The sequence below is a fragment of the Prionailurus bengalensis genome, chromosome E4, assembly GCF_016509475.1.
Source record: "Prionailurus bengalensis isolate Pbe53 chromosome E4, Fcat_Pben_1.1_paternal_pri, whole genome shotgun sequence".
In the NCBI taxonomy this organism is placed as follows: Eukaryota; Metazoa; Chordata; class Mammalia; order Carnivora; family Felidae; genus Prionailurus; species Prionailurus bengalensis.
In genome coordinates this window covers 39,169,027-39,227,070 of record NC_057360.1, presented here as the reverse complement: position 1 = coordinate 39,227,070, position 58,044 = coordinate 39,169,027, and the positions used below count along the sequence as shown (strand labels likewise).

The window sequence follows — 58,044 nt, the reverse complement described above, 5'->3', positions numbered from 1 at the left end:
TATGTCTTCTTTACATATTCTGGATATAATTGTCTTATTGGATATAAGCATTACAAATAATTTCTCTCATCCTGGGGTTGTCTTTTCACTTTCTTAATGACACCGTTTCTAGCACAAAGTGTTAAATTTATCTATTTTTTTCTTTTGTCTCTTGTGCTTTTGGTGTCATACCTAAGGAGGTTTTGCCTAACTCAAGGTCACAAAGATTACTTGTATGTTTTCTTCTAAGAGTTTAATATTTTTAGTTCTTACATTTGTGGGTATCCATTCTGAGTTAATTTTTGTATATGGTATGAGGTAGGGATCCAATTTCATTCTTTTGCATGCAGATATCTAGTTGTCTCTGTTCCCTTTGTGGAAAAGGCTACTCTTTCCCCTATTGAACTGTCTTGGCACCCTTCTTGAAAATCAGGTGACCATAAATGTAAAGATTTATTTCTGGACTCTCAATTCTATTCCACCGATCTATGCATCTACCTTTATGCAACTACTATCAATATTTGCCATGGATCCTTCCTCATCTTTTTTCCTCTCTGTGTATTTATTCATATATTGTTTTTTCAAGACAATCACATCATAACATGTATACAGTTTTTAGCCTGTTTTTTTTTCTTAAGAGATCATTAATATCCTCCCATGTCATTAAATATTCAACATGAGTTTCAATGGTTGCACTAATTTCCATTGTATATGTGTACAATGATAAGTTGAATGAATTCCTTGTGGTTGAATATTTAGGCTGAGGCCAGAATAATATTATTTTCAAATAATGTAATCAATACACCCCAAATACACTTTTATTTGTATCAGTAATTCCTTTATAACAAAAAACCTAGAAAGGGAATTGCTAAGTATGAATATTCTTAAGCATTTGATACATACTGTTATCGTACTAATTGATTGGCAATGTACAAGAGTATCAGTGTTCCACACACTTACTAAAGGTGGATATTATTTTGAAATCTTGACCAATTTTGCATTCACGTATTACTGTGGATTCACAAGAAGAGAAAATCTCAAAACGAATAGTTTTTGCTAGATTGACTAAAAGTCAAATAACGAGCTTTTCTCCATGTCGTAAAAATCTTAAAAGTTAAATGTTATTTTCCTTCCTGTGTGAAGCACCGATTGATTTCCTTCATGGAGTAAACTGCCATTGGAAGAAAATATTTCAAATGAAGTAATCAAGTGATGTAGACTCGTAGAGATGGTGACCAGTTCTAGCAGGGTCTCACTTGATTAGTTTATATTGACGTGGTCATCAAAATTGAGGCTAGTCATACACATCCAGAGAGTAAATTTGGTCAGTATATTTAGGGTTGTTTGGTCTCTGGTGAAACGATTCACAATAACAGACTCACAAAAGCTGGATGTCGAAAATAGAATGCCCACCTATGAACTTCTTGTGAGTCATCTCACTGACACAGACCAGATTGCTCATGACGTTTGCTCAGCGCATGTTTTCCCTTGCATGAGGCCTGGCACATAGAAAGTACTCGATAAACGTCAGCCACTGTTATTATTGATATTTATTATTATTTCATCATTATCGTTATAGTACCATGACTATTGTTTCACTCTTGTCTTTATTGGTAACACATTCTGATCTTTGGTGTGGCTCGATGTTTTGGAGTCATGCTCACTGGAGAATTGAATGAAATGCATGCACAGTTTTAACAGGCAGAGGGGTTGGATGGGAGGAAAAAGAATGTATGTAGATATGGACAATTTTATGGGCCAAAATCTATGCTCTTTTCTCACTATGGTCCCTTTCTCTTTTTGCCTTTCCAAGGAAATGATGCTCAGATTTGGGTGAGAGTAAAATGTATTTGAAGTTCACAATCAGGTTACCATGCCAGATGATTGGGTTGGGACAAACTCTCTTAGCTTTTTCCTTTCATATTGTGTTTGGTCCCTTCTCTTTTTTATAAATACGTTCCCCTCAGGAAGCCAAAGAGTGGAAAGACCAGGCCTTACGTAAGGCATAATTAGTCCTCATCCCACCTGCCTCACTGCTCTCCTTTTCTCTCTCTCTCTCTCTCTCTCTCTCTCTCTTTGTTAGAAATTTCCATTTTCATATGGATGGTCCATTTGACACTTTGGTGTCTCAGTTCTTTAGCCTTTTTTTTTAATTTATTTTTTTTTTTAATTTTTTTTTCAACGTTTATTTATTTTTGGGACAGAGAGAGACAGAGCATGAACGGGGGAGGGGCAGAGAGAGAGGGAGACACAGAATCGGAAACAGGCTCCAGGCTCTGAGCCATCAGCCCAGAGCCTGATGCGGGGCTCGAACTCACGGACCGCGAGATCGTGACCTGGCTGAAGTTGGACGCTTAACCGACTGCGCCACCCAGGCGCCCCTAAATTTATTTTTGACATATAGACAGAGAGACAGAGTGTGAGCAGGGGAGGAGCAGAGAGAGTGGGAGACACAGAATCTGAAGCAGGCTCCAGGCTCCGAGCTGTCAGCACAGAGCCCGATGTGGGGCTCAAACTCACAGACTGTGAGATCATGACCTGAGCTGAAGTTGGATGCTCAACCGACTGAGCCACCCAGGCGCCCCTACCTTTTCATTTTCTTAATGGTGTCTTCTTTCAGGGAATTTTAAATTTTGATGGAGGCCAATTAATTTTTTCTTTTTTCTTCAGACTGTGAGATCATGACCTGAGCTGCAGTCAGCCGTTTAACTGACTAAGCTACCCAGGTGTCCCTCAGTTCCTCAGCCTTCTTGGCCTCTAAAAATGCAATCCTCTACCAGACCTCACTCATCCATGGTCACATTCCTTGCTTTGTCATGACAATCACTGCACTACCTCTGAAATTCTGACTTCAAGAATCCCACTCTCTGACCACCATTACCCATCCTTCGGGCTCCCCTTCTCTAGAACTCCTGCTCCAGCAATTATTCGACCTCATCAAGAACTCCCATCCATAAATTCTATCATTTTCTCAACCCTAATCATCTACCCATATCATCACATCCTCCTCTTCACCCTGCCGAAGTCTATAGTTAACATTTATAATTACTTCCTGAAGATATCCTTAAAATCCTTGCCACTCTTTCCCTGAGTTCTACCTGTTGTATTCATTAGGAAAGTCCCCAACTCTGGTCATACCAAACAATCTGCCTACTTTGGGTCTATACTAGAGCAGCTGAATATAACTCAGCTGGTCTTATTTACCATGTCCGCTAGACTTCTTTAAATTCATGGCCCCAAATCTCAACTGGGTGCTTAGTATTGCTTTGACAATCCTATTATATGTCTTGTAATGTTCTCTTTCCCACTCTTCAAAACAACTATTTCACACCTTCTATCTTTTGAAACCTCCTAAATTATGGTCATAAAAAAGTAAAGAATAAAGGAGAAGCCTAGGCAATTCAGTCGGTTAAGCCTCTGACTTCGTTTGGCTCAGGTCATGATCTTGTGGTTCGTGAGTTCGAGCCCCACATCGGGCTCTGTGCTGACCGCTCAGAGCCTGGAGTCTGCTTTGGATTCTGTGTCTCCCTCTCTCTCTCTGCCCCTCCCCCACTCATTCTCTCTCTCTCTCTCTCTCTCTCTCAAAAATAAATAAACATTAAAATAATTTAAAAATAAAGCAGACCATCCAAACTACAACTACAACCACTCAGACTACAACTTACCTTCATATACACCCATGTGATTTTCCTCCTAATTCTCTGGATCAAGTGTCCTAGTTCATTTCTAAGGTCAGTCCTTCTACTTGTGTTCTGGATTCTATGTAGTTTCTCATCTTCAAGGACTATGCTTCGGCAATCATTTCCTCTCTCATATATATCATACATTTTCCCCTTTCTAATGGCTTATTTCCACAAACAATATATCACCATACCTTCTATAAGAGAAAAAAATTATCTTGACCTCATTTGTCCTTCATTTCTAATTTAGTTTCTCTGATCCTCTTCTTAACAAAATTTCATGAGTTAACTAACCATAATCACTGACTTAACTTGTTTCCTCACATTTTCTCCATAGTCCATCCCCCCGGCAAGAGTCCTCTTGTCCAGGTTATTAACAGCTTTCTTCTTGCCAGACATAATGGTCACTTCTCTATACTTATCTTGAATCTCTGAGCATTAGGGACACACTCTCTTTTTCTTGAAATGTTTTCTTCATTTGACTTCTAGATCAAAACAATCTCTGGGTTTTCTTTTTACTTTAATGAAGTTTATTCTCAAACCCTTTGCAGGTTATTTTCTGCTCAGCTTTGAAATAAGCTCTCTGTCCTAGGGCCCTTCTCTCTATATACACATGCTCCTTAGGGACCATTTCCTGTGGCTTGAAATTCCATTTACAATCTTGCAGGAGGAACAACTAGAAAGAACTAGAAGAACTAGAGGAATATTGTACAATTGGTACACCAATTTTGACCTTTGAACTTTTGTACAATGACTGTTACGTTTTCAAACAAATAAAACTTTAAATAAATACGTGGCAGAGAAATTAATTTCTCTCCTGTTTAACTCGCAATTAATTAGGGTCTTCTTTACATCTTGGCTGACGCAGAGGGATGGGTTGAATTTGTAGGGTAGAATAGGGGTAACTACTAGTGTTAGGGTTCTGGGAAGGCAGGAGGGTTGGGATCCAAACTCCCAGGGGAAGAATCAACCTTTGGTAGAAGGAGGGGCACATCCTCTATTGGCACAGAGTAAAGGAGTTAAGAATCAGTGTAGATATGGGAAGGTTATGTGTTTGATAAGAATCTGAAGCAGTTCTTATGTGTGGCTTCATGGTGTCTATGAAATAGGAGGAAAGTTTCTCTACTCAGAGAGATGGAATGAGATAGTGGAAATTGGGGGAAGGGACCCTTGAGGCTTGGAGGTAGTGATGGTTTAAAATAATGGTTACTGGGGTTCCTGGGTGGCTCATTTGGTGGAATGACTCTTGATCTCAGGGTTGTAGGTTCGAGCCCCACGTTGGGTGTAGAGATTACTTAAAAATAAAAATCTTAAAAAATAATAAATAAAATAATTGTCGCTATGAGTGGAAGTGCAAGTTGACCAGAGAAAAGCAATAGAATTGTTGAAGGCCTGATTGAAGCTGGTGATCGTAAATTTATAGGGTGCCATGCAGCAGATATATATGAGTTGTGACTTTCTTGCATGAAATCTAGGTTCTGCCAGTAAACAGTTGTTTGATCTCAGGCAAGTTAGATCAACTTTGTAACTCAAAGTTTGCTTCTTCATAAAATGGAAATTTATTCACTCATTTGTTCATTCATTCATTCATTCATTCAACAAATATGTATTGTCCACTACATGCCAAGCATAGTTCTTGGGTTAGGGATAGAGTAAAAGGCAAGAAAAATTATCTTCCATCATGGAGCTCATGATAATTGTACCTCCCTTTGGGATTTCTGTAAGGGTTACATGAGATTCTAATTTCATCAATTTTAAGATGTACACTATTCCCTCCCCCCGCCCCCCCGCCCCCAACAACATTTTAAATCTCTGAAACTGAGATGTATCTTAGGACTAATTTGACAGGATGTTTCTCTTTTCTTTGTGTTACATAAAGTCATGGTGCCTCTTATAATCGACAGAGTTCCAGATTCAGTGAAATATGATCAGACTTGTAAATGCTTAATAAAGTGTTTAGTAAACTATGCATTGCAGAGCTACTTTTAATAGCAGAGAATTGGAAGCAACTCAAATAGTTACCAACAGGAAACCAGAGGTATAGTGCAAACATCCAGTGGAGAAAGGGAAAAGAGTAAAGAGTATTTCTATACACTATTATAAAGTGATCTCCAGGATACGTTGCTAAGTGAAAGCAAAGTACAGAAAAGTGTCTGTTGCAATTACTGTTTCTCTAAAAGGCAGATGTACATATTTGTGCACATATATAAAATATTTGCTTATATTTTCAAAACTGGAAGCACAGGCAAAAAATTTTTTAAATTTTAACAATGACCTGGGGGCTCCCTGGTGGCTCAGTCGGTTAAGTGTCCGACTTCAGCTCAGGTCATGATCTTGCAGCTCGTGAGGTCGAGCCCCACATCAGGCTTGCTGCTGTCAGCCCAGAGTCCGTTTCAGATCCTCTGTCTTCCTCTCTCTCTGCCCCTTCCCCGCTCACGTGCACTCTCTCTCTCTCTCTCTCTCTCTCAAAAGTAAATAGACCTTAAAAAAACAAAACAAAACTGTGAGGAAGGCAGGAATAGGGCAGAAGAACCAAAGATAAAATCTAACCTTTTCAGAACATACACTATTTTTGAAGGGTGCCTGGGTGGCTCAGTTGGTTAAATGTCTGGCTCTTGATTTCAGCTCAGGTCATGATCTCACAGTTTGTAGGTTCGAGCCCTGTGTGGGGATCTGCACTGCCAGTGTGGAGCCCACTTGGGGTTCTCTCTCTCTGCCCCTTCTCCCCTCAAAATAAAGAAATAAACTTAAATAAATAAATAAACATTAACAACAGCAACAACAACAAGGAAACTGCTTAAGAATTAAAAAAAAAGAATCTACACTACTTTTTAGATTTAATTTCAAATCATGTAAATGTCTTACATAATTACAAAACAGCACTAAATCAAAATGGAAGAGAAAAACAATTCCTAAAACTCAAAAGCAAAATGAAACAAATGAGCCCACCGGTACATTGATTTCATGTCTTAACCACACAGAAAAGAATTATTTTACATGGATTCAAAACACAATAATTTGACTATACATACCTAGTGGAATAGATGTGAAATTTTTTTTAAAACTTGAAAGACATTTAAAACTGTTTTCAGTAATCATATGATTAGTAACAATTTTGGTTGTCACTCTGAAGTTATTCAAATATTATTTTTTGCAAATAAATATTCTTAGAAACCAAGATTTTTGGTATAAAAATGATAACCAGTGTAAAGTCAAAGGAGTCAAATAAACTTGTAATCTTGTAATTCTAAATTTGAATTGAATGAACTCATGAGGAAGAAGAAGAAGAAGAAGAAGAAGAAGAGGAGAAGAAGAAGAAGAAGAAGAAGAAGAAGAAGAAGAAAGAGGAGGAGGAGGAGGAGGAGGAGGAGAAGATGATCATCTTGGTTCTGTCCACTAAAAAGGTCTAAAAGACAATAATCAAGTTAGTAGCAATTAGCATTCCTAATGCTTAGACTGTGGCTTTTAAATACCATTTTCTATTAAAGGAAACCCAGGGAACCAGGCTCCTGGCAGAAATATCTTCCCAATCTGGGGCAAAAATATGTAAGATGATTCTGGACTAGGCTTTGTCATACCAGAAAACAAGGAAACAAAGACTGTTGGGACTAATTATGTCTGAAGGACCCAGAAGCCAACTTAAAGAGAGTCCCACGTCAAAGATGGCACAATTTCAGCTTCAGAAAGAAAACATTAGTGACATGAGCTGAAATGCATCAAATATGTTAAAATCTTTGAGTTCATAAAGATTAAAGAAAAAAACCCCAACACCTTCATAAGGTCGTATTTGGAGGACGCTAGGGAACCAATTTCTCAGATTCTTGGTCATAAAGCAACACCATTAATCAGCACATTTCATGCCTTGACAGGAGTCTGTGTAATTCTGGTACATTTCTGATCTCAGTGAAACAGCTCAGGCTTATCACAGGCATGTTGGAATTAACCCTCACAGTACAGAATCTAAATTGCCTACGATGGAAAAGGAAGACAGAGATGGCAGAAATGTTGGGAGAAAATAGAAACATTAATAGACTATCAGTCCCTGCGTGGATGAAAAATGATCACGGTGGGAGAAGCTAGACAAGTAAAGTTAGAAGGAAAAGAGGCTGTTGCCAGATTTAAAAAAAAGAAAAAATACATATCTGAATCTGTGCTCTCAATTTGTCCCACTGCTGAGAAATTTAGAGTTCCTTGGAAAAACTTAAGATGCTCTTCTCTTTCTCTTTCAAGGATTTAATGACCCAGCAACATCCCTAACCTTGAAAAGGAGAATCCAGTACAGCATTTTTACCTCTGTAAAATGAATCCATACTGGCAGCAGGTTTCTAAGTGTTCTGATGGTCATAGCTCTCATATGGTGTCTTCAGAGTGTGATGGCCTTACAATGTTGAACTGGTCAAACCTGTATGTATTTCCCTTTGCTAAGGTTTACAAAAGAAGACTTTATAGCTCAGCACCCACCTATTTTTCCTTAACTCCCCAATGACATCTTTGTGAGTTCAAGTTTTAGGAGGAATGTCAAATTATAAAATAGACATACTCTTAACAAGGCATCTCCTAATTTGGCATTCCACAAGCATCACTGTCAAGAATTCTGTACTTCTGTGAACGCATCTGTACTAGGAACTTTGGCAGAAAGAACAATATTAATCACTGAGGTCATAAACTCCATGCTGTATTGGAGATTAGTAGGAAGATATTTCTAAAATTATCAACAATAAAATAGCTATCATGCTATTGTATTTAGTTCATCTATAAATGCTTTTATCTTCATGTTATGCTTTGTGGTTAAAGGTACGTAGTATATAGGGGCACCTGGGTGGCTCAGTCGGTTGAGCGTCCGACTTCAGCTCAGGTCATGATCTCATAGTCTATGAGTTCGAGCCCCACGTTGGGCTCTGTGCTGACAGCTCAGACCCTGGAACCTGTTTCAGATTCTGTGTCTCCCTCTCTCCGCCCCTTCCCTGCTCATGCTCTGTCTCTCTCTGTCTCTAAAAAAATGAATAAACATTAAAAAATAAATAAATAAATAAAAATAAAGCTACATAGTATATATTGAACTTGGGTGTCAACTATGACTTCTGTTTCATGCTCCATATCCAATCCATCAGGAAGAGCTATTATTCTGATTTCTACAAATCTCTTGATTCTATCCACTTCTCTGTCTCCACTGCCACTACCTTAGTTCAGCCTACCATCTTTTCTGGCTTGAATCACTGCCTTAGCCTTCCTACCTCAGTTTTACCCCCCTACAATCTTTCTTCCACATTTGCAGCATGAGAAAAAAACCTTAGTTGTGCCACTGGCACTGAGATGTTGGGGTCTTTGTTACTGCAGCATAACCTGACCTAAGTAGACTGACACACCTGACTCCTTTCAATTCCTTGGATGTGCCTTTCCCTCCTCTTTTCTTTCCTGTTTTAATTGTTCCAATTCCTATTCAGCCTTCAAATCTCACTTAAAAAAAATTTTTTTTAACATTTATTCATCTTTGAGAGACAGAGAGAGACAGAGCACATATGGGGGAGGGGCAGAGAGAGAGGGAGACACAGAATCTGAAGCAGGCTCCTGGCTCTGAGCTGTCAGCACAGAGCCCGACATGGGGTTTGAAACCACGAACCGCGAGATCATGACCTGAGCTGAAGTCAGACACTTGACTGACTGAGCCACCCAGGCGCCCCCAGATCTCACTTTAGATGACATTTCCTCTGGGAAGTTTTCCCTGATCCCCCAAGTCTGGATTATGTGCCTATACTATACATTCCTAGGACATCCTGTGCTTCCTTTCTCATACCTAGCCCTCACTACTCTGTAATTGTCTCCCCTCCTCTACTGTAAGCTTGGGTGAGAACAGAGACTACATCTTTCTTGTTCACCACTGTATTCCCAGGTCTGCCACATGGTAGATGCCACAAATCTATTGAATGACTAAACAATTCAATTTTTAGAACTTGAAGGTGTTGTCATATGACTTATCAGGAAACTGCTGTAGAGTTTGAGCTGTGGTCTGATTCATTGTGATGGTACAAGTGAAAAAAATATCAATGACAGGCCAGTCATTATCAACTTGTGCTTGACTGTCCTTACCTAGATGTAAATTTATACAGGTTTTCCAAGCCTCCCTATTAAAAGAGTAAGGAGTAATTATAAACTAATAGGTGTGAGACAGAAGATTCCTGGGATGAAAGAATGGTAGGCATTATTATTTCCATACATGTCTCAACAGCACCTGAGAATAACATACAGGTCAGCTCACATCTTTGCAGCATTTCCTGTTCTAAGACACAGCTTAAGGCAAACTCTCAGAATGGTTACGGAGGATGTATGCATTCCACAACTCTTGTCTAATTGAGTCACCCTGGATATGTTCCTGTCCCTCCCTGCCATAAAGCATAATGCATAATAGGAATGTATTAGTAATGCCATCTGTGATTTCCATGTGAACTACTATAGGGAAGGTTTTCTGCAGTCCCACAATTAAAAGACCCTCATAAAATCATGTCAGTGAAGACTTTTTGTGAAGAAAACAGAAATAGCAGTTTAGATTAATTAGATAGTGCTCTGGGAGACCTAAGAGGAAATTTGAATCTGAGCCCTTTATTTTTTCTTAAGTTTATTTATTTATCTTCAGAGAGAGAGAGAGAGAGAATGAGCAGAAAGAGAGGGAGAGAGAGGCTTCATAAGCAGTCTCTGCATTACCAGCACAGGAACCCGATGTGGAGTTCAAACCCATGAACCGTGGGATCATGCCCTGAGCCGAAATCAAGAATCAGACGCTTAACTGACTGAGTCACCCAGGTGCTGAGCTCTTTATTAAAGAACATACATCTGAGACCTGCATGGTTCTGAGGTTTGACTTATAAACCCTGGAAGATAAAGGACTTGATGTTAAATATTAGGCTTTGTTCCTCAGGCCTAACTCAGGAGCGGAAATGAGTTGTAACTCACTAAGCTGTGCATTAAGAATGAAGCATCCCACATGGAAAGACTGACTAGTTTTCTGAAAGTAGTAGTAAAAATACATGAAGGTGGGGCACCTGGCTGGCTCTGTCGGTGGGGCGTGTGACTCTTGATCTCGGGGGTCATGAGTTCGCGCCCCATGTTAGGCATAGAGATTACCTGAAAGTCTTAAAAAAAAAAAAAATACATAAAAAATACAAAAAAAAATACAAAAATACAAAAAAAAAAAAAAAAAAAAAGAAGGCATATGACAAAGGGCCAAAGCTTCTAAGAGAAAACTGAGGAAAGCTGGGCAGGGTTATGGAACGCATATTAGCTGCAGTTGCTTCTGAGGCTTCCAAGGATTTGGGAAGTGCTGGGAACATTAACAATAGTGGTTAGAGCGACATGATTTGAGACCTAATTAAAAACTTAGGAGTGTTGGGGAGCCTGGCTGGCTCAGTCTATAGAGCATGTGAGTCTTGATCTCTGGGTTGTGAGTTCAAGCCCTACATTGAGCAGAGAGATGACTTAAAAAACAAATAAACAAAACCTGTAGTCTAGTGGATTTAGGAGACAAACCTGGGCTTAAATTTCTGCTGTTCCACTACTACCTGTGCAACCTGGAGCAAGTTGCTTCATTACTCTATTTCCTCATAGTACAATGGGAACAAACTACCTACTTGATAAGTTTGTGCGAGAATGAAACATGATGTTTGTAAAATGCTTTACATACTGCCTGGTCTTAGAGTCTAATTAAGTGGGGACTATAATCAAGCAAAGATCTCCAAGGAAGAACTGGGCTGCCCTTTTAACGTAGGAAGCTGGCTGCCTCTAAAATTATTCAATAAGTCCAGTGGCTGTGTGGCAGCGTGCTGTGAAATCGTTCCTCCTGTATGGGCATGAAGAGTGTCAGGGGTTGTGACTGCACTCCAGTGAATGCATTCAGATCTAAGATCCTATGACATGCTAGTGCTTAACTAACTTTATAAATATTGATTCTAAAATAAAACGGCCCCAAAATATACACAACTAAAATTGCAGGAACTACAGGGGGAAATAGACAAATCCACCGGTATAATGGAAGACTGACTGAACTCTTTTATTTATTAATGCGTAAGAGGACTACTGATGGACAAATGTGAACATGAACATTTGAACTTGAACTCCTAAGCTTGATTTATTTAATATATGCAACTATATATTTATCAGAAATAAACACTCTTAGGGCACCTGGGTGGCACAGTTGGTTAAGCGTCCAACTCTTGATTTCAGCTCAGGTCATGATCTCATGGTTCATATGTTCGTGGGTTTGAGCCTCGCAATGGGCTCCATGCTGACAGCCTGGAGTCAGCTTGGGATTCTCTCTCCCTCTCTCTCTGTCCCTCCATGCTCACACATATGTATGCTCACTCTCTCTCACGAAATAAATAAACTTTAAAAAAAAGCATTCTTGTCTGACTTAGAATATTTGCAAATCTGATCAGGGACTAGTTCATAAAGCAAATCTCAAGATATTTTGAAGAACTAATGTCCTACTTCTTTTCTGGCCACAATGCAATAAATATATATTTTAAAAATATACATATAAAAATATTTACCTTGAATTCCTGAGAAAGCCTGTCTAGTCCTATTACTATTAAAGACAATAAATCTCAATGTAACAATTTTTCCATACACACAAAAAACCCCTCCATGCCCAGATTATTTAGAGGAAATTTAGAGAGATTATTTCCAAGTTTAAAAAAAAATTTGTTTTTAAGTAATTTCCATATCAGATGTGGGGCTTGAACTCATGACCCGGAGACCAAGAGTCTGATGCTTTACCAACTGAGCCAGCTAGGTGCCCCCTTGATTATTTTAATCTTATATATGTTATTCCAGAGAATGGGGGCAAGGAAATATTCCCCAACTCAGTGTTTGATGCCTGTATAACCATGAAGAGTGTGAAAAAGGAAAATTATAGATCCATCTCACTTATATGCACAGATTAAAAAATGTTAACATAAAATATCAGGTATATGAAAGGTAACATATTATGGCCAAATGAGGTTTATCTCAGGCATACAAAGATGTTAAAATTTGAAAAACATATAATTTTTTATCCCGATAGCTCAAGGAAGGAAAAAAAGCTTTTAGAGTGTATTTGAGAAACATTCAAAACACATCATTCTTAATGAGGAATCATGTGAATTAAAGGCTTTTATTTATTATTTATTTAATTTGTTTAAAATCAGGAACTAGACATGAATGTTTATTAACGTCACATTTATTCAATACCGCACTGGAATTCTGGCCAGTATAGTCAGGTAAGAGAAAGAAAAGGAAAAGAAAAGCAAAACTAACATTACTTAAAATTACTTATTTTTAGAAAACTGAAACTAAAAATCATTAGAATATGAAAAGCATTTAGCGAAGTGATTTATAAAATTTGTAAAAATTAAACTATATAAATTTATAAAAAGTATATAAATTTTATTTTATAAACCAGCAAACAATTGAAAAACATGTTTTTAAAAGGGGACCATTCACAATCATAATATAAAGTATAATGAGTCCAGGAATAAATCTGATGAAAGATAGACAAGCATCTTTGGAGAAAATTAGAAATTTCTATGGAGATCATTAAGAAAAGCCTAAAAACCTACAGATATATAGGAAGGTAATATTGTAAAAATGTCAATTTTCTTCATGAGTTGATGTACAGAAAGTGTATTTCCAATCATAATCACATCAGGACTTCGTGGAAACTGATATGTTGGTTCTAAAATGTGTATGTAATAACAAAGGGCCAAGAATAGTCATAACAAAGGGCCAACACGCTCCTGAAAAAAACTTGCTCAACTGGATAGCAAAACTTACAAAGGTAAAGTAATTAAGACAGAATGGTATTAGCACAGGGATAGAGAACTTGGAAGAGAATATAAGTCTGGAAACAGACTTGCACATTATGAAACCTTGTTATATGACCAGAGATGTCATTGTAGATCACTGGAGAAATTCTAGTCAATAAACGGTATTGGAAACATTGGCTGGCCATTTGGAAAACAAAGAAATGGATTCCTATTTTGTACCAAACAAAACCCGATTCTGTGTGGACTAATGATTTGAACGTGAAAGGCAAAACTTTTAAAGTTTCCTCCCAAATTCTAGGAATTACTTGACTTTAGGGTAGGCAAGAATTGTTTCTTTTTCTTTCTTTAAAAAAATTTTTTTAAATGTTTATTTTTATTTTGGAGAGAGGGAGAGAGAGTGGGGGAGGGGCAGAGAGAGGGAGGGGACAGAGGATCCAAGCAGGCTCTGTGCTGACAGCTGAGAGCCTGAAGTGGGGCTCGAACTCATGAACTCAGAGATCATGACCTGAGCCAAAATCTGATGCTTCGCCAACTGAGCCACCCAACGTGTCCCTCTGAAGGGTTTCCATAAACCTACCTGCCCACTCATGCATAGTCTCTCCCTTTATCAACATGTCCCAACATGTTCCGTGGTATGTCGGTTACTATTGATGAATCTATGCTGATTTATCATTTTCATCTAAAGTCCACAGTCACCTTAGGGTTCACCCCTGGTGTTATACATTCTATGGGTTTGGATAAATGTACAACGACAGTATCCACCATCACAGTATCATACATAGTGCTTTCACTGTCGGAAAAACGTATTCATCCCTCCCATCCGCCAGCCCGGGGCAGGGCAAGGACTTTTTAGATGCCCAAGTTGCAAACTACAGAAGAAAAGATGGACACTTTCAGCTACATTAAACTTAAGAACTTGTACTCATCCAAAGATTCCATAAAGAAAGTGAAAAAATCTTGGACTGGAGGCTGGATTGGGGGGAAAATTGCTCTAAAGAACATTATCGGAACATCTGGGCTGAGTTTCAATATAAACTGTGAATTGGATGTTAGTGTTCTATCAGTGTTAAACTACCTGAATTTGAAAACGGTTCAACGTTAACTATCTAAATTTGGAAATGGGTATGTAAAAGAATATTTTTGTTTCCAAGGATACATGCTACAACTTAGTCCCAAATAGATGAGCAAAAGTGCTGTGTATATTGTCTATTTTATACACAAATATAGCAAACTGTGAATTGATGTGAATGGTATGTACACAGGAGTTCACTGTATTTGTCATGAAGCTTTTCTGTAAGTTTGATATTTTTTCCAAAATAGAGTAAAAAGGTTTTTTAATGTGTGAAAACCCATGCTATAAACAGGGAGAAAACATTTCCAACACATGCAACTGACAAAAAGATTGGTATCAAGAATATATTTTTATTTATTATTTTTTAAATGTTTTATTTATTTTTGAGAGTGTGAGCAGCGGAGGAGCAGAGAGAGAGGGGGACAGAGGAGCTGGAAGTGGGTTTTGTGCTAACAGCAGCGAGCCTGCCCAATACAGGGTTTGAACTCACAAACTGTGAGATCGTGAACTGAGCTACAGTTGGACGCTCAACTGACTGAGCCACCCAGGTGCCCCTCAAGAATATAGTTTTTAAAAAGTAAAACCCTTCAGGGCACCTGGATGGCTCAGTCGGTTACGCATCTGACTTTGGTCAGGTCATGATCTCATGGTTCGTGGGTTTGAGCCCTACGTTGGGCTCTGTGCTGGCAGCTCAGACCCTGGCGCCTGCTTTGGATTCCGTGTCTCTCGGACTTGCTTCGGCAGCACGTATACTAAAATTGGATTCTGTGTCTCCCTCTCTCTGCCCCTCCCCTGTTCGTGATCTGTCTCTCTCTTTCTCAAAAAGAAAAGGAAAGGAAAGGAGAGGAGAGGAAAGGAAAGGAAAGGAAAGGAAAAACTCTTAGAAGAAGAGAAATAGAAATGGACAATCAACATATGAAAAAATGCTCAACATTATGGTACAGATTTATTCTCAGTAGACTAGCAAAAATTAAGAAGTCGGATAATAATAAGGTTTGGAGAGAATGTGGAGTAATAAAGGGCCGATCAGTGCTGCTGGCAGCATAGATTGGTACCACCACTTTGAAAACATTTCAGCATTACCTTTTAAAGTTGAATGCCCCATACCCTCTGACCTAGAAGTGGTGCTCCTGGGTTCAAATGAAACTCAGGCACATCCACAGGAGATGTGAAAGAATGCTCCCACCAGCCTTGTTAGTAATTACGAGGGGAAGATTTGAGTTTTGTGAGGGCATGAAATTACATAATTGCAGAAGAATCACAACAAATTACAAATGTGACAAAACTGGGTAAAGTACCATACTATTTTTTTAAGTGTTTTACACACCTCTATACCTTTCCCTTTTCCTTTTTTTTTAAAACTGCATACTCTTTGATCCTTCTTTGTGACCATGATTTCTGTAATGTTGTTTATGTAGAGAGAGTAAAAAAGACTAAGTCTTTCTTTTACCATGGTTAATTGAGTTTTTTAAAATTATTAATCTTTAAGATGTAAAAAAAAAAAGTCTGGACAGAATCACTGTCTGTGACCTACAAACTCAGGAATTCTGATAAATTTTACTTTGAATGATTCCCATCAATAAAGGAAAAATGTAAAGTGCATTTATAATGATATAATCATGAATACATTCCTGATGGGAGAGAATTTCCATTTGACTTAAGCATTGGTCAGAACACCATTCTCTGCTTACATTTTTACAGATCTAAATTTTTACAGACCAGCTTCTAGCTCCCTCCATTTCAAACTATATATTTTTCCCTTAACATGCATATACTTCTGATGCTGGATGCTATAGGACACATTCATATCCTGATATGACATTTGTCCCTGCCCCTTCCTACTCTGGGATGGGAAGCAAAAGCCTAACATTAACAGACTGCAAACCCATAAATACATTCCACTGAACTCAAGTAAATGTATCTGCAACTCAACCCACCTTGGCTGGATCCCCAAATGCCTGCTGCTTTCTATCACCACCCAACTTGAGAAGTGTTGACGGAGGGGAAGCCGGAGTATAAAGAAAAAGTGGTCCTAATCCATCCTGGTTTAAATACTTCTTTAGAAGATTTTACAAAAACATATGACCGTGTGAACACATGGACAAGGCTCCTCTTTTAGGGCTTTGGAAGGGACCCATGGGAGTGGGGGCCCTGAAGCTCAAATTTCATTAGCTTCATGGTAAATTTGCCTCTAATAAATACAAAACACTGAAGACAATTCAAAAGTACATAGGAAAATACACGTAAACAACTTTACAGATACAAAATATTATAGCAGTAAAAATTAATGCTTTACTGCTTGCTTACGCTTAACAACTTGGAGGAATCAAAGAAACAAATGCTTAATGATAAAAAGTGAATCCCACACGGCTAGATATATATTGTTTTTATAAAGCTCAAAAAGAAGGAAAAGGAAACAATGTATCAATTAGGAATGCATCCAACTCTGATAAAACTACTAAAATGGAAAGGAGAGAGAAAAGAAATCCAGCATAGTGGTCGCTGAGGGAAGCAGCAAGGTGCTCAATCTGAGATGAAGGGATACATGCTTATACTAATAACGTGGCGGAGTCACAGACTTTCGTATTATCAGCACGCTTTAAAACTTAACGTTAATTGCTCAAAATGCTATTTTGTATGCACCAAACATTAGATTGAAAGTATTTCTGAATAGGTAAGAAAAATGTTGAAGTTGGCAAATTTGGCTTTCCTCCTTCCTTCCCCCCTGCTTTCTCCGCATCCCGGTCTTTTAACTAACTACCAGCTGCTGGGGGCATGTGGCTCCAGAGTCTAGCAAAGCAGAGAAATGGCAATCCATGGGGACCAAAACCGTGACTTGTGTTTGGTGATGGGTGGGGTGGTAGTATGGAAATATTATCCAGCGTATCAAATACATCATGTTAAACTTACTCCATTTAGTTTTAGAGTTATTTTGCCAGCTAAAAGCAGAACGGGTTTTCAGGCCTCTGGGGCCTCTGCCCCTCCCTTTTACACTCAGACTTCCCACTTTCTAAGTGTACCAGGCCCCCGCGCCACCCGCTTCAGTCTTTCCGGGCGGTCTAACTGTTTTTCACCAGTCCTGGCCCACTCGATTACGTAAATTCTTCCAAGAGGATCCCCAAACCCGCCCCGCCCTGCAGAACTTGGCCAGCTCCAGCCACGCTCCGAAGTTTACCAGCAGCCGGGAACCGGGAAGGGCAAGGAAAGGCGCGGAACTTCCCAGTCCCCGCCCCTCCCTCGTTCCTCCCGCCCCCGTCAGCTACTAGCCAAGCTCCGCCTCCCGCGGTAGCCCCGCCTTCCCCGTCGCCCTAAGGCGCGCCGCGGCCTCCTTCCAAAACCCGGAGAAGTGGATTCTGCGCTCCGCACGGCCTTTCCTAACCGTGGTGTGGCCGAGCGGGTCCAGGCTGGTCGGCAGGAAACTGGGCCCAGCGCCTGGAGGGGGAAGGCGGCCCCGAGCGGGAGCGGACGCGCCGCAGGCCTGCGCGAGTGAGCGTGCCGCGGGCCGCGGCCGCTCGGGCCTCCTTTCCGTCGTGCTCCCTTGCCTCTGGGACGCGGGGCGCTAGGCCGCGGCGGTAGGATCCCCCCCCACCCCGTACACAGTCCCCCTCCCACCCTTGCAGTCGCGGGGTCCCGGGCCTCCGGCCGGAATCCGGCGCCCCGCCCTCCCCGTCTCCTAGCAGCGCCATGACGTGCGTGCGCCTTTGGGTGCGGGGCTGCGGGGCGGGGGTGAGGGGCAACGCCCGAGGGGAGGGTCTGGGAGCGCGCCCCGGGAGGGATCCGGCGACTGGGAGGCCGCGCCGCTCCCCGCGCCCTGCCGGAGCCGGTTCCGTTTCGCCATTTGAGGACCTTGAGTTCCAAGCTCTTCCCTGCCGACACAGAGCCGTCCCTCTCCCCACCTCCTTGACATTCGCGGAGACTTGGGATAGTAATTCTAGACCTTCAGTTGCATTTTTGTTGGATTTTTTCTGGAAAATTTGAATCTGGTAACTTATCCTAAGAATTTTTTTTTGAGAAAGGTGTTTTAGTATATTTAATAGGCTCAAAATTAGGTTAAAAGCCTTGTTTCACAGCCCACAGTCATTTTGCAAAAACATTTTTGGTGGAGATAGGCATAGCAGTGGTTGAGAGCTTGCACTCTGGAGCCAGAATGCCTGGGTTCTAACACTTGAGAATGGTGTGAGCTTGGACAAGCCACTTAATCTCTAGCGGGCCAAGTTTCCTCATGTGAAAAATTATAATAGAATACATAATACAGCATAATAAATATCTATATATGTCCGGGGGGGTGGTGGTGGTGCTAACCTACTTTCCAAGCTTGTGAAGATCAGGTTAACAGGTCTTGAAGCGCTAAGCACTGTGGAACATAGCAATACATACGGGTTACTTATTACATCAAAATAGCATTTTTTTTCTCTATGCCTTGTGGTTTTGATTTTCGAGATTCCAGCTGTGAAGTGTTTCTCCTGTTTTGTGAAAACGTAATAAAAGGATTTACTCCAGAATTTCTGTAATATTTGGTATTTCAAAGTGCAAGTAGCCAGTAAACAGAAGCAGGCAGTATGCACAAGGCTGTGCTAAGCAGTGTGCAAAGTTTCACCACTCCCATGTGTAAGGAAAAGGGCTGTCTGTTTGTTTTCACCAGAGGAAATTGATGAATGGCAGAAAAGCTTGCTCTAAGTAGTGTCATGATGCCTTCTTCTATTCCTTTCAGGCAAAGCCCAGGGACACTAGGCTGACTGCAAGATAACCATACTTTATATGTGAATTTTATTCTTCATTGAGAGTTAAATAAATCTCATTATATAATTTCCTCAACAGAATATCAGAGGATGTTTGTTCCAAGATCTCTAAAAATCAAGAGGAATGCTAATGATGACAGCAAAAGTTGTGCAGCTAAGAAAATTAAATCAGATGCAGAAGACCTTCAGCTGGATGAAGGCAGAGATGATTCAACTGATGCTTTAGTTACAAAAGAAGCCACGACGTCAGACAGGCCCAGCACAGAACCATGCCCTTTCCCCAGCACAGCTGGCCAGTTGGCTGAGGTTTGTTTGGTTGGACCTGAGCAGGACGCAAAGGATAGCTATCTTTCTGAAGAGCCTGTAAAGTCATTTTCCAAAACACAGCGCTGGGCAGAACCTGGAGAACCTGTCTGTGTTGTTTGTGGTCGTTATGGAGAGTATATCTGCGATAAGACAGACGAAGATGTGTGTAGTTTGGAGTGTAAAGCCAAACATCTTCTGCAAGTAAAGGAAAAGGAAGAGAGATTAAAACTCAGCAGTCCTCAGAAAGCTGATTCTGAGCCCGAGGCTCCACTTAATGCTTTTTATGTCTATAAAGAGCACCCCTTTATTTTGAACCTTCAGGAAGACCAGATTGAAAATCTTAAACGGCAGCTAGGAATTGTAGTTCAAGGGCAAGATGTCACCAGACCTATTATTGACTTCGAGCATTGTGGTTTCCCTGAGGCCTTAAATCTCAACTTGAAGAAATCGGGCTATGAAGTTCCAACCCCCATCCAAATGCAGATGATTCCTGTAGGACTCCTGGGAAGAGACATTCTGGCCAGTGCGGATACTGGCTCAGGAAAAACAGCCGCTTTTCTTCTTCCTGTTATCACTCGAGCTTTATGTGAGGTAAGAGTTCACATGTGTTACTCTCAGAAGCAAGTCAGGTATATACCAAGTTTCAGCCTTAATTACATTAAAGCTGCAAACTGAACTATAATCTTAGTCGTTAGTGCTCTTAGTGATTTTGCTTCTGATGGTAGTTTGTATGAAGAACATAATTTTAGGGAATTTTCCTTTTATTAGATTGGACCAAAGATCTTTTCCTTGAAGGTCTTAAAAATTGCCTTCCTTACAAAATATCTTCAACAGATTTTCTATTCAAGAAGTAAACTTTTGCTCTGGGGAAAGAAATGCTGCTGACTGGGTGACCTGCAGTTTTTGTGTCCATTTAGCCTCCTTGGATTTTGTGTTTTGAAAAAAACTGATTTATACCAAAGTTAGAACGCTATCGTAGAGTTCAAAAGCTACCCTTGAATGTGATTCGTGGTTCATCTTAAAATAATGCTGCCTTACTTCACTTGTGAGTTTCTAGTGTATAAAGCACCCCCCCACACACACACACATAATTACTTTAACCACAATGTTTACCAAGTACTATTGAATTTGTGGGGTCTGGAGTAGGGCAGGAAGGGAAACCAGTGGAAAATGTAGGCAAAGAGAGGAGAGGTAAAGGAGGAAAATTTGGAAAACTAAGAATTGTAGAAGATAATGTGAGGAAAAAATAAAAGAAAGCACCTCATGTTTAAAATATAGGTAAAACTCACTGGATGTCCAAAACAGAGCTATAGTGCAGGAAATAGGACATTTGTAACAGTAAGTGAATCCATAGGAGAGCCAAGGGTGGGATGCCAAGCTTTAACCAGATCTTCATGGTTTTCTCTTCAGAGGAGCATGGCTGGAGATTGCAGAGTCCATTTGACTGGGAGCAAACTTTCGGTTTTCCCACCTTGGTTATTGTGGGTGCTCCTCCCTGGCCCCAGTTTGATTTTTCATTGTATGTCTGTGTTTTATAAGAAATGGGTTCAATTTACACTTGATCTTAGCCAAAAGGCCGAGAAGCGATAGAAATGGGTTCAATTTACAACGGTTTTTGGAGAGAACATCTGCGGTGAACAGAAGGCAGGAGGGTTCATATCGAGTTGGGCTGACGGGAACGTTCCTAGAATCACTTTGAAGATTTAGTCCACATCTGCAGGAATTAATTGCCAGTGCTTTTAGACTTGTTTTTCCCATCTTTGCAGAGCAAAACTCCATCTGCACTCATTCTTACGCCAACAAGAGAATTAGCCATTCAGATAGAGAGCCAAGCTAAAGAATTGATGAGTGGTCTGCCACGCATGAAAACTGTGCTTCTGGTAGGGGGCTTACCCTTACCTCCACAGCTTTATCGTTTGCGACAACATGTTAAGGTGAGCACCAATTTGGTAAAATGCCTTGGAAAAGCATTGTGAGCAATATGGGAGCTAGTTGTTGTTCTGTTTATTTATTTATTTATTTATTTGCCCTTAAGGAATGTGATTTTAGGTTAAACCTTTTTTTAAACTTTATTTATTTTGAGGGGGTGGCTGGCAAGAGAGAGAGGGGGAGAGAGAATCCCAAGCAGGCTCTGTGCTGCCAGTGAAGAGCCCAGTGCAGGGCTGGACCTCATGAACTGTGAGATCATGACTTGAGCTGAAACCAAGAGTCGGACACTTAACTGTCTGAGCCACCCAGGTGCCCTTAGATTAGCCTTTAAATTCTTGCCAAGCAAGCCTTAATTTTTTTAAGTTTTTTTTTTTTAATAAATCTTTTACTGTTTTTAATGTTTATTTATTTATTTTTGAAAGAGAGAGGGAGCAGGGGAGGGGCGGGGGCGGGGGGGGGGAGAGAATCCCAAGCAGGCTCCACACTATGAGTTTAGAGTCAGATGTGGGGCTTGAACGCATGAACCAGGAGATCTTGACCTGAGCTAAAATCAAGACGTTTAACCGACTGAGCTGCCCAGGTGCCCCTTAAGTTTGTTTCTATCAGAAAGGGACACAATTTATTGAGTGTCTGTCATATGCCAAATCCTGTTGGATGTTTTCACCTGCATTATCCTATTCAGTTTTCACATTTGCTCTTGAAGGTGGGTTGGCATATCCCATCTTCTATGGTTGAGAAGTTGAATTTCAGAAAGATGGGATTTATCTAAGGATCCATAGCTACTATAAAGTGTGATTTCCTTTTTCATTTTTTGTGCCCAACATGGGGCTTTCACAACCCTGAGATCAAGAGTAGGATGCTTTACTGATTGAGCCAGCCAGGTGCCCCTAGAGTGTGATTCCTACAGAGAAGGAGGTTATCCCATGTAACCACAATACGGTTATAGAATCAGGAAATTAACATGGATACACTGGAATGCATCAGGAATTAATGTTGCTGCCATCTACTCTTCAGACCCCATTCATGTTTTACTAATTGTCCCATCACCTTTTTTTTTCCTAATAGCACAAGAATCCAGTTCAGAATCATATTTTGCATTTAGTTGTCATGTCTCTTTCATCTCCTTCAGTTTGGAAGAGTTCTTCAGTCTTTGCTTTTTTTAAAGGATTATAAACTGCTTAGTTTGAAGAAGGCCCCTCAATTGATTAGATTCAAGTTACGCATGTTTGAAAGGAATATCATAGAAGAAATGCTTTGTTTTTTTCATTACATCCTTGTAGATGATACATAATGTCAGTTTGTCCTTTTACTGGTGATATTACCTGTAAAGTAACTGTAAAGTTTTATTTTTCCCTTTGTATTTTGAGGAGTATTTTCATACTGTAAATTTCTTGTGCTTTACCACATTTCAAGCTTATTCTTTATATATATGTATACATATAATATATACATATATATACTTACGTAATATATAAGTATATACATATAATATATACATATATATATATATATATATATATATATATATATACTTATATCAGTATAGACTCATGATTTCCTATTTCATTTAAAGGATTATAATCTGGGGGCACCTGGGTGGCTTAGTCGGTTGAGCATCCAACTCTTGATTTTGGCTCAGGTCATGATCTCACAGGTTTTGAGTTTGAGCCCCACATCGGGCTCACTGCTGTCAGCACAGAGCCCACCTCACTTTGGATCCTCTGTCTTCCTCTCTCTCTGCCCCTCCCCCACTGTGCATGTGTGCTTGCTCTCTCTCTCTCTCCTTCTCAAAAATAGATGAACATTAAAAAAAAAAAGCTTCTGTCTCTCCCTCTACCCCTCTCCTCTGCTCTCTTTCTCTCTCTCTAAAATAAAAAAAATGAATTAAAAAATAAAGGATTATAATCTGTTATTACCATTATTTGTTTTGATTCTCCAGTAGTCCCCAATTTGAGCAGTGGAATCACCGTCAAGTTGGCTTCTGTGTCCTTTTATTATATCCCCATCATTCTTTGAGCACTTTATTTCTTTCTGTCTGAAGAAGATGTTCATGCTTCCATTGTTCTTTCCTTGCCTCAGCCCTGGAATCATGCTTTTCTCCAAGTTGCCATGATTCCTTTTGCTACAGGATAGTATTTAGAAACCAAGACCTGGGCTCTAGGTTGGGCTCATTGCTGTTGGCTTTTGCTATTGAGTTATCATTGCTTCTAGGACCTCTTAGTGAATAGAGGGAGGGAATTACTCTATAATTGGGTATTCTGCATCTGTATTTATCGGAGACCATGAGTTCATGTCGATACTTCCAACTCTAATTAAACACAACAAGATTTGTTTTGGGGTTTTCTGTCTCCGTGTTTGTAACCCTGGCAGTGAGAAACTTGCTACCCATTATCTTTTATATATTTGTTTACTTGACCAATCCTCCTCTATGTAACCCCTTGCCCGTCCTCATCTCTGTCCACTGCCACAGAGTGATGCCTTCTTACTAGGCTCCACCCTGTGCCCTCTTCACCCCCTGAGACCACCAACACCCTGTGCAGGGCCACCTTTCTATGAAGGCCCCTTCTCACCCTCCTATCTCTCCCACTCCCTATGCTGGGCCATGTCTTTCACAGATGCCCTCTGAGAAAATGTGTCTGTCAAGGGGCACCTGGGTGGCTCAGTTGGTTAAGCATCTGACTTTGGTTCAGGTCATGATCTCACTGTTCAGGGGTTTCAGCCCTGCATCAGGCTCTCTGCTGTCAGCACAGAGCCTGCTTCTGATCCTTGGTCTCCCTCTCTCTCTGCCCCTCCCCTGCTCGTTCTCTCTCCTTCTCCCTGTTTCTCCTAAAAATAAATAAACATTTCAAGAAAAAAAATCTGTCCAACAGAGTGATCTTTCAAAAGCCAGGGCAAAATAGCCACCTTTTCAGATGAACAAAGCTGAGAGAGTTTATTACCAATAGAGTATCTAAAGGATCATTAAACTAAGATATTCCACGTACAAAGAATCTGATTCTGGAAAGGAAGGTTTAGGATCAAAGAAAGAATGGCGAGCAAAGACAATACTAAGCATATGGATAAGTGTAAACAAATATTGACCAAATAAAAAGTAGTCATGAACAATTTGTGGGTTTAAAAAAAAAAAAAGAAGGAAAATACTGGCCAAATGTAGCATATAAGTGCAGAAAGGTTGTGATTGGTGTAAATCAATTGCCCTTGATTGTTCAAGAAAAAGGTACATATGTCAATTAATTTTAGATTTTATTAAATTACAAATATTTGTTAAAATTCAAGGGAAGCGCTAGAAGAATGGGAAAAAAAAGTTTCTAACTTCCAAACCGGCAGAATGAGGGAAAGTGGAAGAGGAATAGAAGGGATGAACTCAGTTCAAAATAATTGAAATGGATTTAAATGCTTACAGTATTTCTGAAGAAACCAAGCAGAGCTCTATAGCTCTATGGATACAGATCCTTACAACCGTGAAATTTTATCATTCTCTGTGAGCTTGCCGTTGTGTTGCTGTGTCCTTGAAAAGTGGAATACAATTGAATGTATTAGATCATTTGTAACTGGACTTTTCGCCAGGCACCGTCTCATTTAATCTTTATAATAATTATCATTTCCATTTTATGAATGTGAGAACAGAGGCTCACGCCATTTATTAAGTGCTGTAGCTAAGACTCCTACTGAAGTTTGACTAAACAGCGCCTACTTTTAACTACTTCAACTATTATAAAACTGTTAAGAGCCTTAAGTAACTTTAGAAATCATTGTGCCCAACCTTTTAATTTAAAATGAAATAGCAGGCCCAAAGGGGTTTAGGGATTTGCACTTGTTTACGGAGCCAAATAGCGGTCAGCCTGCCTGCAGAGCCCTTCCTGGTCTGGTCTCTGCCTACTTTCAAGCTTCATCCAAGTCTTTCTTCCCCTTTTTTACCTCGCAGAAGCCTCTGTGGCCTTCCAGCCACAGAAGGTTCTTGGATGTTTTCCTTCCACCTGGTCCTCTCCTTGCTAGCTCTCACTACTTCTGTGTTAGGGTTTAGCTTATATGTTAGCGAGGACTGGACAGATGCCTCCGTTTATTGCATACCATACTGACCTCATGAGTATTTATCTGATCCTTCCTTTGTGTTACAAGTTTCATGAGAGCAGAGACTACGTCTGACTTAATCATAATTGATTCTGAGTACCTAACCTCAGTGACTGGCACATATTAGCCACCCAGTAAGTATACATAGAAAGAATGAATAAAGGAAGGAAGGAATATTATCTAATTTATTATCTTTTTCTCATTTATTCAGGTTATCATTGCAACTCCTGGGCGACTTCTGGATATAATAAAACAGAGCTCTGTAGAACTCCGTGGTATAAAAATTGTAGTAGTAGATGAAGTAAGTAGTGTTACTTAGAACATTAGTTACATAATTTTATATAGTTTATGAAAAATACATTATAGTTATATAATCTCACTGTGTGTTCAGGCATTTTCTCCCCAAAGGAAAAAAAAATTAGGGACTTTTTTAAATTGCAGTGGTCATTCTTAAGCTAGTTCTTGTGTAGCATTGCAACTACCCTAAGGTATAGTGCACTGAAATTAAACCACATTAATAAATAAAATTAACTGTCTTTTCCTAATTGACAGAAAACACAAATCCAACAGCTACTGTATTCTCAGTGATAAGTTTTTTAAACACTTGACACTGGCTATCATTTGTCTACAAAAATAAATGGATCAGTGGCAAATAACTATTAACAGGGATTTTGGAAGTAGCTGAGAATGCTTAATTGGATGACCTTTTGTATTTTTTTTCTACGTGGTCATAGGCATTTGTGGTTGTGATTTTCAGTGGTACATAGAGCAGATAAGCATTTTTATATTTTTGGTTTGCTTACAAGATAAAATAAATATGTTAGTATCTGCTGATATTCCACCATGTGAACAAGCATGAGGACACAAAACCATGTGTCAGCCCAGGCTGGACATGTGCCGGTTCTGCTTGCAGGGCATTGCACTTCTGCCTTCACACACGTCCCAACAGCAGTAACAGAGCAGAGGCCCAGCAGGGGTCACGGATGTGGGCTCCAGGTGCTGACCAGTGATGGCAACCTGGCCTGCCTTCTGTGGGGCCCAGTAAGTAGCAGTAGGGTGCCAGGGGGTGTGGAAAGAACACCTGGATGAGACCGCAAGACTGGGGTTTGAGCCTTTACTCTACCTACTATGGGATGCTGGGCAAGTCATTTAATCTTCCAGACATTGTGAAAATGTCTCATAGACTGAAAAGTCCTGTAAAAATGTAAAATAATGTTATTCAGTCCTTTATTATTTTTTTTCTGTTTTTTTCCCATATATATTTACCTTTTTTTTTCCAGTGAGAATATTTAAGTTCTACTCCCTTAGCAAATTTCAGTTATACAGTATAGCGTTAACCAACTATGGTAACCACATTGTGCATGTCAGACCTCACCTGTTTTATAACCAAAAGTTCTTACCCTTTTATCCTAAACCTCTTCCTGTTTCACCCACTCTCTAGCCCCTGGCAATCATTTTTCTACTACTTTCTATGAATTTGACTTTTATTTTCTTATGTTGAACTTATTTATTTATTTATTTATTTATTTATTTATTTATTTTAATGTTTATTTATTTCTGAGACAGAGAGAGACAAAGCATGAACGGGGGAGGGTCAGAGAGAGGGAGACAATCTGAAACAGGCTCCAGGCTCTGAGCTGTCAGCACAGAGCCAGATGGGGGGCTCGAACTCACGGACTGCAAGATCATGACCTGGGCCGAAGTCGGCCGCTTAACCGACTGAGCCACCCAGGCGCCCCATGCTGAACTTTTTTAAATTGCACATATAAGTACTATCATATAGTATTTGTCTTTTTCTGTCTAGCTTACTTTAATGCCCTCCAGGTCCATCCATGTTACTAAAAATGTAAGAAGTTTAAGTCTGAATAATAGTCCATTGTGTATACATACACCAGATTTTCTTTATCCATTCATCTGCCGATGGACACTTAGGTTGTTTCCATACCTTGGCTATTGTGAACTGTTACTCAGTCCTTTAAAAGGTGCTGCTAGGTCAGCATTTTCCTGGTGTGCCTTTTGGTTCAACTGATTTATTGCATTGGATTATCATCAGACTTACTGCCACCCTGCAAGTATGAATGGGCTTCCCATTGTTGATAAGCCCATGTTCTTAAGTTCTTGCCATCTTATGAGCCTGAGAAATGGATCATCACATTGATTTTAAAGTTAATTTCCATTGCTGTTTGCTTCTCTTCACGACATTTCCATCTTTGCCAATTAATAGGGTTTCACAGGACACCTCAGTGCTATGCTCAGAATACAAAAGGAGTATTCATTCAGCAAACCTATACTGAGTGCTTGTTATGTGCAGCCTCTGTCCCAGCTCCTCAGCATTTAAGGAAATGAGCTGGTAAACAACATAATTGGTCATGTACTGAAACTGAAGTCAGCATAGAAGTGCTATTCAGAGTCCTTGGCTCTGAAACCTTCCATCAGTCCCCCAGATAGACTTTAGGTCTTCTTTCCTCTCTGACCTGTATGTAGATTGACCAGCTCTAGATGAGTTTGGATGGAATCACAAAGAAATTTTAAATACTATTCAGGCCTACAAAGTACTGAAACCTTATTGGAGAAAAAGACATATACACTTGAAATTAAGCAAGAGCATTATCATATATACTGAAATACAAAGTACTAAAGTGTGTAATGTAGGCCAGGGAATGGCAAACTCGTGCTGTAAAGGACCAGATAGTAAATATTTAAGGCTTCAGGGGCCACTTGGTCTCTGTTGAAACTGTTCAGTACAACCATAGACAGTAGGTAAATAAATGGGTATGACTGTGTTCGCATAAAACTGTTTACAGAAACACACAGAGGTCTGAGTTTGTCCCAAGAGCCTTAGTTTGCTGACGCCTGATATAAGCTCTTAGTAAAAAACCAGGACTATGTATGATATGCTAATTTTTCAGTGCAATTAAGGTCAAGAGAAAGAAATAAGAGACTGTGTGAATTGGCACTGTAAAAAATGGCCTCTCCGAGGTAATGGGATTTGACCTGGTCGTCCACAGATGGAAAAGGATTTAGAAAACTAGAGAATGTATCCAGTATTCCAGGTGAAGAAGCTAACATAGGCAGAGGCAGAAAGGCCAAGTACATGCACTGAGAGACCAACCAGCTTGAAGCATTCTTCCTGAGAAATAATAGGAAGTAAAGTTGGGTAGTTAGGGTGGGGTCAAATTATAGAGGGCCTTGAAAGGGAGGAGGAAGATCTTGGATTTGATGTGGGAAACAATGAGGCTTTCAAAATTATTGAGTTGGGGTGTCACAAGTGGAAAGTGGTGGTTGAGCAAGGTTATTCTGCTGCTTCGTGCAAGAGAAATTAAAGAAGAAAGAATCTGTGGGACAGAGTGGCTAGCAACCCAGAGAAGAGGTGAGTAGGGTCAGGGACAGGGCGGAGGCAGTGGGAGTCATGAGGACATCTGAGAACCACTGTAAATCATTCATGAATCTTCTGATGACTGAATATGAGAGAGGATGGAGAAGAAGGTGGTTGACGTGACTCTATAAATGCTGGTTGTGCCTCTAATTTTAAGTAAAGGGCAAGTGGGTAAGAGTTGGAGCTTGGCAATAATATTTGAGTTTGGTTTTAGAAGTGTCGAATTTCTTGTGAATGATGGATGAAATGCTGTGTGGATATGAGAAATGTGCATTAGCATCCATGAGACACACTGGTTTCTCTAAGGGAGGAAGGTTGGAGAGGGACAAGGACTGGGGCCAAGTGTCTGCTTGTGGAGTTTGAAGATGAGTCTGTAAACATGGTGTAGTTTGAGAGACCAGGAAGGGAGAACAAGTAATATCCCTGAAAAGAGAGGCCTCTGTTCTAAGAGGATGATGAAGATAAAGGAAAAGGCATGGAAACTAAGATAATTCTTTTGGAATTAGAAAATCTGCTCTGTCTTCCTACCTATTCTTTGGCCTAGAATTCTCTCCCACCCCATCCACCTGCTCTTCCTTTATGTGTCCATGGCTCTGAAACCTTCTGTCAGTCCCCTAGATAGACTTCAGGCCTTCTTTCCTCTCTGCTCTGTTGACCTGTATGTAGACTTTATAATTTCTTTTATGTTCCTTGCTTTATCCCAGTAATCAAGCACAGTGTTTGCCCAAGCTTCCCTAATGGTAAGAATTACCCAGTGTACTCAGCGAATGTAATAAAAGACCAGACCTCTTATTTGGATATGCTGACTCAGTAGGTCTGAGTTGGAGTCCAGGAATATTTAAAAACTCATTCTGGGTGATTCTTTAGGGAGATTTGGGACACACTGACTAGTGAACTGCCTGACAGTGCTTTTTCGGTGCTTAGACTTGATGAATGCTTGTTTGTTTATCAGATGCATTTTTGGGGCTTTTTACATGCTAGACACTGTCCTTGGTTTTGAGGATACGATGGAAAGTGAGATAAGCTCTGACAGATGTATGTGCACAGGTAGTGTGACAGAGACAACAGGGGTTTTCTCAATTTGGTATGGGAGGAGGGCTCTCTGAGTGACTTTGATGCTGAAATCTGAACAAAAAGGAGCCAGCCACACAAAAATCCATCTGGAGGAAAGACTGCTTCCATCAGTCTTCAGCTAGTGTTCAGGAGCTGATGTGGGAGTGATCATGGGGTAGTTGGGGATAGAAAGAAGGCTGGTGTGGCAGGGTCGTGGGACGTGAGATGGGGGAATGGTAGGCGATGAAGTCAGAGAAGTGGATGAGGATGAAAACTGGAAGACTGTGCTTAACAATTGGATTTTATTCTACATGTGATGGGAAATTACTGGAGGGTTTAAGCAGAGGAGTAACAGATCTGATTGATGTTCTAGAAGATTCTGGATGCTTGAGGTAGATGGCTTCTGGTGTGGGGGTGACAGGATGAGGAGGAATCTCACAAATGTGAGCTGGAAAGAAGTAGCTGGATTTGGGGGTGTGTTAGTGTAAACAGATTAGATGCAGGGAAGCTTGGATGAGAAGAGAAACTGAGCGAATTTATTTCTGATGGCCTCTCTATTTTCTGAACCAGGAGAAGCAAGGCCATCTCCTGAGATGAGGGGGGCTTAGTGGGATTATTGAAGAAAAGCAGGGGATATTTGCAAGACATAGCATGGGTGTGTGCGTGCTCTGTGTCTCATAGTAAATTGAAACATTGAGACTTACCATGCTGTGAACGTGGTCCCAAGTGTTTTATATATTTTATACTCATAATATATCCTCATTAATGCTCATAGCAGCCTTATGGGGTAGCTGCTATTATCATTCCCATTTGTAAAAGGAAAAACTGAGGCTTACAGCCATTCGTTACCTTGGTTAATTTAAGGTCATAGGTAGAGTCAGGTTCAAACCCAGACCATCATGATTATTTTAGATTTTTAAATGTCACAGAGTGAATATTAAAATGTGTGTTCATACTTTAATAGTATGTTAGTGGACGCTTAAAAATACAATGCCTTAGTCTAAATACTCTAAAATAGTTAAATAACTTATTTTTCAAAATTATAGATAGCTAGATTGTATTTAAAAATCAAGATAGCCTTAATCTTTATTATTTTGAAGCAGCTTTAACTTAATTTTTTTCCTTCTGTTTGCTTAGTAATACATAAATTGTTTTTAAAGACCAGCAACACAGAAGTATATACCGAAGTGGAAGCCCCCAACAGTAAACGTTTTTACTTATTTAATATTTTATTGTAAATATGCATCCATGGTTAAAAAAAAAAACTTTTCAAGAAGCTATAAAATGAAGAATTAAATTGCACCCCCTTCTACAGCCTGCAAGCCTTCTCCCCAGAGTCAACAATTGAGTTTCTTGAGTGTACACACAACTGGTATCATGTTATACATAGTGTTCTGTACTTTGCTTTTTTCCTGCTAGCAGTGATTCATTATCACTTAATAAAAGGCTTTCCAGTCATAATTAATGATAGGAGAGGGTTGTATTATGTGGATCTACCATAATTTATTTACTAAATCCCCTATTGGTGGATATTTAGGATATATACATTTTTTTTGCCACTGTTAATGCCATAAAAACCTTTGTATATCATTGAAAACCTGTAATTACCCAATATATAATTTTATATAAATAGGTATTTTCCCAATTTATCCTTTATCTTTTGACATTGTGGTATATTCTTCTGTGTAAAAGTTTTTAATTTTTCATGTTCATAATCATTTCAGTTTTTCCCTTGGGTGGCCCAGGGTCTTAATGTCCAGTAGGACTAACTTTAAAATGATTTTATTTTAGGCTGATACCATGTTAAAGATGGGCTTTCAACAGCAAGTGCTTGACATTTTGGAAAACGTTCCTAATGATTGTCAGACCATTTTGGTTTCAGCTACAATTCCAGCTAGCATAGAACAACTAGGAAGCCAGCTTCTACATAATCCTGTGAGAATTATCACTGGGGAAAAGAACCTGCCTTGTTCCAGTGTGCGCCAGATTATTTTGTGGGTAGAAGAACCAGCCAAAAAGAAAAAATTGTTTGAAATCTTAAATGTGAGTAGTTGCGCAACCCTGTTTTGTAGATTGTGTTTGCATTTTTCACAGTCCTTAAGATTGTGATTTTTAGATGCAGCCTTTGGGGAATTTAGTATAGATACTTAATAACTAAATTGCTTTACCTCAATTCTGTGGGATCAGATATTTATTTACATAAGCTTACTGTATGGATGCAGAATTGCCCCTTTTTCCCCCCTATTATAGAAAGATGTTTAAATATCAAGACTATTCTTAAGTAATATTTTTTGTTTGAAAAATTTTTAGTAGTTTTATGTATCGGGTTAAAGACAAGTTCTTTCTTGATCATTCTGTCCTTGGGAAATAGAATCTTTTAGCGGTAACTTGTTTAAGCAGAAATTTGTTAAGTGGGTGATATGTGTAGCACAGTTACCTAAAAATAAGGTATTAAGTTAAATATGTTTGTATTTACTTATGAACAGTATTTAAAATTTTAAATTGAACTCAAAATTTTAAAATTATTTTTGCAATATTAATGAAGTTTTGGAGAAATATGAACAAGCAGTAGACTGTTGTGCTTCTGTTTGTGCATATTTAAAAAACATTCATTTTAACACTCATTTTTCCTCTATAAGCCTGTTGATAACTAGCTTATACTAATGCTTTCAGAAAAACTTCCCATTGTAAATTATGTTGTATGAATAATTTTAAACATATGTTTTTCGTTTTTCAGGATAGGAAACTCTTCAAGCCTCCAGTGTTAGTATTTGTGGACTGCAAGCTGGGAGCAGATCTGCTGAGCGAGGCAGTGCAGAAAATCACTGGTCTAAAAAGTGTGTCTATACATTCGGAGAAGTCACAAACAGAAAGGAAAAACATTTTGAAGGTTTGGCACTCAGCATTCTGTTTTCAAGGGACCCCCTATTACCAGCTGGTTTTTAAAGCGACCTTTTTTTAATGACTGCAAGAACTTCAGGCAAGCAGTGACTGTCAGCTAATTGTTCCTCTTGCTCAGGCTTCTGTGTTTTGGGAGCAATAAGCCTGTTCCCTACAGGGTTATCTGCTAAATAGATTACTAATTCAGAATCTACCATTTCTGAAATCAGGTCAGTTTAGACGGGGGCAGAGCAGTAGTTCACCCTTGGAAAGGGTTTGCTTCAGTACATTAAGAGAAAACATTTGATGGGGTTGGGCGGGGGGTGGTTGGGAAGAATTTAAACCACACAGATTTCTCAGGTATTCTAAGACCTTTACTTACTGAAAAGATACTGCAACAACAATGTTGAAGAAAGTATTAAAAGAATAAAAGGTATCTGAATTAGATAAAATTACATAAGATAAATTCTGAATAATGAAGTTTGTTGCTTTTCGGGGAAGGGATTACTTGAAGGAGACTATGAAGTTGTGGTGAGCACCGGAGTCCTGGGACGAGGCCTGGACTTGATCAGTGTCAGGCTGGTTGTCAATTTTGATATGCCTTCAAGTATGGATGAGTACGTGCATCAGGTAAAGAGATTTTATGTTTCCTCCCTGAGTTCTCTTGGGCAAGGCATTGTCAATAGAGTGGTAACTAAAAAATAAAAAGTTTTGGGGTGCCTGAGTGGCTTGGTTGAGCATCTGACTCTTGATTTTGGCTCAGGTCATGATCCCAGGGTTGTGGGATCAAGCCCTGGGTCAGGACTTAAGATTCTGTCTCTCTCTTTCTCTCTCTCTCTCTCTCTCCCCCCCCTTCTGCCCCATTCCCCTGCTTGCTTGCTCTCTCCCTCTAAAATAAAATAAATGAAAAAAAGTGAGACAGTATTCTAAAAAAGAAAAAATAAGTTTTATCATAGACCTAAAAAGATTTTATAAACTTTATATAGTTTTGCTTTTAAAACATACATGTATATAAGCTAAATTTTGTTTTTAAAAACTCTATGTGTGCCTAAAATGGATTAAAAAAATAATTGGAGGGGCGCCTGGGTGGCTCAGTCAGTTAAGCGTCCGACTTCGGCTCAGGTCATGATCTCATGATTCTTGAGTTTGAGCCCTGCCTTGGGCCCTGTGCTGGCAGGTCTGAGCCTGGAGTCTGCTTCAGGTTCTGTGTCTCCCTCTCTCTCTGGCCCTATGCCGCTCACACTCTGTCTCTCTCTCAAAAATAAACATTAAAAATTTTTTTTTTCTAAACAATTGGAAATAACCTAAAATATCAGTTTAATAAAATTTTAAGTAGTGGTTTTTGTTTTTGTTTTTAATTTCCTTTCTATTTCTTACTTAGTGAGCATATTAAATAGTGTTTATAATCAGGGGGAAGAAAAGGCTTTGTTTTAAATTGGTCTATCTGGCCAAAATAAAATTGATCCGTTAAAGTATTTGTTTTTTTAGGAATCTTGTCTTCATCTCTTCTTCATATCCTTATTTGTTCTAGTCTTTCGCCTATTAAAGTTTTGTTTATTTTGCTGCCAAAGATAACAGCAGGCTCTTCTTTCTAGCAGAAATAGAGCTTTCTCTTAGCGTCGTGTTATCTCACTGACTGCTACCTGTCTTCCTTCTCCGGCATCACTTACAGACTTTTCAAGTAAAGCCTTTCTGTAATGTTCTTAGAATTACCTCTGAATGCCACATTTACTTGGATCACCCACTGAAACGCTTTTAGTGCCTTTAATGCATTGTTGCTTTTATTTTTACTTAGACTTAGTAATATAGCAGTGCCTCTCTCTCTCTTTCTCTCCCTTTGGTCCCACCTCATTTACCTGTGCATCAGGGAATTGAGTATTACACAGGAGTTGATTGTTCAAATAAATGAAATTTATTTTCTTTTGAATTTTTAATAATTTTCTAAAAATACTAAAATACTTAAGAAGCTTCTCTGCTTCTTAAATAGAGCATGCTGATTACAATTATGTAACTTTTTCTTGCTATCCCAAAGTCAACCCTATTGCTCTCAGTTATTCATGAGTTATTGTTCACATTCACAGTGTACCCTGAGCAATGGCCTCAGGGGGTGTTGAGTATGTAGAGTTTCTAACCTCTACTCAGAATGGCCCCATATCCTTCTGCTTTTCTATTTCTTATATCTGGGTATGTTTTGTTTGTTTGCTTCAGTAATTGAACGGTACGTATACACAATAAGAAATAATACAAATAACAAAAGATATAAAGTGAAAAATAAGTCTCTGTAAGGTAACCCTCCTATTTTTGAGTGGTTACAACAGTTAATGGTGCAGAAATTATAAAATGCATGTTTATGCACAAGTACACATGTATATGCGTACCATGTTACGCTTATTACGTAAATGGGACCACATTACTCCAACTGTTCTATGCCTTGCTTTCTTTATTAAATATATCTTAGGCATCTTTCCTTATTAGCACACATAATAGGTACCATTTAAAAAATATTGATATGTATGGAGTGCTTACTATATGACCAGGCACTGTTCTAAACTCTTCAAATGTTTTTACTTGCTTTCAATTGGGCTTGATCTATTTTCATTGCTACATGGTAGTGTATTGTATGGATTACCATAATTCAATAAATCCTTTACAATTTGATGGATAATCAAATATTTCCAATATTCTGTTGTTAAATAATGCTGCAGTGAACATCCATCTATACAGTTGTTTCTCTCATGCAGTGTATTTATAAAATAGACTTGGAGGAGACTTGCTAGGTCAAAGGAATGTGTATTTTATTTTATTTTATTCTATTTTTATTGTTGTTGTTTAAGGATATGTGTATTTTAAATTATAGTAGGTATTCCCAAGTGTTTGCTTTTAACTTAGGGGGCAGGGACTTCTGGGCAAATAATTTGGAATTTGTTGAGTCAGCTTTTAGAGTCTAGAGAGTATTGCAGTTATGTTCTTGAACAGCTTATGTTACAGTATAAAATATCTCAGAATAAATATGTCTCAATTGATAGAACTCCCATGCTATACAACTCACCACTTGAAAGTCAATTTACTGGTTTTTAGAATATTCATATTGTTGTGCAGCCATTACTACAGTCAATTTTAAAATATTTTTATCCTAAAAAGAAACCCCATACCTGTCCCTTCAGCAGTCATTCCCCATTCCTTATCTCTCTCTCTCTCTCTCTCTCTCTCTCACACACACACACACACACACACACACACACACACCTTAAGCAACCACTACTCTATGCCTGTCTTTATAGATGTATCTCTTCTAGACATTTCCTATAAATGGAATCATAGGTATGTACTCTTCTCTGCCTTTTTTCACTTATCACAGTGTTTTCAAGTTTCACTCAAGTTGTAGCATGTATCTGTACATTTTTTATTGCTACATTATATTCCAAAGATATACCGCCTTTCTTTGTTCATTAGTTGCTAGACATTTAGCATGTTTCTACTTTCTGTTTGCTATGAATAATGCTGTGTGTATCCAGGTACAAGTTTTTTTTTTTAATTTTTTAATGTTTATTTATATTTGAGAGAGAGACAGTGCACGGGCACAGGAGGGGCAGAGAGGGAGAGATGGAGACAGAATCTGAAGCAGGCTCCAGGCTCTGAGCTGTCAGCACAGAGCCTGATGTGGGGCTTGAACTCACAAGCCATGAGATCATGACCTGAGCTGAAGTCGGACACTTAACCGACTAAACCACCCAGGCGCCCCATGTACAAGTTTTTATGTGGATGTAGGTTTTCATTTCTTTTATTTTAATACCAGTCTAGTTAACATACAGTGTTATATTAGTTTCAGGTATACAATATAGTAATTCAACAATTTTGTACTTTAGTCAGTGCTCATCATGATAAGTGTACTCTTAATTCCCTTCATTTATTTTACCCTTTCCCTTCCCCGCTCTGGTAACCATCAGTTTGTTCTCTATGGTTAAAAGTTGGTTTTTTGGTTTATCTCATTTTTTCTTTGTTCATTTGTTTTGTTTCTTAAATTACACATATGAGTGAACTCACATGGTATTTGTCTTTCTCTGACTTATTTCATTTAGCATTATACTCTCTAGGTCCCTGTTGTTGCAAATGACAAGATTTCAGTCTTTTTTATAACTGAATAATATTCCATTATGTACACACACACACACACACACACACACACACACACCACATCTTCTTTATCCATTCATGTATGGATGAACATCTGGGCTACTTCCATAATTTGGCTATTGTAAATAATGCTGCAGGGGCGCCTGGGTGGCTCAGTCAGTTAAGTGTCTGACTTCAGCTCAGGTCATGATCTCAAGGTTTGTGGGTTTGAGCCCCGCATTGGGCTCTGTGCTGACAGCTCAGAACCTGGAGCCTGCATCAGATTCTGTGTCTCCCTCTCTCTCTGCCCCTCCCCCACTCATGCTCTGTCTCTGTCTTTCAAAAATAAATAGATGTTAAAAAAAATTTAAATAGTGCTGCAATAAGCATTGGAGTGCATATATCTTTTTGAATTAGTATTTTCCTGCTCTTTGGGTAAATACCCAGTAGTGGAATTACTAGATCATATGGTAATTCTATTTTCAATGTTTTGAGGAAACTCCATGCTGCTTCCCACAGAGGCTACACCAATTTGCATTCCAACCAACAGTGTACTAGTATTACTCTTTCTGTACATCCTTGCCAACACATGTTCATTTTCATTTCTGTTGGGGACACACCTAGGAATGGAATTGCTGGGTCATATAGTAAATTTGTGTGTAACATGTTGAGGAACTGCTAGACTCTTTTCCAATGTGGCCTCATGATTTTACATTCTCACCAGCAATATATGAGGGTTCCAGTTTCTCCACATCTTTATCAACACCTATGTTATTTATGTTTTTAAGTATAACCATGCTAATGGGTATAAAGTGATATCTCCTTGTGCTTTTGATTTGCATTTCCCTAATGACTAATGAATATCATTTCATGTACTTACTGGCCCTTTGTGTATCTTCTTTGGAGAAATATCTTTAAATTCTTTGCCTATTTTTTAATTGGGTTGTCCTTTTATTATTGAGTTGTAAAAGGTATTTATATATTCTAGAAGATCCTTATCAGATACATGATTTGCAAATCTTCTCTTCCAGTACGTGAGTGCAGCTATATTTTATATTAGTTTTTAGTTTTATTGGAAAAATTCAGTAACATAAATAAAGCAACATTTCTTCTCTTGTGCCCAGTCTCATTCCATAGATGGCCATGTTTTGTTTTGTTTTGTTTTTACAACGTTAAAAATGTCCTATATATTGGCAGCAACGATCTAATCATTTAAATACTCTGAATATAGACTTTGTTCTACATTTCAGTTAAGGAGCAGAAATTGACCATGACTGTGTATTTACCCCCTTCTTCTGAAGAGTTTCTCAGTATATTTGGAGACAAGTAAATTTTGTTCCTTATCATGTATTTCCATCACAATTTTGTGTTCATTTAATTTTATCAAAATGAGAACTTTATGCAAAAATGAGTTCACTTAAATCTAACATTTCAAGGCACTGAAGTACTCTAAAGAGTCTCCTTCGCTAAAAGCAGTAGCTTTCAGAAAGTTTTTACCTTACCCCTATCCACAGTAAGAAACATCTTCATGTCATTGGCCACCCCCTTACAAGATACCGGAACTGAAACACAGGGTTCACAAACAATCCTTACTGGTATTATATGTGATCACTTTCGTATTTTCTGTTTGAGCTATTTCATTAAAAAGATGCTGGTGGCAGTCTACCTAAATTGATTTCACAAAATACATTGAGATGTACAATACAAAAAGTGCTATGGGAATGATGAACGTTAATCTTAGTAAAGCCTCTTTAAATACTAATCTTAATTTTCTTGCAAGAGACATTAAGGTTTTATATGAACATTTTGAAAATGTCCTTTGCATTTCATTTCAGGTTGGAAGAGTGGGGAGATTAGGCCAAAATGGAACAGCGATTACTTTCATCAATAACAATTCAAAAAGACTCTTCTGGGATATTGCAAAAAGAGTAAAACCCACAGGATCCATTCTTCCCCCACAGTTACTAAACTCCCCTTACCTTCACGACCAGAAAAGAAAGGAACAACAGAAAGATAAACAGACACAGAATGATCTGGTTACAGGTGCTAATCTTATGGACATTATTAGAAAACATGATAAAAGTAATTCTCAAAAATGACTTGTTATACCACTGAACAATTTTTTATTGTGTATGTTGTCCATGAAATTTCTGTATCTTATTACTGTATGGTTTGAATCAATGGGACATGTACATGAAGCAAAAAAAATTTAACATAATTAAAATTTTTTTAAATTGAATATCAGATTTATACCACAGTATTATATTTATTTCCCTTTAGCTCTCATAAATTAAGAAAAAATCAGAAAATGAATTGCTAAATAAAATAAAATTTTTTCTGTCTAGACAAAGCCTTTTTTTTCCCCCAGTACTCTTGGAGCTGCTGTCAGAGCTGGACACCTGCACAGTGAGCAGTCAGACTCAGAATGGTGATAGTTTTGTTTAGTGTCCCCAGTACGCTGCAGGCACATTGGCACTTGGGTCATTGTTGAATAAATGAATGTTAGGAAGAAAGTAAATGATGGAAACTGGAAGAAATGATTGGTGCTTCTTTAAAAGATCAGTGTGAAATATGTTTTATTCTCAGTTGTTTTCCCTTCAGCTTGGTAAACATTTTTTTTAATATAACTTACTGTCAAATTGGCTTACATCCAGCACCCAGTGCTCATCCCAACAAGTGCCCTCCTCAATGCCCATCACCCACTTTCCCCTTTCCCCTGCACCCCATCCACCCTCAGTTCTCTGTATTTAAGAGTCTCTTATGGTTTGCCTCCCTCCCTCTCTGTTTGTAACTATTTTTCCCCTTCCCTTTCCCCATGGTCTTCAAGATCCACATATGAGTGAAAGCATGATACCTGTCTTTCTCTGACTGACTTATTTCACTTAGCATAATACCCTCCAGTTCCATCCACGTTGCTGCAAATGGCCGGATTTCATTCTTTCTCATTGCCAGGTAGTATTCCATTATATATATAAACCACATCTTTATCCATTCATCAGTTGATGGACATTTAGGCTCTTTTCACAATTTGGCTTAACATATAACATTCCACAATGTTATACTTATTATGGGCTGCTTATCAAAATAATGTCAAGTTATGTTAATGCTGAATTGCAATTACAGTTTTATGTTAATGTCAGTTTGCTAATTCAATTGATAATATTAAATAATGGAACGAAGGATAGGTGTTTTGTTTTGATACATCAGTACTTTCATTTCTTTAAAAACTGTTAGTTTCAGTTTACTTGCAGGATTTAGATAGTATGTTACATAAATATTGACACTTAAGCTTTATATCCTAAACATCCTCCCCAAAGGGGCGTGGCAGAGATTTATGGAACTAACTAGAGTCCCTCAGTAGGTAGTTTCTTAATGTCCCCACCCAAAGGAAAGTACGAGGTCAGAGGTTCCCCAAAGAATGTGACCCTCAAGACTCTGGCTTTCTCTATCCTGATTCTACGTTTGATAACTGTTGAGTGGTAAGTATGTCTGATTTCAAGGATGAGGCAACCATTAAGGTCCCACGGTGCTGTAGCCGGTGCATTGGGAGGCTGAAATCCAAGCATCACCACCATGCTCAACATATAAAAGGGCCTTAAAAGTGTTGATAACAATAGAGAAAGGGCACTTTTTCAGTAGTCTCAAACTTGTGTATAAATAAAAGCAGTATAGAGAGATGAGAGCTTTGCAAATCAGTATTTTTAGAAGACTGTATGTATTTAAATCTTCAACTTTTTAAACCATCACCAGTGGGCACTAACGTCTTTTTTTTAAGTAATCTCTACACTCAACGGGATTGAACTCACAACCCCAAGATCAAGAGTCACATGCTGTACCACTTGAGCCAGCCAAGCACCCCTAGAAGACTATATTCAAACAAAAATAAATAGTGTTGGGCTATAATGTAACCCCACTGGTCAGCCTCATTGGCTCGTTGACTGGCTTCCGTTCCCACTTCTCTTCATGCGTCCTTCGGTTGCCTTCTTATGTTCTGCCTGCTCTCATTTTGAACTGTTTTATCGCATTAGGCAATAGACCACCCTCTTTGAAATTCTCACTTCCTTCAAGGCAGCAGGTGAATGAGACAGTGGTGGGGGAAAGAGTACCTAACTCGCAGGCTCATCAAGAGGATTTAATCAGATTTAAAAAAAAAAAAGCCAAAGTGTTGTTTTTGGGTTTTGTTTTTTTTTTTTTTTTTGGCTTCATCACATCTTCGCAAAGAACATTGCCAGATATTTAAACTATGACTCACACTGATTAAGTAAAAAGTTAAATCTAAGTTGGACCCATGAACTGTTGTATTTTCTGATAAAACTTTTTTTTTTTTGTGCAGGCTGAATGTTACTCAGCTTGCATCCTTCTATGGAATTTATATACACCTCTTACTGCCTTGTTATATTTTCTGCTCACCACAATCAACACAAAGGTTGCTCTACAAATGTAGGGAGGCATGGTCTGAGAAGTGATGTGTCATTCAAGGTGACTTTCCTGGCAGCCAAAAGTAAACCGACTCCAGACAGATAGGACCCTTTTGTTGTCTCCAAGGCACGCTTACAGTGGCCCCGGAGGCTGGAGGGCCACGGTATGAAAACCAACAAACGATAATTAAGTAAGCAGTTTTCTTGTTGCACTGTTAGTGTGAGGGCCTATGTTGTCGTTCTATTTTAGGATGTATGGCACCCGTGGTGTTATTTGACAGAATTACAAATGAAGTGAATACAAGACAAACGTTAACTTTATAAATATGTTTACAAAGAGTAATTTGTAAAATGTTTACAAACAGTAATGTTTTGAATTTTAGCTTTCTGAAGAATTCACATGTCATCCTTATTTTTCTCATTTCATTTCAACGATGAAAAGTTGACAAAACTGTTTGCAGAGAACTGGGTTCCAGTTATAGCTCCACAGTTGTATTTTTTTTTTAAACTAGTGGAAATTCATTACCATCTCTAATCTTTAGCGTTGCTCATTTGTAAGATGAGAGGGTGTCCTTTAAACTTCTCTGCGGTCTTTCCAAATCTATGTTTTCTGTGCTTCATACTTTTGTTTTTTATTACATAATCTGTACACCTGACCTGGGGCTTGAACCCACAACCCGAGATCAAGAATCACATATTCTACCGACTGAGCCAGCCAGGTGCCCCTGTACTTCATACTTTTAAATCTGTCTCTCCATGTCTGGAATATGCTTCAGAATAATATGGGGTGGAGAGTCTGGATGAAACAAGGTTGGCTAAGACCTGATCATTACTGAAGCCAGGTGATGATGGGGTTCTTTACTGTTTGGTCTATGTCTGATGTATTTGAAATATTCTATTAAAAAAAATTATATATATATAAATATATATATATAAATTTATATAATTTGTAATTATATATATACACATATACATATTTTACATATATATAATTATATATATATATATACACATATACATATTTTACATATATATAAAATCTCCAATCCTATCCTTTGACTTGTGCCTTAGTTACACATCTTCAACTTTCCACCAAACTTTTGGCTCAAATTCACTCTGTCTGGAGCCAAATTTATCAGGTTCCTTACAAAAAAGTCAAATTCCCTCCTTGTGACTTCCTACTGCCTGTGTGCTACCACTTTCCAAGCCATGTTCAGAATCGTGGTGTCATCATTGACTCATCTCTCTCCCTCTTCTCCATTTCTGCTTAGTCACCAAGTCCTGTCTATTTTTCTATCAAAATGTCCACATTTTTATGCTGCCACAGAAGCCTAAGGCTCCGTCACCCCAAATCTGAATTTTTGGCCATTCTAATTCCTGATCCCCTGCCACTCAATATTCCTCCAATCCAGAGCAGGAACATACTTTTAGAGTATAATCTCAGAAACCTTCAGCAGTTTCCTGTTGACAGCAACATTAAATCTGAGTTCTTCTGGCTGGTGTCCGAACCCCTCCTTCATCTGAGTCCACTCTACAGCTTTCTACCTGCTGTTCACAAGCCGGAACCATCTGCTGTGGCTTTCTCTGCCTACTAGAACAGTACCGAACACCATTGCTGAAAGATTAAACGTTCATCAGAACTTCCATGAACACATTCACAGTACTGATAATTAACCGCTGGCAATCTGAACTGTTATGTCACTGGTAAGCTCTCAAACACCCAGCACAACTAAAGGAAAGCAAAGAATCTGCTAGTGGAGGGACAATTTTAATTAAAGAGGGACTGTTGCTAGCATTTTTTTTTTTCCTATTTTGAATCCTGGTAATATTTTCATTGGAATTCTGGAGAACCTTAAGTGCTTGGAATCAGATAATAATAGTAAAGTGAATTCTGAGACTAGGGCAGCATTTTAGAACTGACAGAGTTGCTCTGACATACGAGTCAGGCAACTGAGTGCATTTCATTAAATGTGGTGCTTTAGAGAAAGGAAATCAGGATATTTTTAAACAGTTGTTATGATTTTTAAGACATTTCACACAGAACAGTTTATGGTTTCTATGAATGCGAAAATAGACAGAAAACTCCTAATCAAAAATGCCATTTTACATAAAATGTACACACACACACAGGAAGTATCTTTGGAAGAATATTAGGAAAGCAAATGTGATAGCCCATGAGGAGGAGAGAGCTGGGACTATATGTCTTTGATTTCTTTTTTTAAGTTTATTTATTTTAAGAGAGAGAGAGAGGTCAGTGGGGGAGAGGCAGAGAGACCTAGAGAAAGAGAGAGAGGAGAGAGAGGTCAGTGGGGGAGGGGCAGAGAGACCTAGAGAAGGAGAGAGAGACAGAATATCCTAAGAAGGCTCTATGCCTGTCAACACAGAGCCCGACTCAGGGCTCGATCTCACAAACCGTGAGATCATGACCTGAGCTGAAATAAAGAGTCAGAAGCTTAACCAACTGAGCCACCCAGGTGCCCAAAACCTCCATAGCTCTTCTTGATTAATTTTTGAGTGTGGTTTCACTCTTGTATACATAGTATTCTCAAATAACTAAGTTATTAATCCTCATTTTGTTTTGCAAAAATACTGCTTTTTCCAGTCTTATTAAAAAATTAAAGGCCTCAGTAGCCTTTGTGAGACTAACAAACTCAATCAATTTATGTTTTTAAAAAAACGCAAACACAAAATCAGATGCATGTTTATGATAACTACTTTTTCTAATACCAAAATATGGACACAATCTTACAGAAGATTTTTTTCCCTAATGTATAAATGCATTCATATGGTCAGTCTTGCACAGGTTTGAAATCCATCATATTAATTATACATTTATTAAATTGCCAGAAATCCAGGCCATGTCATTGCTGCACAGCTCTTTGTTGATAGACAATGATGGTGACATTTTATGATATTCTAGACCTTATGATCCTTAGTGCTAATGATTAACATACACTGAGGTCTTTTACAGAAAGTCAAGCTTCTTTAAAGATCTGAAAACATCAGACCAACAGCTTTGAAAGCAAAGACCATGTCTCTGAGATTTGCGTGAGCTTTATTATCTGCTCTTTTAATCTTGAGAAAATGCTGGTAATTGGGGAGTTTTAGTTGATTGAATTCTTTTTTTAGTCTCTACAAAAGCCAACCAGGATGGACAAATAAAAGCAAATTCATAGGGCTGCTGGGCAGCATAACTACATGAATGGTGCCCCCGCCCTTGAGTTGTGCAAGAAGGTCACTGTGAGTTTTCGAGCGTTTCCTGCAACTAGTGAAGTGAATGTTGGGTTGAACAGTTAACTCTTCACATGGTTTGGCATCTTCGGTAGCAATGCCATTCCTCATGGCTTCTCTGAGCTCCTTGGTTACAGTGCTGTACAGGCTTACGTTTTAGTATTCACGGTGCATCCTGACAGTGCTGAACACAGCATGGAACACTGGTGTTTCCCTGCAGCTGGTGGTGGGTAGGGGTGTGTATGGGAAGGGCAGACGTTATTTGACAATAACAAAGGAGAACAAGTTTATCATGGTTTCATGAGCATCAAGGCTTAGCTTTGTGCTCATAATGTTTCTATGTCATGAGACGGAGCAGGATCCCCAAAAATAAATATGAAGACAGTGTTTTAATTGGTTGAAAGAGCAAGATAGTAGCCACTTACTGTAAACTTTTATGCTGTGATGGAGAAACACTATTTCATTACCCTATTGCATTTAAAATGAACGTGCTAGGGGCGCCTGGGTGGCTCTGTCATTTGAGCATCCTACTCTTGATTTCGGCTCAGGTCATGATCTCACGGTTCATGAGGTCGAGCCCGGAGTGGGGTTCTGCTCTGACAGTGTGGAACCTGCTTGGGATTCTCTCTCTCTGCCTCTCCACCGCTTTGTATGTGTGTCATGCTCTCTCTCTCTAAAAATAAATGAACTTAAAAAAAAAAAAATAAACATGCTAAAAAGTAAAACGGTAATTATGAAAATGGGTCTGTGAATTTAATAGAATTTTTAATAATGGCAAATAATCATCAATTAAGTACTAAGTGACCAGTTTCTAAGCTTTTAATAATACAAAATGAAACCAATGATACGATTATGTTTTGAATGCTATAATCAGTGAAAGTAGAGGTGACTGAAGACATCATCAAAGGTCAAGAAAGGGAAGAAACAAATCAAATAAGGATTATCTATATCCTTTCTGATTGATTTTTCTTACTAACATTAGTAGGGAGTGAAAAAAAAAAAAGCATACAAGCCTAGATGGAGTTGTAATGGACTGAAAGAGATTGAGGTAATATTACTCCCTTTATATATATACATATATATTCCCTTTATACACACACACACACACACATATATATATATATATATATATATATATATATAAAGGGAGGTAATATTACTTTATATATATAAATTTATATATATATAAATATATACACATATATACATACACATATACATACATATACAGACACACATATATATATATAAAGGGAGTAATATTACCTCAATCTCCCTTTATATACTCCCTTTATATATATATATATATATATATATATATATATATAAATTTAACCTTAAAACATTTTTTTTAATGTTTATTTACTTTTGAGAGGGAGAAACAGAGCATGAGTGAGGGAGGGGCAGAGAGAGAGGGAGACACAGAATCCAAAGCAGGCTCCAGGATCTGAGCTATCAGCACAGAGCCTGACGTGGGGCTCAAACTGGCGAACCAAGAAATCATGACTTGAGTGGAAGTTGGACGCCTAATTGACTGAGCCACCCCGGCAGACCAGTCTTTCTTAAATAGACTCTGGTTCTTATCCACAATGTAAAGCTACTGGAGATGCTAATGATTGAATTACTTCTAAGATAATAACTTAGGTTTCCTTTCTAACTGGATAATAGGCACTGTTTCTCTGATGAGTGAAAAAGGAACTATTGTAGATTAAAATTATTTAGTGATTCTGTAAGGAACAAAATAACCACACACAAACTTTTAAACTGTTAAATGGAGGCAATGAATAACTAACACTGTGCATTTCCTGGGTATCAGGCAGTGTTCTAACTACTTTTGATGATTAACTCATTTTAATCCTCACAAACGCTTATGAGGTAGGTACTATTTTTTTAATCAACATTTTATAGATGTTCAGAGGGGTTACCTAAGATGCCCAAGGTAAGTGGCAGAGCCAGGACTCAAAGCCAGACAGCCTGGATCTAGAATTTCTGTGCAGAACCACCTGTGAGTTTTTGTACAGATAAAATGACATACAAGTTCCCTCCTCTATGCCCTGGGCATTCCCATTTCTTCACAAAGCAGGACCATAGCCTCTATCTAGAAACAGAACATTTGGAGCCAGAGCGACCACCTGGTTGACTACTTCTTTTTCCCCTCTTAGTGCCCCTAGAGATGGAAAGTGTGAATATCAATGGCCTGTTGGAGGACTAGGGCAAGAGTCCAAGCCTTTTGATTTCTTCCATGGCATCATTTTGCAGACTTTTTTAGTCCCTAGAGCTCCTAGTACAGTACTGTACTATATTTTCAATGAATACTTAGACAAGGGTGTATATAGCCTATGACTTAAAATAAAACATTTAAAATCTATTCATATGTTAGTAAAACATAAAATAACACAATAAAAACACTATAAATAACATGATATGACTATGCCTTCTTAAAAAACTGTGGATATATGATGGTTAAAAGGAAAGCTGAATTCAATGTATAATATTTGGCAATTTATAGAGAGCATCCATAAAAGTGAATCACTGTGTCACGAAATAAATCAGATGGAAAAATAATCCTTTCACATTCGTACTGGGCTTTATAGTTTCAAAACCCTTTCCGTATTTATTAATGCTGGTAAACAAATTGTATTATATTTTAATGTACATTCTCGGTTGTTTTTTTCCTCCTAAAATATTAGGAAAGGAATTGTAATGAAATCTTGATCTGGGTTCTCTAGTTCTCTTTACTTGTTGATACATAATTCAGAAATTTACGAAAATTGAACTCTCAGGTGTGGCAGATTAGACTGCTATTCAGCCATTTCTCTCCCTCTCCACCTCGTGGGGTGTGGGGTATACCTTTCTGGCCACTGGCTTGGGCTTGGCTCTGTGACTTCGTCCAGTGGACGGAGAGCAGATTTGGACAAGAGCAGAGGTTTTAAATAAGCTTGCATGGTTTGGCTTGTCCTCTTGTGATCCTGGGTGCCGTGAGAGGCACGCCAGCTAGCCACTGCCCCTTCAACCTATTCCCAGAAAGAGAGGCACAGCCTCTACCCGCAGCCTGACGTAGAGTCACCCCAATAACACACAGAGCTATGAGCCATAGTTGTTTTAAGCCACTGAGATTTTGGAGGTGTTTGCTATCCACGTTATTGCAACAGAAACCTGGTATCTGTGGAAACCTTTACGGTGGTAGAAAAAGGAAGTCGCTTTTACTAATGACCTACTATGTGCCAACTGCTTCATATTCATTAACCATGCAATTCTTACAACAACTCCATGTAATGGGAGCGATTATTATCCCATTTTTTAGATAAGGAGACTGAACACAGAGAGGCTAAGTAACTTCTCCAACATCACACAGCTAGTCTACTAAGGCATGGATTAAAGCCCAGCTCTATATGATTATGAAAATTGTGCTCTACTGCCTCACATACTATTGCATGGTTTTTAAAATCCCCGGTTCAGAACAAGAATTTTAAAAATGAAAAATATTAAAAATAATACACAAACGGTATTATTATTCCAACCATAAAACAATATTTAAAATTTTTTTAATGTTTATTTATTTTTGAGAGAGAGAGAGAGAGAGAGAGAGAATGAATGAGTGGAGGAGGGGCAGAGAGAGGGAGACACAGAATCCAAGGCAGGCTCCAGGCTTTGAAATGTCAGCACAGAGCCTGACATGGGGCTCGAACCCATGAACTTTGAGATCATGACCTGAGCTGAAGTCAGATGCTTAACTGACTGAGCCACCCAGGTGCCCTGCAACCATAAAACAATATTTTAAAAGGAAAACCATCCAAGTGAAGATGGAATGTTTGATTCTATATGTCTAGTATAAATATTAAACATTAACTATAAGACAGAGGCTCATGATACACTGGAACAAGCTAGAATTCAGACACCAGCAGCTACATCTGAGGAGAGAAAATGTGTGTTGAGAGTTATTATTAAATACCAAACACCTGGTGCCTGGCTGGCCCAGTCAGTAGAGCGTCTGACCCTTGATCCTAGGGTTGTGAGTTCAAGTCCCATGTTGGGTACGAAGCCTACTTAAAAAACAACAATAAATAACTAACATCTGGAAGGATTGTTTCCAAGTTTCTAGAAACAAGGAACTAAACGTTTATTCTATTCTGAAACTATTGTGACAAACTGTACCTACTTGTCCCGAAAGTTATTATTTTCATTCATCCGGAGAGATCGGGCCACAGCCTATTCCAGCAATGACCCCCCTGGATGTTATGGGTTGACAAAGCCTTAAAAGATGTGCAGTTTTATTGGGAAGCCCCGAAGTGGGCTGAGATTATTGTGTTGTTCCTCCAGCGGTTCGTTTCTTTTTTGGTGGAAAGGAGGAACACAGGTGGAAGCCATAGCTATCAGAGATGCTGGCCACATGGGCCCTTTATTTTATTTTTCCCTTAGCTGCCATGGCTGCTCCTTCTCATTCTCTTTATGGCCAGGGAGAGAATAGGCCTGGTTATATTCCCCCCCTGCCCAGGCCTCCTGAGAGAGTCAGAGAAGGAGAGGGGACCAGGCAGCCGGGACCCTGGCTTTCCAAGACCTGTGACCAATTCCCCACACACCTTCCTACCCCCCTGGCTGTGCGGTGCGTGGGAAACAAAGGTAACCTTGCGTCCTCCCCTCCTCACCCTGCACCCCTCTCCTCCTCTTGCAGTGCCATTTCTGTCCTCCCCCTGCTGTTGCCTGACTGTCCAAGCCCCAAGCCCCCTTCCTCATCAGCACCACTGCCCCACACCCCCCATTCCAGCTTCCTTCTGATTAAAATTTGCTCTAGCTCACATCAGAAGGACTCTAATGAGTTAATTCATACTGTGATTTGGGGAAAATGGTTTACTTTAATTTTTTTCCTGTTCCCCCCCCCCCCCCCCGAAGGAACAATTAAGTCCTATTTGGATAAACTAAATAGTGGGACTTCAGGGACCAAGAAACACGAAATGACAATAACCAAGTGTATTGAATGCTGTGTGCCAGGCAAATGAGTTTACTCATTTGATCCTTATAACAACCCAATATGGTAGTCACTATTATTATCATTTCCATTTTACTGATGGGAAAACTGAAGCACATGGGAGTTGAATATGGTGCCCAGGTCTAAGTAAGTCTTGCTCCTGATATCTACTGTGAAAGAAGCAAGAGACACCTCTCGTGTGAGTGCTTTCATGGGACCCCATCCCTCAGATGATGCTTATACCACTCTGAAGACTGGCCAGTTTCTTGAAAACACATCTTACGTTGATGGGCATTGCTTAATGCTTAATACTTGTTGAGAAGAGCACAGCCGTCTATTAAAGCCAAGGAGCCCTAGCTGTAGAAAGTAATTGAGGGACAGTTTGTCCAACCACATCAGTTTACAAAGAGGATACAGAATCTAACAGGCTTAATGGATTTGATTGGGCCTCCTGGCACCTCCTGACAACCTGCTCCGTGGTCTTTCAGTATCCGCTGCTCACCCCCTCTTTCCCAACTCTCATATGATAGGTTCCCAAGTTGTATTACTCCTCACCTCGAGATGTCTGTCACATTGACTGCCTTGTTTCTGCCCCTGGTGTTAACCAGGTTCCTCATTACCTCACGCTTGAACCGACACAGTGACCTTACCTGGCCCGCCTGCCTCAGACACCCGCCCTGCTTCTGTCTGCTTCCCACAATCACACACGCTTGTCTGCTCATCTTCCTCGAAGCCTGGTTCTGATCTCGACACAAGCCTGGGGCACAAAGGCCTGGATTCAAACTCCAGTTTTACCATTTTGTCACCAAACAGACTCAGCCATTGTGGTTAAACACAAAACAGGGGAGGAGGTGGGAGACGGACACCAGGTTAAAGCTCAGCTCCCCCCTCTCCCCACCCTCCCTCACCCCCACCGGCACTGAGTGGGGCAAAGCATCAACCCAGAGCACCCAGGTGAACAGCAAAATTGGTACTGAGAGGCATTACTAGCCATCATTAAAGCTGGCATTTCTGTTGTTGCTCTGAGTACGTTCAGGGGTGGGGAGAAGAGGGAGGAATGTGGAAGGGGTGGGAGGGACAGTGAAGAGAAAGAGAATCCCCATACCCACTGCGTGGATTTAATTTCTCAGTCAAAACCTCTCCCCTCCCTAGAAATGGAAGCAGAAAGGAAAGTGTGGCCGGAGCTGAGGGTTAGAGCAGGGCAGGGAGATTGGAATGAAGAGAAACCTCTGGGAATGTGAAAAGGATTCCCCATCCCCCTTACAACTCCAAGGTGCAGAGCGGGGAGAAGTCAGGAGCACAGCTCAGATGGTCCAGGGCCAGGTACCCCACATTCAGACCACACCCCCAGCCTAGAAAAGCAGGGCCCCTGCCGGCAGTGTGCTATCCTTATTACCCTGTGCTAGGTATTTTTAACACAAAGGGAGAATTGAGTGCATTGTGCACTCAGGTAAGAAGGTAAATTTACAGATGAACCCGTGATGAAGGAGTATCAGTTGCTACATTCCAGGAATGGGCCAGATTACTAAAGATTTTAACAGTTTAGGGAAATGGGCAGAAACGAGGCTAATGAAATTCAGTCTCGCAAAGCTGGAAGATCATGCATTAGAGTAGAATCCATAATACATTTAAGTGAAGTCTTAATTGTTAGAATTGCTGACAATAATGAGGAAAGAGTCCTAGGGCTGCATAATAAGATCATGGAGAGTCTAGTTGCAAACAGGGGATTTCCTCATAGAGCAGAGGAAGTAATGGTTCCTCCACGTAAATGAGTTTCTCACATCTCATTTAGAATCCTGGGTGTAATCCTGGGCTTGTAGATATGCTGAAATGGAACATTATGTTAAAAAAAAAAAGGCAGTCGGGGAGTGGCAGAGGGGAGCAAGAGAAACAATGGGAAAGGTTGATTTGGAGCTCAGGAATGTGCCATAATACACATATTTTTAAATAATTTTTTAAAAATATTTACTTATTTTTGAGAGAGGAGGGGGGTACAGAGAGAGAGGATCCAGAGCAGGGTCCACACTGACAGCAGGGCTCGAACTCATGAACTGTGAGATTATGACCTGAGTCGAAGTCAGACGTTTAACTGACTGAGCCACCCAGGTGCCCCTGCCATAATATTTTTTAAAGGCATTTTTCATCCTTTTCCTGAGCTCAGTACAAGAAGAATCTTTAAATTTTGGCTCAGGGCCCATGGGCACCCGTCTACTCAGTCGGAGTGTGCAACTCTTGATCTTGGGTCGTGAGTTTGAGGCTCACGTTGGGCATGGAGTTTACTCAAAAAAATAAAAAATAAAAAATAAACTTTGGCTCAGGTGTCTGGAGTTTCAGACCGGGGTCCCCACAATCCTTTTCATGCTTTGTCCTCACTCTTTTGCTGACTTGGTACTTTGCTGGGTATTTCTGCGATAAGGATACTAAATTCATGCAGGGAGAGAGCAGGGATTCTGAGCTGGGGAAAAGGAAATGGAATGATTTTGAAGCTAGCATTAATTGAGCACAGTCTGGCATACATGAGCACGGAGTGGGCTCAATTTCATGAAGTCACAAACAGCCTCAAACCACAGACCTACCATTAGCAGGGGTATATGAAGTCCCAGGGAAGTATGAAGAGAGGCCATGAAGCACATGGTCAGAGAAATGGGGAGACATAGTGTTCTGTCCTTTTGTCATCTGGGTAGAGTGCAATCCTCTCATGATTAACTAAATAAAAAAATTTTTTTTAAGTTTATTTATTTTTGAGAGAGAAAGAGAGGGCACAAACGGGGGAGAGACAGAAAGAAGAAGAGAGAAAATCCCAAGCAGGCTGCATGGTCAGCTCAGAGCCTGACACGGGGCTTGATCTCATCTCTGTGAGATCATGACCTGAGCCAAAATGAAAAGTCAGATGTTTAACCACCTTGAGCCACCCAGGCACCCCTGACTAAATAATGTTTGAACCCACATATTAGAGCCCTGCTCTCTCATTCCTGTATGCAATGAGAGAAAGAAAGAGAGACAGATCCTTTTGACCTACCCTGTTCGATATTGTGGCTATTGAGCACTTAAATGTGGCTGGTTCTGTAAGTGTGAAATACATACCGTGTGTCTGAGAAAAGGACATAATCTCACTAATGATTTTTAGGTGGATTGTGTATTAAAATGATATTTCTGATATGCTGGGTTAAATAAAATATATTACTAAAATGAATTACCCTTTTTCTTTTTTTTTTTTTTAATTTTTTTTTTCAACGTTTATTTATTTTTGGGACAGAGAGAGACAGAGCATGAACGGGGGAGGGGCAGAGAGAGAGGGAGACACAGAATCGGAAACAGGCTCCAGGCTCTGAGCCATCAGCCCAGAGCCCGACGTGGGGCTCGAACTCACGGACAGTGAGATCGTGACCTGGCTGAAGTTGGACGCTTAACCGACTGCGCCACCCAGGCGCCCCTACCCTTTTTATTTTCTTAATATGGCTACTAGAGAATTTAAAATTCACATGTAGCTTATATTGGACAGCCTGCTTTCGATTTTCAAATAGTGGAATGGATTTCTAGGGTAGCAGTTTGCATCCCTTTATTAGATTTCTGGAGAGGGGGAGCAAACCGATAAACTAGGAGTCTGTTTTCATTTTCTTTTCTCAGGAATATAATCTCGAACTGCTCAAGCTAAACTGTTGTCAATTAGAGTGGATATTTGGGGCCAATGAAAGGCTTGTGGTACAGAAATTTAATTAATAATATTTAAGAAACGCAGCTGGGGATGAATAAAGGACAGAGTGAACAAGACAAATTATTTAGGCACAGTTTCACGTGAATTAAGCCCATACAGTCCATTTAAACCTCCACCATGGCTTGTGAAACACTGTTCCTCATAGAAGACAGCAAAATGCCATCATTTACTCATCTTTGTATGCTAGAGGAAACCGAGAAAATGTTAATCTAAGGAGAACACTAAACTCTGTTGTGCCCCAGATCATTGTGTTTGGAAAAAAAACATGTAAAACTCTTTCTCTTTGTGGATTTCTTTTTTTCCTGAGTGACTCAGAGAACAGACTGTGGCCTAAACTAAAAAAAAGAAAAAGCAAAAAAAAGCCTTATGCAAACGGGTAAAGGCATGCGGATGGGTGTGGAATTATTCATGAAGCTACAAAACTGGAGAGACACTCCCTTTTCTCCCTTCTGGAAAGACTGAGGACGTATGTAATTCTTGTAATCCAGGTGGCTTCCCACTTGGCAACTGCTCTCTTAAAACCACAAATATAAGTAGCAATCACTTGGCACAATCTTTTTCATGCTGTTTTTTAAATGAGAACACTGATTTATATGAACACACAAACCGAAGAGTGATTATAAACACAGCTGAATGTACATCATTCTAGACCATTCTAGGCATTCTAGACAGTACTGGGGTTGAAATTTAACCAATAAAAGAAATGAGATTATAAACTCTTTGCGGGTTAATATGGACAGCTGAGTGATTTACACATATTCAACATTCTTTCTGAGACCATCTCATCTTTTTTTATACTTGTCAAAAGGTAAGTTAGTCTTATTTTTCATTCCCTTTGGGAAAGCAGCTACAATTTTGGGGAGAGCAAGAATGTCCTGTCCCCTGTTTGGGGAGCAAGAATTCTTGTCCCCTTCATGGTCCATCTAGCTGGACTGGGAACCAAATTGACATGAGACAGATTGACAGGAGAAAATTGAATTTAATAGCATACGTACAGAGAATCTATATAGCATGGAAATTCCAAAGCCAATCAAGCAAAATGAAGTATATATGTCATCCTGAACCAAAGAAAAGGGGCTAAGGGTCTGTGATTTCAAAAAAAAGGAATGCACTTCACAGGATAATAAGGAGAGTAGATGTTTGGTAATTAGGTGTTTGCCCTGCCATATGATGGGTTACTCAGATAAAATTTATCTCTGGTAATAACCCTTGTTCTGGAAAGACTCCCCCCCTTCCCCACCTCCCCCCATCCATTTAGATTCATCTAGGTAGTTAAGGGAAAGGCAAAACTTTCTCTTGAGCTAGCAGAGTCTTGATTGCTTTCAACTCAAAATAATCCGCACACCAAAGTGGCACATTCTGGGGGGCCTGTCCTGAACCCCTTCAAATTCTACTTGGAAGCATCAGCAAAATTTTTTCAACAGAATGTAGACAATGACCTTGGGCCATGTTGGCAAAGTACCATGGGAAGAAGATACCGACGAAAGTCAAAACTGGCCTTTTTAAAAAAACTGTTCTTCCTAAGTGAACCCTAGAGCTTCCTTTATATAAAAACTGGTTACCCAATAGGCCTCGGGGCTGCCAATGGTTTTTAAGTCTTACTAATCTTCTCTGGAATGAAACCAGTATGATACAAAGAGAAAAGAGCTGCTGGAACATTTACTAATCCCTGAGTTCTTTTCTTTTTATATTAAAAAAGGATTACTAGCTTAATGTAATTGTTTGTTTTTAAACTACTGATAGTATTGCTAAATGTATTTAGAATGTGTCTCTGAGTGATCACAGCTGAATTCATACAGATTTCATGATGAGACCATATCAAAAAGTACAAGCATATTATGGTACATACTTCCAAGGCTCTTGGTCTAACGTGTGTTAGGATTTAGAAAGAACATACAAACTATGACAGATTTTAAACTATCTTTATGTTTAAGTCTTTTTTTCCCCCTTAATGTTTATTTTATTTTCGAGAGAGAGAGAGAGACAGAGAACAAGTGAGAGAGGGGCAGAGAGGGAGGGAGACGCAGAACCTGAAGCAGGCTCCAGGCTCTGAGCCATCAGCACAGAGCCCAACACATGGGGCTTGATTGTGACTTGAGCCAAAGTCGGACACTTAACCAACTGAGCCACCCAGGCGCCCCCGTTTGTTTCACTCTTATGCTTATCATAAAGTCACAGAAATTTGAGAACCAGAAAGAATCTTCGTAAAAAAAGAGCAGTGGTGTGGAGCACAGGCAATGGTGTCCAATTTCCTGATTCCTGAACCTGGCCCTGTGACTTAATAAGTGTACAGTATCAGGCAAGTTATTTAACTTCCTGGGAACTCAGGTTCCCCTTATCTGTAAAGCAGCAATAACTACAGTAATAGTACCTACCTTATAGGGTTATGGAGATTAAATGAGATCATGTATATATCTCGCCTAAAGAAGGGAGCCAATACTTGCTAGCTATAATTAGTTAATGCAGTAATTGTGTTTCACAGGTAAGAAAATGGCAGCAGAGACTAGTCTGGTCCTATCATTAAGTTATGACAGAGACATAGCTGGAATTCAGCTGCTGTGCTCTTACCACTTTTCCTCAACTTCCAGTTTGTCCTCTGGACTTATTTACTTCTTTATTTATTTATATTAGAGAGAGAGAGAGAGAGAGAATAGGAGTAGGGGAGGGGGCGAGAAGGAGAGAGAATGAGAATCTTAAGCAGGCTCCATACTTATCGCAGATCCCAACTCGGATTTTGATCTCACCACCCTGGGGTAATGACCTGAGCTGAAATCAAGAGTCAGAAGCTCAGGGCCGCCTGGGTGGCTTAGTCGGTTGAGCGGCCGACTTCGGCTCAGGTCATGATCTCGCGGTCCTTGAGTTCGAGCCCCGCGTTGGGCTCTGTGCTGACAGCTCAGAGCCTGGAGCCTGTTTCGGATTCTGTGTCTCCCTCTCTCTGACCCTCCCCTGTTCATGCTCTGTCTCTCCCTGTCTCAAAAATAAATAAAACGTTAAAAAAAAAAAAAAAAGTCAGAAGCTCAAACAACTGAACCACCCAGGTGCCCCTTTCCTTTGGACTTTAAAATGATTAATTTTTATAGTCTTACTGCACTTTTTTGTTACTGACCCCAAATGCAACTAAATACGAACACCTACAAAGCAGAAGAATATAGCCCATGTTTTAACAAGTAAAAAGTTATGAAATTGGCTAAATTGTAATAGATTTGTATCCTAAGAGACCATTAATTAGTACGAGTTAATCATTTTCTTTAAATCTTAATCTAGAAGGCTTCAAATGTGCTTGCTTTGCTTCTGAATTCTTTCTACCTGTTTTCTTTCAGTTTGTCTCCCTCTGGTGGATCTTAAAAAAATACTAGCTTTTATTTTCAGAATAACTATGGATTATTTGGGACACGTTTTGCACAAGTTAAGAGCTCATCTTGTTGTCAGCCTGGTTTATGTTGTGGAATTCCTAGAATACTGTGTTGCCTGGGTAGGAGTCTTTGCAGAGACTCCAATTCAAGGAGGGTAGAGATAGGCTAACGGCATTTTCTCCATGACACCAACAGGAGCACTGATAAACACACGCAAAGACACAAAAGTGTATTCAGAGAACTACAAGTGGTTTGAAATGGCTGGGAACAAAGTACAAGTGAATAGGGGTGAAATGCTATGGGAAGAGATGAAGTGGAAGGGTAAGCAGGGGCCAAGTCACTGGTTATGTTTGAATCTTATTTTGTAGGTAATTTGGATTAGGCTGCAAAAACCAAAATCCAGTAAGTGGCTTTTAAAAAACAGAAGCTCAGTTCTATCTATGTAAAAGAAGTCAGGAAGTAGTTTGAGACGGAGCTCCTTGTCATTGGGGATCCAGGCTCTTTCCAATTCCACTTCCTCCATCCATAGGGTGTGGCTTTTGTCTTCATGGTCCAAAATGACTGCCAGAGCTCCAGCCATTGTATATGTTTATCTAATTGGAGATCTATATTTACACTTCAGACTCAATTTTCCCAGAAAATAAACTGATTTCACAAATTTTTAAAAAATGTTTATTTTTGAGAGAGAGTGTGTGCTAGAGAGAGTGGGGGAGGGCCAGAGGGAAAGAGAGACAAAGGATCTGAAGTGGGATCCATGCTGACAGCAGAGAGCCATGAACCTCGAGATCACAACCTGAGCCAAAGTCTGACGCTTAACCAACTGAGTCACCCAGGTGCCCCTAAACTAACTGATTTCTACCCCCAGACTAGTTCTTCCCTTTTGTTCTCTAGCTCCCTATGTCACTAGGAGAAAGAGCAATAAAATGAGACTGAGAAGGAGGTATAGAGCACCTCTGCAGCTGAGGTGAGAGAGTTCAGAAAACAACAGAGGAGTGATCTAAAATGGAGTGGTGAGGAGCACCTGGCTGGCTCCATTGGTGGAGTGTGGGACTCTTGATCCTGGGGTCAGAGGTTCGAGACCTACATCGGCTGTATAGATTACTTAAAAATAAAATCTTAATAAATAAATAAATAAAATGGAGCATGGCCAATCATGCTAATGCTGCAGAGAGGTGAAGTCACACAAGGTCTGAGGTCAGCTTTTATTAGAGCTGACAGTAATGTGATTGGTGACCTTAGGGAGGGTGTGTCTGCACTTTTTTTGTAGAGCAGAGCCCTGCTCAAGCAGTGTTGAAGCTCCTGGGTTAGAATTTGCACCTCTCTTGCCTCTTACTGTTATCATAAAGGTGAGATAGTGGGGGTGGAAGTT

At 39.5% G+C, this 58,044-nt stretch overlaps 1 protein-coding gene across 3 annotated transcripts; it reads left to right on the top strand.

Moving 5' to 3' along the window:
- The first annotated feature begins 17,817 nt into the window (after positions 1-17,817).
- DDX59 (DEAD-box helicase 59) lies at positions 17,818-39,619 on the top strand. Of its 3 annotated transcripts, none has more exons than XM_043569249.1 (8): positions 17,818-18,097; positions 19,344-20,161; positions 21,337-21,504; positions 25,782-25,871; positions 31,866-32,042; positions 32,737-32,889; positions 33,381-33,509; positions 38,828-39,619. In XM_043569249.1, exons 2-8 carry the CDS (start codon positions 19,355-19,357, stop codon positions 39,089-39,091), a joined length of 1,788 nt encoding a protein of 595 aa, XP_043425184.1. In that variant the 5' UTR covers positions 17,818-18,097; positions 19,344-19,354; the 3' UTR covers positions 39,092-39,619. The 3 variants fall into 3 exon arrangements, with proteins under 3 accessions (XP_043425184.1, XP_043425182.1, XP_043425183.1); XM_043569247.1 differs by having other exon boundaries at positions 31,791-32,042; XM_043569248.1 differs by having other exon boundaries at positions 17,845-18,508; positions 31,791-32,042.
- The last annotated feature ends 18,425 nt before the right edge of the window (positions 39,620-58,044 follow it).

Bases quoted from the DNA above. Each gene is read 5' to 3' on its own strand.
- DDX59 (XM_043569247.1), top strand. From the start codon at position 19,355: ATGTTTGTTCCAAGATCTCTAAAAATCAAGAGGAATGCTAATGATGAC. The intron at 25,872-31,790 runs GTAAGTAGTGTT...ATTTTATTTTAG, and splicing joins AAATTGTAGTAGTAGATGAA to GCTGATACCATGTTAAAGAT. The intron at 32,890-33,380 runs GTTTGGCACTCA...TTTTCGGGGAAG, and splicing joins AAAGGAAAAACATTTTGAAG to GGATTACTTGAAGGAGACTA.